General features: G+C 51.0%; 18 protein-coding genes across 18 annotated transcripts in view; 7 read left to right on the top strand and 11 right to left on the bottom strand.

Moving 5' to 3' along the window:
- Positions 1–853: 853 nt before the first annotated feature.
- Positions 854–1,550, top strand: COL26b_008471 (uncharacterized protein; the record flags this gene model as incomplete). The annotated part of the gene is made up of 3 exons (XM_053181229.1): positions 854–972; positions 1,029–1,317; positions 1,428–1,550. 3 exons carry the CDS (start codon positions 854–856, stop codon positions 1,548–1,550), a joined length of 531 nt encoding a protein of 176 aa, XP_053034849.1.
- Positions 1,551–2,219: 669 nt separating this feature from the next.
- On the bottom strand, positions 2,220–3,143 carry COL26b_008472 (uncharacterized protein; the record flags this gene model as incomplete). Its single annotated transcript, XM_053181230.1, has 1 exon — positions 2,220–3,143. One exon carries the CDS (start codon positions 3,141–3,143, stop codon positions 2,220–2,222), a length of 924 nt encoding a protein of 307 aa, XP_053034850.1.
- Positions 3,144–4,318: 1,175 nt separating this feature from the next.
- COL26b_008473 (uncharacterized protein) lies at positions 4,319–6,390 on the top strand (the record flags this gene model as incomplete). The annotated part of the gene is made up of 10 exons (XM_053181231.1): positions 4,319–4,437; positions 4,492–4,560; positions 4,899–4,970; positions 5,026–5,169; positions 5,239–5,290; positions 5,341–5,541; positions 5,595–5,782; positions 5,853–5,916; positions 5,974–6,058; positions 6,119–6,390. 10 exons carry the CDS (start codon positions 4,319–4,321, stop codon positions 6,388–6,390), a joined length of 1,266 nt encoding a protein of 421 aa, XP_053034851.1.
- A 488-nt stretch (positions 6,391–6,878) lies between these two features.
- Positions 6,879–8,378, bottom strand: COL26b_008474 (uncharacterized protein; the record flags this gene model as incomplete). The annotated part of the gene is made up of 1 exon (XM_053181232.1): positions 6,879–8,378. The coding sequence occupies one exon, from the start codon at positions 8,376–8,378 to the stop codon at positions 6,879–6,881; it is 1,500 nt and encodes a 499-aa protein (XP_053034852.1).
- Positions 8,379–11,224: 2,846 nt separating this feature from the next.
- COL26b_008475 (uncharacterized protein) lies at positions 11,225–12,416 on the top strand (the record flags this gene model as incomplete). Its single annotated transcript, XM_053181233.1, has 4 exons — positions 11,225–11,660; positions 11,715–11,892; positions 11,953–12,158; positions 12,340–12,416. 4 exons carry the CDS (start codon positions 11,225–11,227, stop codon positions 12,414–12,416), a joined length of 897 nt encoding a protein of 298 aa, XP_053034853.1.
- A 273-nt stretch (positions 12,417–12,689) lies between these two features.
- On the bottom strand, positions 12,690–13,118 carry COL26b_008476 (uncharacterized protein; the record flags this gene model as incomplete). Its single annotated transcript, XM_053181234.1, has 1 exon — positions 12,690–13,118. One exon carries the CDS (start codon positions 13,116–13,118, stop codon positions 12,690–12,692), a length of 429 nt encoding a protein of 142 aa, XP_053034854.1.
- A 497-nt stretch (positions 13,119–13,615) lies between these two features.
- Positions 13,616–14,708, bottom strand: COL26b_008477 (uncharacterized protein; the record flags this gene model as incomplete). Its single annotated transcript, XM_053181235.1, has 2 exons — positions 13,616–14,569; positions 14,628–14,708. The coding sequence occupies 2 exons, from the start codon at positions 14,706–14,708 to the stop codon at positions 13,616–13,618; spliced, it is 1,035 nt and encodes a 344-aa protein (XP_053034855.1).
- Positions 14,709–16,070: 1,362 nt separating this feature from the next.
- COL26b_008478 (uncharacterized protein) lies at positions 16,071–16,921 on the bottom strand (the record flags this gene model as incomplete). Its single annotated transcript, XM_053181236.1, has 3 exons — positions 16,071–16,309; positions 16,368–16,445; positions 16,504–16,921. 3 exons carry the CDS (start codon positions 16,919–16,921, stop codon positions 16,071–16,073), a joined length of 735 nt encoding a protein of 244 aa, XP_053034856.1.
- Positions 16,922–17,544: 623 nt separating this feature from the next.
- On the bottom strand, positions 17,545–18,342 carry COL26b_008479 (uncharacterized protein; the record flags this gene model as incomplete). The annotated part of the gene is made up of 2 exons (XM_053181237.1): positions 17,545–17,839; positions 17,903–18,342. 2 exons carry the CDS (start codon positions 18,340–18,342, stop codon positions 17,545–17,547), a joined length of 735 nt encoding a protein of 244 aa, XP_053034857.1.
- Positions 18,343–22,601: 4,259 nt separating this feature from the next.
- Positions 22,602–24,069, bottom strand: COL26b_008480 (uncharacterized protein; the record flags this gene model as incomplete). The annotated part of the gene is made up of 2 exons (XM_053181238.1): positions 22,602–23,668; positions 23,751–24,069. 2 exons carry the CDS (start codon positions 24,067–24,069, stop codon positions 22,602–22,604), a joined length of 1,386 nt encoding a protein of 461 aa, XP_053034858.1.
- Positions 24,070–30,087: 6,018 nt separating this feature from the next.
- On the bottom strand, positions 30,088–30,867 carry COL26b_008481 (uncharacterized protein; the record flags this gene model as incomplete). The annotated part of the gene is made up of 2 exons (XM_053181239.1): positions 30,088–30,201; positions 30,679–30,867. 2 exons carry the CDS (start codon positions 30,865–30,867, stop codon positions 30,088–30,090), a joined length of 303 nt encoding a protein of 100 aa, XP_053034859.1.
- A 3,781-nt stretch (positions 30,868–34,648) lies between these two features.
- Positions 34,649–35,470, bottom strand: COL26b_008482 (uncharacterized protein; the record flags this gene model as incomplete). Its single annotated transcript, XM_053181240.1, has 1 exon — positions 34,649–35,470. One exon carries the CDS (start codon positions 35,468–35,470, stop codon positions 34,649–34,651), a length of 822 nt encoding a protein of 273 aa, XP_053034860.1.
- Positions 35,471–45,497: 10,027 nt separating this feature from the next.
- On the bottom strand, positions 45,498–46,109 carry COL26b_008483 (uncharacterized protein; the record flags this gene model as incomplete). The annotated part of the gene is made up of 3 exons (XM_053181241.1): positions 45,498–45,525; positions 45,590–45,818; positions 45,872–46,109. The coding sequence occupies 3 exons, from the start codon at positions 46,107–46,109 to the stop codon at positions 45,498–45,500; spliced, it is 495 nt and encodes a 164-aa protein (XP_053034861.1).
- Positions 46,110–55,850: 9,741 nt separating this feature from the next.
- Positions 55,851–56,717, top strand: COL26b_008484 (uncharacterized protein; the record flags this gene model as incomplete). The annotated part of the gene is made up of 2 exons (XM_053181242.1): positions 55,851–56,492; positions 56,547–56,717. 2 exons carry the CDS (start codon positions 55,851–55,853, stop codon positions 56,715–56,717), a joined length of 813 nt encoding a protein of 270 aa, XP_053034862.1.
- An 873-nt stretch (positions 56,718–57,590) lies between these two features.
- Positions 57,591–59,437, bottom strand: COL26b_008485 (uncharacterized protein; the record flags this gene model as incomplete). Its single annotated transcript, XM_053181243.1, has 5 exons — positions 57,591–57,959; positions 58,011–58,319; positions 58,382–58,783; positions 58,840–58,953; positions 59,015–59,437. 5 exons carry the CDS (start codon positions 59,435–59,437, stop codon positions 57,591–57,593), a joined length of 1,617 nt encoding a protein of 538 aa, XP_053034863.1.
- A 5,072-nt stretch (positions 59,438–64,509) lies between these two features.
- Positions 64,510–66,292, top strand: COL26b_008486 (uncharacterized protein; the record flags this gene model as incomplete). Its single annotated transcript, XM_053181244.1, has 2 exons — positions 64,510–64,777; positions 64,902–66,292. The coding sequence occupies 2 exons, from the start codon at positions 64,510–64,512 to the stop codon at positions 66,290–66,292; spliced, it is 1,659 nt and encodes a 552-aa protein (XP_053034864.1).
- Positions 66,293–66,367: 75 nt separating this feature from the next.
- COL26b_008487 (uncharacterized protein) lies at positions 66,368–68,063 on the top strand (the record flags this gene model as incomplete). The annotated part of the gene is made up of 2 exons (XM_053181245.1): positions 66,368–66,557; positions 66,643–68,063. The coding sequence occupies 2 exons, from the start codon at positions 66,368–66,370 to the stop codon at positions 68,061–68,063; spliced, it is 1,611 nt and encodes a 536-aa protein (XP_053034865.1).
- Positions 68,064–68,282: 219 nt separating this feature from the next.
- COL26b_008488 (uncharacterized protein) overlaps positions 68,283–68,597 on the top strand; it is a gene marked incomplete at both ends in the record, with an annotated part of 1,855 nt that continues 1,540 nt past the window's right edge. The window contains one exon of the mRNA XM_053181246.1: positions 68,283–68,597. This exon is cut by the window's right edge and continues 458 nt beyond it. Coding sequence (XP_053034866.1) covers positions 68,283–68,597 — 315 coding nt within the window.

The following is a 68,597-nucleotide window of genomic DNA, read 5'->3' on the forward strand; positions in this document are numbered from 1 at the left end:
GGCCGTGACATTACAACTCTAACAGCTGGGGCTGATCGACCCGGTATATCTCCTAGTTATGTCGTGCTTCCCCCATCAACGGGCCACTTCTTGATATCTTGGTCCTCTTGCGCTCATCGCCTATCTATCCGTCGAAGTCGAAACGAGATCAAGCCAGCCGGTCCCGTCATCATGGCTTCACCCGCGGAAGTGGCGACGCCGCCAGTGCAGTACATTCCGATGACAACAAGCGCACGAAACTCTTTGATAGCCATTGGCTGTCTATGTGTCGTCTTCGTATCCGTCGTGTTTGCGCGCTTATGGGGTCGATTCAGGGGAATCGGGATCGGAGGAGACGACATTCTCGCCGTCATTGCTTGCGTTTGTCACCACGATGCCACGAACATCAATACGAGTTTGCTGACTCTACGTAGCTGTTGTCCTGCAGCACCATCGGCCTGAATGTTGCCGTCTTCACATCAGGGGTTGGCTATGATTTTGATCCAGAGTCCGACGTTTATCCAAACCGTAAGCGGACAACCCTTTCCCATGGTTGTGATATGCCTCTGAGACTAAAATCATGTTCTGAACAGTTGTCAACAACCTGCAGTACATCCTCAAGGTGACTTTTGCATTCACGCTCGTCTATCTCTGGGCTTTAGCATGCTTAAAGCTCAGCCAACTCTGGTTCTACCACCGCGCGTTTTCCTTGCAATTGAGCAGGTGGATCTACGTTGTCGCAGGAATCGTTGTTGTTTGGGCTCTGACGTTTACGTTCCTCTTCATCTTCCTTTGCGATCCCATTTCGCAACAATGGACCGTCATGCGCATTGGTCATTGCATGGACCAAATCCTGGTCCTAAAGTGCATCATCATGACCAACGTCATAACTGACTTGTTTATTGTCATACTGCCCATCTGGACCGTCTGGCAACTCCAAATGAGGAAGACCGAGAAGTTTGCAGTCATCTCCTGTTTCGCCCTCGGCCTGGCGTAGGTGGCCTATCTTCCTGCTATCCAATCTATGCTGATACTGACATCCAAAACAGATGCTGTGTCATTGGCATCGTTCGCTTCGTGCTGATATTCACCATCGATCTGATAGGAAACCTCACGGGTACCTCAATCACCACCTTCATGCTCTGCACCATTGAGCTGATGCTCGCGGGTCTTTGCATCAACATTCCTATGCTTCGACCTTTCTACGTACGATGGAGGGCGAGATATAAGTCTTCTTCCATGGAGAACTCCAACGAACAAAGCGGCTACAAGCATGGGTCAAGCAATCAACTCAAGGTTCAGCCAAAACCAGGCCAGTACACTGCCTGGATCGAGTTGGTAAGCACTCTCTTGTCGTTCTGGCTATGGTCCAAGGGCTTTGACACACGAAACAACTTTGCTACTTGCTGTATACCTATGAGATTATCATGCTGACGGCCGCTTTGCAGAACGACAAAGATGGCCACGAGACAGTCAGCAACGACGACGGCGGATCCGAGAGAAACCTGACGAGGGGACAACCGAGCGACGCGATCCACGTGAAAACAAACTGGAAGATCACCAGGGAATAATTCAAGACAAAGCAACAATACCTACCAATGGACGGCAAAGTGGAGATGACAACACCTCGGGGTTAGAAAGTAAAATGGGAACCAGGAAAAGGGTGAATCAACAGGGCGCATCGATGGGTTGCTATACCCAGGGACGGATACTTATGAACGAAGCTATATGGATTGATACCCATCCAAAGAGTCTACGGAACTGAATAATTATGAACTGCAGTGGCTACCGGCAGATTTGGAGACATGTAGGATAGACAATGGACCGCTATTTCTGGGATTCTTCAACAAAACCGAGCACAGGCGCTTTAAAGCGATGCCGTTTTCGAACACAATATGACCGCTTCGGAGTTTGCTGTAGTAGTCACCAGTAATTCAAGGGAGTTGACGCTTAAGCCGGTGCGGCCTCTACCACAAGCTCCTTTTTCTCGCCTAACCCGTGCTTATGTTACTGCTCATTCTTGCGTCTTCCCTCCCTTTCGGCTCGACTTTCACTTGCTGGATCAAAGTATGCTAACAAAATAATCAGTATACGTTGGATAGACGATTCGGACTGAATCCTCACGCTTCTCCCCGAACACGGTGGTTCTGATGCCTCTTCGAGGCGCATCATATGTCCCCGGGATCACTCGATGGATTGTGCATCTGGTCAAGTCAGCACTCACCTTTCGAAAACAAGACTTAGACTGACCTGTTGTCCCACATGGCTATAGAGCCTACTTCCCACTTCCATCGCACAGCATGGTCATCAGCTGAGTGAATATGATAGGCAAAGAAATCGAGGAGCTTGTCGGACTCATATTTCTTCAACTCTGCGAAGGCTGTCACAAAACCAGGATTGACATTCAGCGCCTTGAGACCAGAAACAGGATGGGTCCTGACAGCGGGGTGATGCGAATCAATGGGAGGACGGTTTGGACCAACGCCCCAAAGATCAAGAATCGTGTCATATTGCAGCCTCGAGGTGTGTACTGCGTGCAGCCCGTCGACAAACTTCTTCATGGCATCGCTGAGCGCATCATACAAACCGTACTGAGACACCCAGGCAGTGTCGCCCCCAACTTCAGGGTGCTCTTCCATGCGAAGCAAGGAATACGACGGAGGGTTCACCTCGAACGAGGTATCGGCGTGAAAGTCTCCAGAGGGCCATGGTGTGTATTTGAGTATTTCTCGATGATCCTCGCGACTTCCTTTTATGATGACATGTTTGACGTCCTTCTGAGCCGGGTGACGGTCGAGAGTTCCGTAATGCTCGAATAACTTCACCTGGCCTTCGGTAGTAAGGTCTTGGTCTCGGAAGAAGACGACGCCTCGTTCCGTCACCAAGAATGCCAACTCATCTAGTTGCTGAGGCGTAAGTTGCGACAGCTGAACATTTTCCAGGACAGTACCGATAGACTCAGTCAGATCCACTCGTTTGGCTGCAGAGAAGAGGGCCTTCTTGTCTGGGTCCGCGAAAGAAGCCCTGTCCTTGTCGGGAACTATCTGCTCTCTGACAGGCTCAGGGGGCACGTGGTCTTTGATCTTGGGATGAAAATGAGGATGAAGAGAGATGGGAAACCCGGAATCGGGCGAGACGTGCTTTCTGGATTCTAGATTTGCCATGGTTTGGGGAGTTCTGTTGACCTTTTCGTCGCTCGACAGAGAATCTGCTGCTGCTCTTCGATAAGCAGACTGTTCTGCGCCTTCTTATTATTGGCAATTTGATCACATCATCATGAAATCGTCATCATGTATTCCCGTGAGCACCATAACCATGATTATTGCGCAATTGATACTGCATATCACAGATGAGCGGATCAATCTCCTATTCGTGGGCGGGGAGGCCCGAGGTTGAACGCAAACATACTTAAGGGCTATGTCATTCCACGTCGGCGAGAGCCAGATTGACGATGTGAGTAATTTTTTGATACTGACCAAGACTGCTACAAAGCAAAGGCATTGCTCGAAAGACATCATGCTCTATGCGGGACATCCCGGGTCCAGACTCTGAAGGATTCCTTCAGTCATGAACTCAGTCATCTCAGTCACAGCTCAGCGCAAATTCAGCGGATGGCACTGCAGGGCCGCTTAAGAATGACCTTAAGGTAAATGGATCAGCGGCAGAGCGGAACAACGTCGGACGGGTCGTTCTTCTTGTACAATGAGCTTTCGGACTCTGCCCGACAGATGCCCAGACTGACAGGTAGGAGATTTGAAAATTCGGCATCTCCCAATAATCAAGCATTTCCATTGGCTTTAAAGACAGTCGCAATCCCGACAACCGATTGCATCAGAGGGTTAGGTAAGCGAACTGCATGTTGTTGGTGTGTTTTGTGCGTGTAAGGTGGTGGTGGTCGATGGCGTGCGCGCTTCATCGGATGGCATCAACGGCAGTGGGCCGCGCCGGCCGGTCCAGTTCAGGCAAGTTTCCGGAGACGCACCCACGCAAAGTCGGCAAGTTGGCGACCCAACGCGTGGTCTCCTAGTCAGTTCTCCATGGAGATGCTGCTTTCATGGCTTCATTCCATGTCATTAGCACAGGAATTGGGGTTGAAAGCTGCACGTAGGTGGGACTTGAAGGTGGAACGCGGAACAGTGACGCGAGGTCTGGCCCGAGAAACCGGATCGTCAGAGGGGCGACATGCAAGTCTTTTCCGTAGCAGACTCTTTAAAAAGATTTCCATGTCAATTGTGTCAGCAGAAGAAACTGCCAGAGTCCCTGTGAGGTTACCCCAAGCATTGTTTGCTAGCCAGCCGATTCCAACATCGAAGCTCCAGGATCTTTGAATCGCTTCGCAATGGCTATCGTGGACGAGAAGCAAATCAAGACCGTGGCTGAAAGCCCGGAGAGCCAGAGCGATGGGGGCCACAGCGAGGTTGACTGGTCGCAGGAGGAGGAGCAGCGCCTGCTCCGAAAGTAAGTTTGCGCATCCAGTTCTAAGCAGCTTTTACTAACCCGCTCGCTCTGCAGGGTCGACATCTTGATTATGCCTCTGCTGATTCTTGCTTTCTTCGCCCTGCAACTCGACCGCGGAAACATGTACGAAATTCGACCGTCGCAAACGTGGAAATTTGAATTGACGAGGACGTAGGGGTAATGCTCTGACCGACTATTTCCTGAAGGATGTCGGAATCTCCCAAAACCAATTCAATGTTGGACAACAGTTGCTGTCAGCGGGCATTGTTATCCTTGAGGTGAGTTTGAGAACTACATATACACGCCGAATCGGTCATAAGAGGTTGACTATCGTATCCAGATCCCCAGCAACCTTGTGTTATACCGAGTAGGACCGACTCTTTGGATTGGTGGGCAGATCATTGCATGGTTGGCACTTACAGTCTTGGCACCACGTTCGACAACGCTAACTTGACCAATAGGGGCTTGGTCGCAACATTCCAAGCATTCCAGAAGGGTCTCGGTCCATTCATGGTAACTCGGCTGCTTCTTGGGTATGCTTTGGTCTTCTTTCTGGTTTGATGAACTTCAGCTGACTCGTTGCAAAAGTCTCTGCGAAGCGGGATTTATTCCTGCTGCTCTGTACACCATGACCCGGTGGTACAAGAAGGAGGAGACTAGCAGGAGGTTCTCTTGGTTCTTCCTCGGCAATATGCTTGCTGCCGCATGCTCTGGCCTTATCGCCTATGGCATGTAAGTTAGCATCCGCGTCGAAATCCACACTGACGATGTATCGTGTGACATACTGATAATTAACCGCAGTTTGCACATGAGAGGCGTCGCTAATCTGGCTGGATGGCAATGGCTTTTCTTGGTGAGGAACATCGAGTGCGATGCGCAAGAGTAGACACTAATCGTGAACAGCTTGAGGGCATCTTCACTGTGCTCGTCGGTATCTGCTTTCTCGTTTTCTTCCCAAACCAAGTCAGCAACCCGGTGTCCCTGGCTGGACTGCGATACTTCAGCGAGCGGGAGGCGGAGATCCTCTACAAGAGAGTTATGCTTGACGATCCTTCCAAGGCGCACCCGAAGAAGTCCGTTAGTTGGCCGGAGTTGAGAGAAGCAGTATGTTCAATCGACTTTGACTGTCTATTCCGCCCAGTACTGACCAGTGTTAGTTGACAAACTGGAAACTGATACCCCACGTCATATTCACCATTGCCGCTTTGTCACCGTCATCGACTCTGAGCTCGTACGCACCTTCGTTAGTTGCTTCGATGGGATACGACAGACTGCAAGCCAATGCCATGGTTTCCATCGGCGCCTGGATTTTGATCCCAGTCAACCTGTTCTGGGGCTGGATTGCGTACGTTCCATCATGACATTGCGCCAAGCTCCGTTGATAAATGACAAACGAAACTGACTTGCCCTCACAGCGATAAAACAAGAGTGCGCGGGCCATGGGTGTTCCTGGGACTGCTGATCTTCTGGGGCTTCAACGTGAGTCGAACGCGTCATGTGTTCTTGGCTTGGCAAAATGGAACTGACAATGCGTAGCTTGGCAACCTGTTGCTGATTGATTCTGATCGTACAAAGAGATTTACCATGTTGACTCTTTCGGTGGCATTTTCGTTCCCTTGGCGTAAGTCTACACATCTCCGAAATAAGCTTGGTGATCATGCGTCTGACACAGCTTGATTAGATCCCGTCAATGGCGCCTGGGTTTCGATGAACGCCAAGTCTGCTGGCGAACGCTCAATCACAATGGCCATTCTAATCATGGCTGCGAACTGCTCTGGCATTGTGGGTAAGCAGTTGTTCCGGGAGGGCGATGGACCCAAGTACCGCCAGGGGTGGACTGTCATCACGGGCCTGGTGACTGCCGCAGTTGTTTGCGGCATCTGGGCCAACGTGCAGTATTACATCTTGAACAAGCGTAGACTGAGCCGGACCGGTCTGTCTTATCAGTACTAAAGATGGAGGCGAGGTTGTGGGGCGACGAGAGTCAGCAGGAACACCATCGGCGATGCGCAAGAATGCTCGGCCGCAGAGATGGCTTCCAAGATATTAGAGCTGAAGTCTGAATATGGGCCAAGCGTGAAGTTACTGAAGACGCTGCACTTGGCGAAGAAGAATGATGATAACGAGGACTCGCAACAGTCAATTTGTTTACATGGGACTTTCTTCGGGCAAACCTGTGGATGCTTCTGTTGCCGGGACCGGGCATGTAACGTCCGCAAAGTCCCCGATGACACCTGAATCATGGCGACCTGCCAAACGGGCGCAGGATAGGAGGATCTACGCCCTACAGCTGTCATGACTTGGCGCTCCCTGACAGGAGAAGGCATTCAGCCACGCAAGCTGAAGAACGGGACAAGACCTGAGACTGAGCCACATTAGGATTCAGGTTGACCATCGTTCATGTGGTATGTGCCCATTTCATGCGGGTGACTCTCTTCAGTTCACTGTTCAATAATGCCTATCAAGTTTTCTCTACTTGTCATGGGCTCTGGCCTCCAGGCCGCGCCCTGCGTTTGGTTTTGAATCTCCGTATCCATCGCTCGCAATACCTCCCTGTAGTGGTCGGCCATCGTCTCAGGATAGTCGGCGAGGTCCGGCACCGTCCACTGATCATAGCATGCCCCGTGCGTGTTGGCCGCGAAGTAGGCGCCGTGATGTCGGATGAACAGGAAGCAAAGGTAGCAAAAGCACTTGGAAGCGCCGAGGCATCTCGGGCGGTGCCAAGGAGGACCACCAGGCTGCGGCCGATGGAGCTCGAGGTCGTGATGGACGCTGAGGATGACCTCTGCGTGGACGTGAGTCGACTTGGCCCACGGCTGGAAGGCGACGGTGGTGATGGGCACAGCCTCGTATGGCAGCAGGAAGAGAAGGTCCACGCCGTGGAAAAGCTTGGCGTGAGATTGAGACAACCCTGTCAAGCTTAGACAGATGCGGTAGTAGGCTGCGATCTTTTCAATCTGGCGCAAAGTTTTGAGGCAGGCTTGGATTTGAGTTGTCGCTCTGACCCCCTGCAGGCGTTGGAGATAATCTGCGACCAGGGATGAGGTGCAAACTCGGTAGCTAGACCGCACAACGTCGACAAGCGCCTCGTGGTCGTTGGCTGGTGGTGTCGTCTCAAAGGCTTCAAGGAGTGCCGCAAGAGCCAAGAGTTCTTTCTCCAGCTGCGCCCGCTTGTTGGCCTCCTTTTTGGCATAGAGGAACTGGGCGCGATGGAGCAGATTGGCGAAGTCGGCATGCAGGGCCTTCTTGTGGGTGCGGGAAAGGTAGGTTGGCTTCTTCCACTTGCATGAGCGCAGACGGTTGAGCAGGCGAGTTTGATGATGCCGAGTTACTTGGTCCACGAGACTCTGTAATGTCTTGGCAGACGGCTCGGCAGATACGGTAGACAGCCTCTGGAAAATAGCGCGGAGAAATGCCTGTGAATCGGGCTCGATCGCGTCAACCGAGGCGATGGTGACCCGGAGTCCCTTCCCTTGAGGACGTCGGCTTTCCTGCACGGTGGTTGCAGCGACAGACTGCGCCCCTTCGCCGACGGCGATGAGGTAGGCGATGTCATCAGCTAGACGCTGTTCCGCAGCGAGTGACAGCTGGCGGGGATGAGGTTGTTGGGAGACGCTGTCGGGGTTTCGGCCGACGACGTCCGCCCCTGCGGCGCCTGCATCCGCATCTGCATCGGCAGCTGCATCTCCGTCTGAGTTCGCGTGGTCTGCCGCTAGATCAGATTGCGGAGGCAGGGGAAAAGTTTGCGCATCCACAGGGACCGAGTTGGTCAGCTTCTCGAGTTCAACGACATGTTGGCGGAAATCGGCCTCTGGTAAATGTTTCCAGATGGAGTCCGCGGGAGACGCCGTGTTGGCAGGTCGGGCGCGCGGCTTCGCAGATGAGGTGCAGGAAGAAGCTGTCGGCAACGCCTGGGCGAGGCCGGACAGAGACAGCGACATGGATTGAGGACTGGAATTGTCACTGTCACTGTCACCGTCACTGTCACCGCGAGGGCTGGGTGGGTGGAAGGGAAGGGAAGGCAACGGCCAAAGCGAAAGTCCGCCGAGTAAGAAGGGGAGAAAGATGAATCGGGAAATGGAATTGTTCTCAAGGGTTCCACGGCATCAAGGAGACGCCACCCAATCAAGTGGGCGGAAAAGGGAGCGCGAGTGCTGAATTTAGGGGCGCCAAGAGAAAACGTTAACGCGGCGGCAGGCCCCTACGGCGGGAATGACTGACTAACCACCTCACTTACCTATTACTCTGCAGTCTGCCACTATGCAGCTGCATCCAATGACGATGTAGGTGATACAGACCAGTGTGACGGCTCAAATCTAGAGTCCGACCGTCGGCAGCGGAGCAGATGGGACGCGACAGATGACGGGCGAGTGATGTGCCGGTTCCATGGTGTCGGGAGGTCTGGACTTAGCAAGCCTACCGACTGCATAGCAGTTGTAGTAGTAAGAACTGTTAGAGTCTACGGCCGCAGAAGGTCCAAGCCACTAGGCGGAACAACGGCGGCGCCAGACTGGAACCAGCAGGTCGGTCGCACTTCCCCCACGATGAACAGCCCTGGAAGCCTTGGACGAGAGTCTTGGAAGCTGGGCCAGAGTCTTGGACGTTTCTTGGAAATTTGGAGGAAACGCCGCACCTATATCTGCCAAGCCATGTTTGCCAAGAAGACGACGTTGAACTCTTGCCAAGACAGCGACGTGTGGCACTGGATTGGATTGGATTGGGTTGGATTGTACGGATACACTACCCATGTTCTCTTTGACGAGCTGGCCCCCTCCGGTCAGCAGTCTTGGCAAATGGAACATGAGATGAGCACCTCAGCATGTGAGTGAGGAACCGGACTGGACTGACTGCTCATGCCTCATGCCTCATGCCTCATGTTTACCTTCACCCAAGGTAATACCTGCGAACGAACGGTGACTGACTGTCTGCCCTGGGCCGGGCTAATTAGCGCTCACTTGGCCACTGTAAGATGGTCACGGAGTAGCCCGAGTGTCCCTTGCCTTGCCTACCTACCTCGTAAGGTCAGGTCCCTACATACCCACCTTACCTTACCTTACCTACATGACCTAGGTAGGTAACGACACCTCAAGCATCGGCATCGTCTAGACTCTTCCGGGTTACAGCGGTCCAGTGCAGTGGTTAGGCCTTGAGTGTGTCTTGCTCTTAGGGAGCTTAGCGTATGGATCCGTACCCTAAGGTAGAGTCGCAGGCCGACGTGGCTGTGTGCCAAAATAGTGCACTGACGAGCGACCCCTGGGCCCTGGATGCTTACCTTAGGTACCAAGGGCTTGGCCTCTGAACCTGCTCATCTCTTGACCCTCTGTAGGCCCTCTTCGATCCTCCTTAGGGCCACCGGTAGACCCCGTACGCTCCAATCAGACGCCTCACCGCGCGCTGGCGGCATAGCCATTCTGGGCCCTAAACTTTATCTCGACCAGCATCAACCACGGAGGCTTCAGTTTATCTGCTGCTTTATTCGTACTGCCCGTCTCGAGAGTCGGTCGAGACGAGGCCTCACCTTACGCGGGGCCTTTCCCCCGCCCTCTCTCCCTCTCCTCTCCTCTGTCCGCCTGTCTCTCACACAATTCATCTCTCTCGACCAATACCAGACGTGGTTAGACAACCGCGTCTCCCCGTCTGGAGACCCCGGAGCCCTGCCCCTTGTTCTTGGCCTCACCGTCGTCGCGTAGCTATCCGTATGGTACAGCGTAGGCAATGACCGTGCAAATTTCGTCTGCCCTCTTCTCCAGTAATACAGTTCATCCCTGGCCGTCTCAACACTCATAACCCCTTGGTCTTGGAACTTGCCTTTCCCACAGCCTTTAGGCATCGCCCTACGCACCTAGGGCGTGCTCTGTTCGCATATCCGCCGTGCTGAGTTCGGACGGACGGTTTTAGCCAGGAACAATCGCCCGGCTTCATCCCAGACAAGCGGCTATTCTTGACAGCGTTGACAGAGATTGATGAATGTGCCTCCCAGAGCCACGAGTCAGCCGCGTGCTGACCCGCGGTGTCGGCGCCGACAAGCTGGGTCAATGGCCGTCACTGGACGAATGAATTGCTGCTCATGTTCCTCCATGGATATCGGCCGATCAGAGAGTCTTGGCCTTTTGCTGATAGACAGACAGACAGCCTCCCGGAAAGTGGAAGCGGTCCCCTCTTCACACCACGGGAACGCTGTCAATGTAAAAACCTGCCTCCACTGGCATAGCGACGCACTCCCGCCAAGCGCTCGCCAATTTGACTTTTTGATGACAACCTGATTTGGGAAGCCCTTCGGCGGCCCTTCCACAGGCGCTTCCTTTCAGGGGTGATTGCTTCTTCTGTTGCCAGCACCGCGCTTCGTTCTCGTGATGTGTTTCCCAAGTACTGACTCTCCCCCCTGCCCTCCGCGCCCCTGGTCCCGTCCGCGATTGATCATTGCCAAGCACGTGGCCGCGGAGAGGTCATCACTCTCGTGCTCGAGCCGCGGACCGGCAGAGTGCTTGCAGGAAGGTCCAAAGGGGGCTTGGTGTTTTGGTGTTTTGACCAGGCAAACCTGCCAAGACGTTGCCTTTTACCAAGATAGTCCTCATCATGACTCCACGAAATTAATATCGCGTCGTCAAGTCATAGCTTTCCGGACCCCACGATCGACTGCTACTCTGCAGTACCGGTGTATATTTACCTCTAGATCTTTCCGCTCCTTCGATCTGTTGTTTCATTGAGCCACCCACAACTCAACTCATCGAGCCCAGTCACTCTTTTTCCCACTTGCACCTCACGATCTTTCTCTGTTTTCGTCGCAATGAAGGCCACCGCTATTCTCTCTCTCATCCCCGCCGTCTCGGCCTTCTGCCATCATGGCACCAGTCTCTTCAAGAGAGCCGAGGGCACCTACGGTTTCGATGCCATGAACGGTCCTCTCAACTGGCACTCCCTCACCGCCGACAACGCTGCCTGCGCCCTCGGCAAGAACCAGTCCCCCATCAACGTTCTCGAGACGAATACCAAACAGGTTCAGGGTTCCTCCATCATCTTTAGGCCCGCAAACTACGCTGAGGGAGCTGAGCTGGAGAACCTGAACGGCGTCCTCGAGGTCCGCGCGAACGGAACCATGTACAACGGCGGCAAGAACTACACTCTCCGCCAGTTCCACTTCCACACCCCGAGCGAGCACCGCCTCAACGGCGAGCACTACCCTCTCGAGGTCCACTTTGTCTGGGAATCTGAGGCCGGTAACGGTAAGTTTGGAAAACATGGGAAAGTGGCTTGTTTCGGTTGCTGATCAGAATTAGGCACTTCATCTCTTGCCGTTGTTGGCTTCCTGATCGAGGTCGCCGAGACCACCGACCCCATCCTTGCTTCCATCTTCAAGAACGTCGACAAGGTAACCGCCGTTGGAGCTCACGCTGCTACCGATCCTTTGGACTTCACTTCTCTGTCCAGCCATCTTGCCAAGAGCACCATCTACCAGTACGTCCAGGCCTCACACACCAAACTTCTGACATCGAATCACATGCTAACCTCGTAAAGGTACTCCGGATCCCTCACCACCCCTCCTTGCACTGAGTCTATCGCCTGGAATGTTGTTGGAACCCCCCTCAACATTGATATCACTACCTACAAGAAGGCCAAGGGCATCATGAAGTTCAACTCGCGCTACACTCAGAACACCCCTGGCCAGATGAACCTGTTGGAGAACGCCATGGTTAGCCTGCAAAAGATTGTTGGCGATCAAGGTACGAACTAGATTTACTAGATATCTTTTGTAATTGAACTTTTGTTGTTTTTGTGCAAACTTTGAAACGACGGAATCCAGCCAACCAAAGGCTTGAAGGCATGATGCTCGATTCGTCGTCTGTTGCTCTAAAGGACCAAGCAATGCCAAGTGAGACATCTCAGTCGCTAAACATGGATTAGAAGCTGAAGACGCCGATCAAGTTCCTGAGCGTCCGTGCAAGAAGGGCAAGAAGCACGACCACGATCGCCAAGACTAAACGGTTTGATAGAAAAAAGCCTGACCCCCGAAACCGCTAATGTAATGCGACGTGACCTGTCAATTGCGCGGTTGGCCACGCTGTGAGTCTGTCCAATGGTACATGGCTCCATTCAATACCTTGTCGATCATCATGATTGTGTTGCCTTCAGATGGTAAAGGGCGTCTTTTTCTTTTTGAATCAGAAGTAATTCCTTTTGCTTCGGCACTTGTACATAGATTATTCATGTAAATCCTCATTCACTGCAAAATTCTTAACCTCCTTACTTCTGAATTACTTCAACTTCTGCGCAACAGCATCCATGCATCCCTTGAACATCTCGTCCAAAATGCCCGCCAAGACAGGCTTAAAGCTCGGGTCCGTCCAGTCTGAAGCCCCGGTCCAACTGAATTCCGTCTTGTCCCCTTCAATTCCAGTAAGTCGTAGCGTTCCTCTGGGGTTCGTTGTGTTCGGGACGCCGTCTAGGATGAGATAGCGAATGGTATGTGTTTCGGGGTCCGCCACCTCCAGACGCTCATGGACGACGGTGCCGTTATCGAATGTAAGAGTACGGACGGCTCCGATACCGAACCCGTCCAGGCTTGACTTGACTACGCCGGGGAACCAGAGTCTCTCCGATCCGAACGCGGAGATGATTGCCCACACTTCCGAGACAGGAGCCTCGATGACTCGGACAACCTCGTGCGTCTTTTCCTTCTCCATGGCGTCGGAAAGTGCGGAAAAGATGGGCAGTATTTAATTGGCAGGTTTTGAGAAAGTAAGGGGGGTAAAGTAGGTGTGGTTGATAGGAGATTAGGGAACATCGACGTTTGCCGCGAGTTAAATATCACCTGCTGGTAAGCATTATTCAGCGTTGTCCGAACGCCGGTGGGATGCCGCAGTGGGATCCGACAATAGTGACGTCCGCGGGTTGCGGTCAAGAAGGCCCGTTCTCTGTGCAATTTCAGGTCAATAACAAAGCTGCACGTCTAGACCGACCCGCGAGCCTAAAAGTAGGACCCGTGGCAACAGAAAATCAAATGTTTGTTTGCTCGAGGCCGAAGCTTTTTTCCCGAAAGCCTGCACGTCTAGAAACCCACGGGTTGAATGTATTGTATGTGTTGCCTTGACGTAGAGAATTCCAACGGGTTGTAAGTGTTTAATGAACTGAATTGTAACAATAAAAGAAGTATGAATTTGAACGACGCCAATTCAACGTTTCATTTGGGCTTTCCATAGTTTGCATACTTCTTGGAGAGACCCAGTCTGACACCCTCTTTAGTAGCCTTGTCAAGATCCTCGTCAGGCAACCCAAGCACTTCGTTGGCCAAGCCATACTTGTGCTCGACATCGCCATCATTCGAGGGAAAGAAGATGCGGGTGTACATCAACCTTGAAAAGCCAGTCCTATCCCCACTCTTCAGCGCCTCATGTCCAGCCTTCCACCGCTCCTGCGTGTTCTCATGTGTGATAGTCCAGTCACTATCCGATGTTCCCGTGACACGCTTGACGCTCTCGAACATATCTCGCTGGGACACCAAAAAGCTGGAGATATAGAACACCTCGTTAGCACGCTGTTGGATACAGGGAGACTTGTCGTCTTCGTTCTCAGGCAATAACTTGAGACTGAGAAAGGCTGCAAGGCCGCGGCCGCACTGGGACCATGTTGAGGTGTTGATCTTGATATTGCCATCGTCAAAGAGAATCAGAGACTTGTTCTTCATGTCAAAGCCGTACTGGTCAGATGAAAGACCCAAGCTGTACTCGTACCAGAAGCCTGGGGACATGATGATCCAATCACTGACGCCTAGCTCTTCAATGTCTTTCACCGCCCCCTCGAACGCGTGACCCAGGAGACTGTCTTTCATGAAAGAAGTGTTCTGCGGATCTGGGCACCAAGCATTTGGCATTACGTATGGAACACCGGCTTTAGCTGCGGCTCTGACGAGTTTGCCCTGAGTGTCCTGAGGAGCGCTGACGTTCATGGTAATGATGAGGTATTGTTGTCCCTTGAGTGCTTCGACGATAGAGTCCTCGTCATCGTAGTTCACCTTGGCTGCGATGACACCCTCGGGGAGTTTCGAATCGCTGTTGTAACGGGTGATGGCGGTTATTGTGTGCTTTCCGCCTTTGAGCAGCTCCTCGGTAAAGAATTTGCCCATGGTACCGGTAGCCTGCGTAGCGATTAGTCCGACTGTGATGAAGTGATAAATTCTATGAAGCAGAACTTACGCCAACAATGGCGACCTTCTCAATGCGGTTGATGAAGCCGGATGGCTGATCATTGGCGTATTTGGCGATTCTAGGAGCCATTGCGGTTAGGCTACTTTAGTTTGTGCGTCTACAACGAACTTGCTCAACTGATGAATGGGCAGAAGACTTAGATTATTACTGCGAGTGAAGATATTAGAGAAAAGCGAACCGTCGTTTAAATAAATGTGAAGTTCTATTGGTGGGCTTCGGGTTCAGGCAGGCTCATGGGGATCGAAAATTGTTAACTCCGAACACCTGGCTGCTTCGGCAAGTCTGAAAGTGGCATCAATGCAATTCGAGATCCAGTCCGATCACCCGTAGGTACGTCCAGCAAAGCCGTAAATACGCGCTTTGGTTAGACTGAAAAAGAATGGCCTCAATGACATGCAAGTTTCCACAGCGCTAGCCATCCTGCTTGTGAATTCCTAGTAATGTTTTCGACCGACAGCACGATTTTGGTAACGTTGCTAGCCACCTACGATGTGAGGTATTCGGACTTAGGTCCTCGAATGCAGAAAGCCGTAATACAACACAGCTCTCGTTTTGTTTTGTCTCAAGTCTGCAGCATCTCAGCTTGCCCCCTCAATGACGGTGTGTTTTCTTTGGCCTCCATCAGTAAGACTAACACCGGAACGTCGGAGGTGCGACTTTCCTAAACAGGAAGCTTGCCACTCCTCACTTCCATTTCTCGGATTTTGCATCCGAGCGGCCCACGCAGCTGGGCGGGCCACATGGGGCATGCGAAAACTCCAGCGATGTGCCTAGCCCCGGAGATAACTATGTCTTTCTATGCTCCGCCGACTAGTAGATCTTAGCACACAGGCTAACATTTCGGTGCAACTTTTGTCCTCGACTGTCCGGCCCGTCGAGTACAGTTTCAACCGGCAAAGACCAACGGATATGGTGAAGCCACTCGCCGGAAGGCACCCACATGGTTCTCTCAATCACTAACAAGGCAAATATCACACTAGTGCGCAATCTCAAGAGTACAGTAGACTTTCGGGTGTCGGGCACTACTTGATTAGTCTTGGTCGCGAAAGGCCACCTTGGGGCCCGAAAGGGCGAGGATCCCACTTCCCGCACCGCACGGACGTTGGAGAATTTGGATGAGTACCTTATTATTGAGTACTCTTGTCTCGGATAAAGGGATAAAGTTCAACGAAAGGTGAGGCTTCAAAAAGCTCAATACTCTTCCTCGAGCTACCCAAATTCACCCGAAGAACACCTGTTCTAGTTGTCGGTGCATCAAGTCTAGCTGCGAAGCAATCACGCGAATGAGACTTTCAACGCGCGCCATAAAGGTACAGCAATTCTTTTGTACACTTCCACCGAGTACCGTGCTCTTGTGAGTGGGAATAGATATTTACAATGAAGTAGACAACCATGTACAGAGAGTTTTCGGGCCCAAAAATAACGTCACGTTTACTCTGTGAGGTTGTCTTTCTCAATGGTGATTGAGTCAATTGTCCAGGTGATTCCGTTATCCTTAGTCTGCCATTCAGTGTGAGTTGCGTTGGTGTACGACACGATGTCACCAATGTTCTGAACGGCCTTGTTGAAGACCAAGGTGATGTTGTTGTATGCGTACGCATCAAGGGTACCGCAGCCATCGCCGTAGCACTCGTTGCCGGAGTAGAACACGGCAGGCCTCATGCCCTTGGCTATGAAACGAGGTTAGGATGATTTCTCGTATCTATTCGGCTTCGAATGTCGACTTACAATCGGACTCCGAAGAGAGTAGCTTTCCCTTAGACCAGACCTTCTGGTCGATCATGTCGGTAGAGGAGTTAAGAGATACTATAATCGAGTTAGCCGGTGCGTTCTGTGTATATCGAATGAATACAGATGCACTGACTCTCAAAGTCCAAGGTTGCGTTTTCGTCAACCTCAACGTACGGCTGGCCGATTTGCCCGTCGGGAGTGTAAGTGCTGGCAGCGACACACCATTGGGTGTTAGGAGCGCTGCAGCCCCATGCGGTGTTGTCAGGACCCCAGTTGAGCAAGGGTTGGACGAAGTTCATCTTCAGAACATCGCCGTTGTTCGGGTTGTCCTGGACACCGATCCACAGTGAGAGCCAGCGCTCATTCTCATTGCTCTTGACCCAGTCCTTCGGAGGAGCAGGAACCTCCATGGAATAGGTAGCCTTCGTAATGTACTGGCCGCCCGTCGTAGGGCCAAGGTAGAACATGTTGCCATACTCGTAGTTGGGGTAGATGTCGGCCTTGGCTCCCAGAGCCAGGGCGGCAGCAGCGGCAAGAACGGAATTGCGCATCTTGAAAAAGTTTTGAGTTGAAAGTAAAACGAGCGACGAGAGATCCTGTCCCTGTGGTTGGTTGTAGTTGGTGGTTGAAAGAGTGTGTGAGGTCGGCCAAGGAGCTAGTGCAGATCGCCAAGTGCTTGAGATGCTTATATATGCTTCGAAGATTATGGGTTCATTTTAGTTGACACTGACCCCTGGTTGAAACAGCGCTTCGTAGAGGTGGACGAAGACTCTCGTGGGCCGATCTAGCCCACGGAGAAATTAATCCAACCCACCCGGTTAGTGCGGCATCCAACCGAGCAGCTGGATGCAACAGAAAGATGAGGAACGGCGCCAATCAATTTCTTTTCAAGGGGTAAAAAATGGGACGAACGCGTCAATCTTGGTACTGGAATGGGAAAGAAGAATGATACCAACTAATGGGTTCAATCGCATCAGTCCATCTTCGCCTAGAGCCAGTGTCTGACAAAGAGGTTGAAAAAAATGGCTCCCCCTAACACGGCAATGATGAAAATTGGAATACGAAAATTGAAGGATACTCAATTACGACTGGAAGCACGGCTGCCCGAGCGAAAACTTTCTGGAGCACTATTCGCGATGTGGCCCCTAAACGACGGTAAGTGAAGTCATGGCGTTCAGGGCATGATGACTATCTCGCCCGGTTCTCTTTTCTCCTCTGCGGCATCCCACGCTTGTTCCCAATCCTCCAGCCGAAACTTATGAACTGGCCCCATGCCGGCCTTTCTTCCAAGGGGGAGAACTCCGGTTTCTACCATTTTGATGAGCCTTTCGGTCTGCTCCGGAGTGCACATCCACGTTCCTTTGATGGTAATTCCACGGCCTAGAATGTCCATGTAGCCAAAGTTAATACCGGATAAAACGCTGCCCTCCAAGTTGACTTTAGCGCCGTGCCTGAGAACGTTCATGCAACTGGTAAAATGAGAAGAAGTGGCTGCGCCAGATGGAGACATGTCCCAAAAGGCGTCAGCTGACCCCCGACAAGCCTTGCGGAGCATTTGAGTGTCCTGCTCGACGACATTGGTGAGTTTGACAGTGGAGACGCGAGCGTTGATGGACGCAATTTGCTCGAGAACTGGCCCATTGCGCCCGATGGCAATGACGTGTGCGCCCATAGCAAGGGCGAGGTGGACAGCTGCACTCCCATACCTCCCTGTCGCCGGGGCGACAATGACAGTATCTCCAGATTTGACATCGATGTCCGCAAGACCGCCGAATGGGACGAGCATACTGAAGAGATGTGTCAAGTCTTCCATTGTGTACCCAAGCCCATCTTGATCAATACTGCCCAAAAGCCTCTCTTCGTTTAACGGGCGGCAACTCTCCAGAGGAACCTTCGCGTAGTCGGCATACGTAGAGTTACGCCACTCTCCTCGGGACAGCTTTCGACTGCCCTCGTCAAACCCTTCCATCATTCCGGAGATCCATATTCCACCACGGTCCCGGGCCTGTATGTATGGATCAAAGAAGACCAATTGCCCGTGTTTCAGTCTTGTTGCGTCGGGTCCGATGTCGATAATTCTGCCGATGGACGCAAATCCAGGGGTGAAGGGAAATGGCAAAGGATGTCCGCTGCTCGGGTTTCGATACACATTCGGAGAGTTGGCTCTGACGGAGACAGCAATGACTTTTATGACTGCATCTCCTGCGTTTGCAGCTGGCTTCTCGCGTATTTCAAAAATTGCGTCCTGTCCCGCCCCGGGAAGAACAACAGCTCGATTTGTAATGGTGTTTTCTGAAGACATGTTGAATACAGAAGTCAAATTACATGTACAACAGATGACAAAGATACTATAGCAACTGCTTCCCGTTTTGTAGTACGGTCTGTTGACTTCGTACTCGTAACCGGACTGTTGACGGAATTTTAAGCGGAAACTACGGGAACTGTTTTATGGCCTTACTTAGTCTAGCTCTTTGCGGAAATCTGAAAAGCGCGTGTCTTGATTCCCGTACAGGCTTGCCAAGTCTCGAATGACCCGCTTTGGAAAGGAAAGAAGACCACGAATTAGCCAGCTAAGCGGAGTTTTTTGTGGTTGCGGACTTGCAATTAGTAATTCACAAACTCCGCAGCCCTGCTTCCATAAAGTTGTACTCAAGGACGCAAATTCATCGGCCATTGCGTTGAATGCAAAATGCTCGCCAAAGGGCCTAGAAAATCTTTCGTGTTGTGCATGTGGGCTTTTTTCTAATTCCTGGTGTCTCAAGCGGGATTGTTCAGAGCTCCTCATTTAATTTAGCAAAATACTTCCGATGTTGTAAGCATGATGACGCAGGTTGAACTCCCGACAATACATATGAAACTCGACCTGATCTGCTCATGCGATGGTCGTAGTCTTCAACTTGATATTCATAACGACAACAGATACTGCCTGCCTTTCTGGCTGTTTTCTTTCCCGTTTCATTTTCCTTTCTTTTGACTGAGCAGTAATCGAAGAGGTTGGGTGCGGACTATATAAAGGCTTTCGAAGAATCTTTCGTACATATATTACCTACGGAAAGAAACGTCCAAGAAAATGCAAGAAATTAATAGTTTGAGGTTGCTTCAGTTTGTGTCCATGATCGCCGTACGCGGTAACGTAGCGCCAGCGGAACGAGATTCTGAAAGCAGCCTAGCGTCTGCGCACGGCCTTCAAAACACCTCAGTGATGTTCGATGATCAGGATAAGTCAGCACGTATTACCTCCACTGCGAACAACCCGCTTCGGCACACCGCTCCCCGTCACAACGTGCCCGAGTATTCAACGCAAGCATGGCAGAGGCAGCTGATGCAGTCAACGTTCTGTCTAGATTCTTATCCGACGAAAGAATTGATGGAGTCTCAGGGGTCAATCGGTTCTTCGAGTCGCTGCCAACCTCCCAGCCTCGGAATGTGACACCAGCCGCGCCACCTACCGACGCCATAGTCTTCTGTGCTTCGTCCGTGCTCGCCTTGGCCGATGTTGTTTTCTCTGCATTCAATGGAGGAGAACCATCTGGTAACTCTGCACTTGACCAAAAGATTGATCTGTGAGTGTGAATACCTATTCAGTGAGATTGGGCGTCCACAAGAAAAGGAGACTGACCCATGCCCCCAGAGACGGGAGACGCACAGTCCTGGTGCTTTGCGGCGGCATCGGTCACTCTACCCCGTTCTTGTATGACGCAGTTGCCAGACATCCAATCTACAACGTAATCGCAGACGAAGTTCAGCGGAAACCAGAAGCACGCGTCTTGCAGCTGATTGCCGAGCGCTGGTTTGGGATTCAAGCCCTCGAAGCCGGTCCGGAGGCTGCCATGGTGCTTAGTAATGACCGAGATAAGTTTGTTGTCGTAGTTGAAGATCGTTCCACAAACTGTGGTGCAAACGCATCCGAGTCTAAGCAAGTTCTTGAGGCCTGTGGAATTACCTCACCGCGGTCGATCATAGTTGTACAGGATCCCACTATGTCAAAGAGGACCGTTGCAACGTTTGAGAAGACGTATGCCATGAACCACAGATCTACACCTCACATCACCAGCTGGCCAACATTCACGCCAAAGGTTCACGTCAAATCTGGCGTGAATGAGGAGGGAAAACAAGATCCACTAGCACTGCTCCAGTACTCCGGGCAACAAAGCCGTGGCATTACCTCAGATGGCCTATGGGACATGGGACGTTTCGTGGACTTACTGATGGGGGAGGTGCCTCGTCTCAGGGATGATGTAAATGGTTATGGTCCCAATGGCAAAGGATTTCTCGTACATGTGGATATTCCGGAGGCGGTCGAACGTGCCTGGAAATACCTTGACAACGCAATTGGGGCCGCAGGACGAGATCGATAGATGCATGCACTGAGTGTAACATGACTGTAATTCCTACCTAGTAAACGATGAGAGTGCTTGAAGCTATAGCGCAGAATCATAGCTTGTTTCAGGTACTGATTTGATACTCGTATTCCTAGGGGTTTGGGGAATGGAATAGAATTTCTGATGCAGCAATGCCAACATCACTGGAAACTATTGTTTTCATGAGATGCTATGGCTTGTAAAGTACACCTGAGCCCATGAGCGACTGTACAAAGCCTGTGACTGATTTGATAGCCACTGCTGCAAGATTGCGAGCACCTTCAAATGTCGGGTCGAATGATGCCACAGTCAAAGAGACAGGCTCAGTGGCCGTGGAGATCTCTCTGAAGCAGCCGACAATGTCCGGCTCCAACAGGCCACCAGGCGCTGCAAACCGACTGGCTTTCCCGATAGAGACGTCCAAAGAGTCGACATCGAAATGCACCATTGTGGGACGAAGTTGCTTTCGTTGCAGCACTGTGCTGAGTCCTGCTTTGAAGTCGACTTTCTTCTCAGTATCGCCCCAGATCACGTCGAAGCCGGCCTCTCCTACCCGTGCTCGCTCCAAGTGGCTCACATCTCTCATTCCCACGTGCACCAGACGCTCCAAATTGATAGAGCGATGCCCGGGAACAGTCTCCAGCATTGCTTTCCAGCATTGTCCCGCTAGCATGGCAATGGGCATCGAGTCGAAATAGCCGCTCGTGACAGTATCTGGCGTGTTGAAATCATCATGCACATCGAACCACACGCATCCAAGTTCTGTTTTTGCACTGTATGCAGCCCGGCGGCCACCCCGACAGCAGAAGCGCAATTTCCAGCGAGAACGATGGGAAACGAGTTCCGCCGCCGCTCTTGTGCGACAAGTCTTGCTGTGCGTCGGACAATCTCGAAGCAGCGGCCAATTTCTCCTTCAAATTCGTCTACCGGCTCCACGTATATCTCACGCAACGGTAGGCCAAGGTTGCTTAGGCTTTTGGATAAGCCACATGCCTTGAGAAAGGCAGGGCCTGCTCCAGGTCCTTGGTCGCGAAGGCCGACATGATAAGGGGAGATGATCAACGATAGGCATCGAAGGGGTGCTTTGGCCATTATGATCCTCCGTGTAATGCCAAACGACAACGAAAAGAGGGTGATTTGAATGAAACGTGATCTCTGGAAAGTTTGGACAAGAAGGCTAACGGTGCGAATCAATCCTTCAAACGCTTTCTGGTCTTCGCCAAAGAGAAGTCAAGTTGTGGGGTGCATCGGTCATACGCTAAGTGTAGAGCGCTGTCAAGTGAAGGGCGCGTCGTAGAGATGAGAAACCCCGATACTGGCAAGTTTCTGCGGAGGCCAGAGGGCGATAATTGGAGCCGGCGGGCCAAAATCCGTGCTAAGAGGGCCTGTTGAGATTTGGACCGGAGTGTGATGTCATTGAATCAGTTTTATTGCTTCTTTAGGTTTCTAGTCAATTTCAATTCCAGAAGTCACACCCCGGGGAATGATCTAAACGACCGCTCTTACAGCGTTTTACCTACCTACCGTCAGTATCGACGCGATTTCAGCTTCAGACATGCATATCACATTTGCAAACCCGGGCATGAAGAAGGTCGGCAATTCTTGTTGCGGTGTCAAAGCAGGAGTTTTGTGGAAGGAAACACACTAGGAAACTTCGCGCTCGAGGGGCGGACTAGAGCGCCGAGCATGCGTTGTTGGAACTAAGACATTCTCAACATGGATCCGTATGAAGACCATGACAACAGCTGTGAACCTAGTTGCGAGGGGACCGACGAATGGCAAATGTGTTGGTATTTGTGAACGTATTTGATGGGTAATATGGGAAAATGATGGCGTCGAGATTGGCCTATCACTTGTTTTATTTGTACCTCTAAACGGTGCAAGTCCCTGACAGAACACTTGTCTTCAAGAGACCCAGTTCATGTTTGCCGCCCGCTGATGAATCTTCCATCGTAATATCAAATGTCGTGCTCCACCCGCTTGCGTCAAGGGTGGCATTGGCACGAAAATATTGAAAACCACTTTTTTCCAAGCCTGGAACTGGAAGGAACGGCACGCTTTCCACTTCCAACCTTGGGAGCAAGACACCTGGTCGAGCGACGCGATGGGCAAGGTGCAGAAGAGGTTGGGTGCTTCCACCAGCTAACTCTTTGCGCAGAGCTATAACCAGAGACAAGTCTCGAGTCGTACCGGTTCCCGTGACGCATGAATCTGTTTGTTGGTACAGCAAGTCGGAATCCACAGGATATCCACCAGTGTTTGAATTGTCAAGAATGAATGCTGTACCGGTAGAAGGTGTCTTGAGCAGAATGTTGAAATTGCTGATTCCAGTGCTGGCGTTGATTGATCGGGAAAATTCGAACCAGGTGAACGTGTTGCCCCAGAAGCCATACGACTGGCCACCCCTGCTGCGGGCGCGGCTGGCCACAATCATACCTGCGTCTCGGGACCCTTGACGATCCAGGTAATCCAATGATACTTCCAGGTCATCACCGTTGATACCCGTTTCCGCATTATTACGGACTCTAATGCGCCCTTCAAACAGCAGGCTGCCGTCCGATTGCAGCCGAGGAGGATCCACGTAGGGTTTGACATCGACAATATCTAGTGGCTCTGTCAATGTCACTGACGCGGGAACGGTATCGATCATGCGCTCGAAGATTCGGGTGCACTTTGACTTGAATGTGACAGGATCCGAGAGAGAAGACATGGTAGCGTTACCGTCGGAACCAAAGATGCGCTTGTCCGAGTTCATTGTGTCGTTCACCCCGACCACCAGAGGGTTAGCTGTCTCGTTTTCAAGATACTCAGTCACAACTGCGTTGTCGAAGTTGGTCGGAGAAGTATCGAAATGAGCAATGTTCTCTTCGGAAGTCTCGCCGGCTACCATTTCTGGGAAGTCGACACTATGTATGTTGCCCAAGCTGTGACCGCATGCTACCATTGTAATCATGTCCTCTGCATACGTCTTGTTAGGGCGCACACTGATATGGGCCTTTCCAAAAGGCTGTGGTCTTACCATCGTTGAAGCCCGCCCTCTTAAACGTTTGGCGCGTACTTTCAAGGTCATCTTCCGGCTTGGGAACCCCGGCAGGTCCCGCTTCAGTTGCGTCGATACGACCGGCTCGGAAAGGAATTTTAGGCCCGTCACACGCCGCAGCTGCAGCCACGACGCTGAGAGCTAGAAGATCAGAGACTGAGGATCTAGGCGTGAGAAAATCCCACATTGCTGCAAACGTGTTGTTGAAAGCAGAGCCGATGTTCTCAGGCCGCTCAAGCTCGAACATGAGTGATGCATCGAGCCCACCAGTGCCAGTTGCCGCGTCGGACGTAGACATGTCATGGAATGCACTACGTATCCACTCGGCCGAATTCTGGACCCCAGGCATACCTGAGCCATGGCTGCAAGGCGTGGCCACTGCGATTTCTATTCGTCAGACCCTAAGATGAAATGAAATAGACGTGAAGTGAGTTGAAGATGAACACAAACAGTCAGAGAAGCCAAATCGGATGTAGCCCGAATGCATGGCTAGAATGTCCTCCAAATGGTCGTATTTGGAAGGCCAAACATATGACTCCGATGCTGAAACCAAGAGGCCCACCATTAGAAGAGATGATCTCGCCATTTCGAGGTCTTATCTAATGGAATCGAAAGCTTGGAGAAACTTTCTGGAGCAAAAGAAAATCGTGTTTCTTGTCGAACGCGCCATCCAGACTTTTAAACCGTACCCAGTCCGTCAGCATCGCCAAGATCGCCAATGCAACCTGCCTTCTTCGTCATCAAAAAGAGCCGGTGGGATAGAGTAAAATCACACGAGGGTCCACCGAATACGAGAGAGCCTGGAAGTCACCTTCTGAATTATGCTTAATTTGTTGCAGAATCTGCAGGTCCACCCGTTCGACTGACCCTTTCCGACCAATAGAGAGTACTGCTTTACTACAATGTCCTCTTCGTATCTGGAGTGCAACACCGATACGAAATTGACAAATACGCAAGAAGACAGACATGGCCTAAAGAGAAATGCATGTTTGAGCTCTTATCAAATGAGCCCATCATTTCGATTTAGCGATATCAGAAGAAGGCCAAAGCGTTTGGTGGGCTGGCCACTGCTCCAGGAACCTAGTGGGGACGGTTAGATAAAGAATCATCCAGACCCTCGAGAACGGACAAAGAAGACCTTACATTCATCGGTGAGCTCGACAGAAAGAATACATATCGGTGGAGTGACGAGCAGAGGCGGGAGAGATCTTCCAAGTAGAACAACTCTCCTATCGGCATCCCCCATCCGGCAAGCAGCCATTCGTGCAGATGCCACTCCGTGTCCTTGCATGGCCAGACTTCAAGAGATCGTGTATCTCCACAGATGGCCGCGATTTGGTTGTTCCAGAGGAACTCGAGGAGTTCAACGGATGGCTTGACGCCTATGTTATCAGGCTTACATGTTTTGTAGAGCTCATCGAGTTCCCGTCGCCGCTCGAGTGTCATCGACTCATACTGGGCGAGGTACCCAAAACGAAGGACTACGATATCTCCTGGTCGTAAGACGTCTTTTCCGAGACCCTGGGCGGTCATTGCCTCCATCAATTCGTTGAAAGGAACTTCATGGGATGAAAAGGCATCGACGACGACCCCTTGCTTTTGCGCCCAAGCGTACCAGTCAATGAAGACAGCTCGGCCGGCAATGCCCTTGTGAGAAACGTCTGACCAAAATTTAATATCTGTTAATGGCTGCGGCAAGTAATGGCAAACTCACGTTGTATGCCATTTGCTACGGGAGAGCCCGCAAAGTCAGCGGCGGTGCGTCCCATGTAGTAAAGCTAGATTGAACGCGTCAATCATCAATCGATTTGATGTATTGATGGCACCTGTGAAGATGCACAGAACTAACCCCTTGTTCTTGGTATGCGTAATGCCTAAAGCCGTCCCACTGAGAGCTGCACTGGGAATTAAAGCTCCACTGAAAGATCCCATCAGCTCGACTCATTGATCAAATACTCTAATTCGGGAAACCCGTTTGACACATACTTCGTCATCGTGAGCATGCTTAAGGGGTGCCTTATTAATGGTGTGCAACTCGAGAAGCTTCCGGGAAAACTTGGGGTACGAGGCGCCAGTCATAGACCAGCTTCAAACCCACTTAACTCAGCAAATAACCAATGGTGTTGATTCAAGCCTGTGACGTACTTCAGAGACATCCTTTGGCCGGTAATGATGTTTTCCTTGGCTGCACTGGCGACAATGTCGTCTGTGAGTAGATTGAGAGTGCCTAGCTGATCGTCGGGGCCCCAACGACCCCACGCATTGCCGCGTGGTCCATTCTTATCAAGAGGAAGATCTTTAAACGGTGGAAAATCAATCGTCGTCATTTTGAAGCTGGCCGTTGAAAGTTGCCCCAGAGAAACTGACAGGTGAAGAGATTGCACTCGTAAGGCATAGACGTGTTACACTCGGTGTGCTGGAACAACTCTGCAGGGGTTCAGCACAACGTCTCTCGCCCAACTTAATACAATACAGCGAGAAGCACCCAGCATCTACATATGGAGGAGTACTTAGCCCCCTCGGCTGACAACGTGCTTTTTTTCACCATCGGTGTGTACCAGTCGCTTGTAGAAGGTGGTCTTTGGTGGATCTGGACTCGCCCCGAAGCTTTCCAGCGTGACACCGGAGTCGCCCCGTCGTCGGAAAGGCCCCGAGGGAATTCTAGCCGAACACCTGCATCGAGCCTGCCGGGAATGGCTAAAGTCTAGTCAGCGGGCTGGATGTTTCGATTCACAGACGAAGGAATTATCGGCGCCCTCTCCCGCTTGTCTGACATAGAATGCGGGGAGGATCAAAAGGGAAAGGATGCATGATCTTGGTACAAGCTGAGGGTCAGCAGATTCGAACGAGCAACAACAAGGATCCCGCCCGGCTCACCAACTCGTGACAAGGGATATCCAGTTTTAAAAATGTGAAATGCCCCCTTCCCCCCGGAATTCAGCTCATCAAATTCGGATCCTCAATGCGATTTACGCCTTTTGATTTTTCCTATTTGAAAACATGGTACAACAATCGGAAATCCGCAACCGTGAAATGGCCAAAATGGACGTTAAACACCTGGAGTCAGGTTCAAGCTCCGACCCATATGCAAGTCTATCGTCAGAGGATAGGGAACTTATGAGAATCTATGAGGGAAAGAAAGGCAGAAAGATTGTCAAAAAGGTCAGTTGAGCTGGATTCACAACTCGCCGTTTGCCACATCAAGTGCGCAAAGACTTTTGACTTGTTTGTGTTACTAAGAAGGGTACCACCTAGATTGATTATCGCTTGATTCCAATCATGGGTATTCTATACCTTCTCTCTCATATTGACCGAGGAAACATCGGCAATGCGAAGATTGAGGGCATGGATAAAGATCTGGGGCTAACAGGCAACCAATACAATATCGCGAGCACCATTTTCTTCGTTCCATACATCATCTTTGGTGGGCTGCATGCATTATTAAGTGATAGACCCAGTACCCATTGAAGCTAATCAATTTCCTTGACTAGAAATTCCTTCGAATATCATACTCAAAAAGGTCCGTCCCAGCATGTGGCTATCCGCCCTCGTTCTTTCATGGGGAACTGTAATGACTCTCATGGGAGTTGTGAAAGACTTTCAAGGGATGGTGATCTGCCGGGTCTGTCTTGGTCTTTGCGAGGTGGGTTAGTCCCTTTCTAGATGCTATGCCGAGATGAGAAAGTGCTGATAGAAGTTCATGGCGAATAGGCAGGTTTCTTCCCAGGCGCTGTATACATTGTGAGCACGTGGTATCCCCGACACGAGCTGCAACAGCGTCTCGCCATCTTCTATACTGCATCGGCATTTTCGGGTGCGTTGAGCGGACTTCTAGCCTTTGCAATAGCCAGAATGGATGGTGTTCGCGGCATTGAGGGCTGGAGGTGGATATTCCTCCTTGAAGGTGCAGTGACGATCGCTGCAGGTGCCGCAATGCCCTTCCTTATTCTCGACACCCCAGAGAAGGCGAAATGGCTTAACGAGGACGATAAAAGATTCATCGATGTACGTCTTCGTCTGTCTGGCGTTCGATCTGGTACCCAGGAAGGTGACAAGCTCTCTTGGCGACTACTTTTGGACACTCTTGTCGACTGGAAGATAGGACTTGGCATCCTTCTTGCTTAGGCTAACTCTGTGCCGAACGCCGCGTTCAAATTCACAATGCCTCAAATTACTAAGCAGCTTGGCTTTTCTACGGAAAAAGCGCAGCTGTTGACGATTCCACCGTATTTCTGCGGTGGCATATCGGCATGGCTCACAGGCAGATTTTCAGACCGATTCTCTTGGCGGATGCCTTTCATCATTGGACCGATGACTATCTCAGCAGTGGCACTTGGAATCTTGTTTCACTTCTCTTCGGATGTAGCCAATAATGTCCCAGCCATGTATGTCAGTGTCATATTGGCACAGATCGGCATATATCCGCTTCTGCCTGGCATAACTGCCTGGATAGGAAATAACCTCGCTCTCTCGTGGAAACGGTCCATTGGTATAGCTTGGCTGCTTGCCGCTGGTAATTTGGGCAGTAAGTGAAAGTGCGCAATCGCTCGCTGGATTCATCCTGCATTTGCTAATGAGTATTAGGCCTCATTGGAACCAATGTCTTCCTGGACAAGGAGGGCCCGAAGTATCCCACAGGATATGGCACTTCGCTCGGTATTATCTGTCTAGGTCTAATATCCGCTGTTCTTTTGGAATTTCTACTGTGGAGATTGAACAACAAGAAGTCCAAGTTGTCTCAGCACGAAGTCAGGGAGAGGTACTCTCAAGAACAACTAGACGGAATGGGGGAAAAGAGCCCGCTATATCAATACACCTTGTAGAACCTCAAGACTTGATATCTCTTGAGAGGGTTGTTTAAATACGCAGACCTTTCCACAAAATTCCACCTTATTCGCCCGTGTGCCCATCCATGGACAATTGTCAATTGATCGAATCCAGACCCGCCGCATATTACCACACGTATCCAGTAGGAAACACCAGAACAAAAGTTTCTTAAATTTAGGTCAACTTCGGAATGGGGCTTCGATAGCAATTTGATTTCTGGGTGAATTTCCCAAGGAGGAACCTTTGGTGGAAGGAATGTCGTTCTAGTTCACTAGTAGCGTGCTGTTCTTCCCCAGAATCAAAATCAATGAAATGTCCTATCCGTCATCTCAGCTCAGCTAAGGTATACCGGCACCGAAGTCTATATGCACGAACCAATCCAAGATACTAGCCACTGCAACTGGATGAGGAGAGGGATGACGTATTTTGAAACAGTAGGTCTTGATCTAGGGGACATGTGTAGGTATAGTAGTCTTGGCATGGCAGTTCAGTACGAATAGATTGAGAGTAATAACAATTTTACAGCCACAGACAATTCTCAAGATGCAAACCTCCATCCATTGGATTCGCCGGAGACTCTTTCATGCTCATCCAACTCTTTGTTCTTCTTCCGACAGTACCACTTAGTAACGAGGACAAAGATTACTGTCAAACCACACCCAACAATGATTGCGCCGCCTCCCGTCTGATAATATGGCTCCTGGTTTCGAAGGAAAAAGTACGGGGTGAACCAGTGAGAGACAGACGAGACACAGTTGGCAATAGCGATCAGAGCAGCCCTCTTGGTCCTTGGTCGTGGCACAACAGTTGTTTCCCAAGATATTTGAAGCTATTGTGGTCAGTAACAGACACTTAAACGCGCAGGGAACAGTCCGTAACACTTACATTAAGGCCGACAAATGGGCCAGTGACCAACAAGATCATGCAGAAATATCTGGCCCCAACGTTCAACGTTGTGATCATTACAACACATGCAACCAATGTCAACAGAATTGGCACTATGATGTGGTAGCCATGCTCAAGCATTCTCCCAGATGACCAGGAAACTGCCAGAGTTACAAGAAAGGCAATGATTGGAGGCGGCGCTTGAATGAGATACGTGGTGGGGTCCCCAAACCCAAGAGTGGCGAGAATCTAAAGAACATGTAAGTAAACGTGCAAGCCAAGGTTTTATAAGTATGGATAGATATAACCGACCGAAGGGAAGAAGTCTTTGTAAGACTGCGCAATGATGAGAAAAAAGTGGATAGCAGAGAAAAGGTACGTGAACGGGTCTTTGAGTGCCATCCACACCCCTCCCCAGTAATCTCCCTCGTCATCTTCAGCTCGACCGCCAGCCGACACAGTTTGTCTGTATTGAGCCATTTGTGACTCCTCAGCAGTGAGGAAACAGATGCCAGTTGACTCGGGAAAGTTGGGGATAAACCAGAAGCTGACTAGACCAATCGTGATACTAACAATACCTGGACCGGTGTCAGAAAAGACAACATCACCATATGCACAGCAACTGACCTTCAAGTAGCAGGAACCATTGCCATGCTGACATTCCAGCTATGTCGTCCATATTCTGGAGGATACCGGCAGCCAGAAGGCCCGAAATAGCCTGCGAAATGGTGTTTCCAGCGTGCCAAATTCCCATACGGAGGGGAGACTCGTGCTTCGTATACCATGACGACGTCATGAGAGAAACAGCTGGGACAAACGGACCCTCTGTTAGCCCTACGACAAAGCGACACAAGAGGAATCCCCAGCCGGCAGTGACAGCAGGCATACATAAGGTGGTGACAGACCACCCGAGCATACAGCATGGAAGCAAGATTCGCGGCTTGCCTTTCGCAATGATGACATTTGCGGGAACCTGCGAGATGATGTATCCGACGTAAAAAAGGGAAATACCGGCGGACCACATGGTGTCGGACATGTGAAGATCATCTTGCATGCCGGCTAGTCGCGCATTCGATACGTTGATCCGGTCCAAGTAACTTGACATGGTTAGTAATGACTTCTCTGTCGACAAATAGGCTTGAGATGGAGCAGACCCGGGGTCCGAAACTCACTTCATCATGAGCATGGCACAAACCATGGGTAGGAATTTCCAATCAAGACGTTTTCGAACGGCTTTGTCGAGTGCTTTGAGTTCTTCAGGGGTCTTATTCCTGATGAGGTCGTACCGCTCCAGTAGAGGGTCGCGGGCTGGGGCATTTTCTTCCCACTCGATCCCAACCTTGACATCGACTGAGCCGCGTGTCGAGTTACGAGAAAGCGTCATGTTTGCCGAGGTATGTCTGTGAGTTGAAGTAAGATGAATTGGGAATGAGGTAGGAAGTAGGAAACGTTTGGAAAAGGCACTCTTTAAAAACGGTCGAGACCCTTTTATACTTCAGGTTGTCATGACTGAGACTTCGAAAGACCTGACCACGAGGTGACCACGAGCTCAACTCGGAAAAGCATGATGGCCAATTTTACAGCCACAAAGCTCTAGTTTCCCCGCATTGAGACCCCGTTTCCCCGCGAATCCAACGATCATGTATTTGTTGCGGGTTGTCTGGGGTCAGCTACTGCCACTATCGGAAGGCCTCCGGAAGGCAGAGACTCTGCTCGGACTTGGTCCGCATTGGCAACCAATACCGTAAGTGGGTAAGCGCTTGAGGTAAATGTCACGCCAAGACTGCCAATGGGGAACTACTCAATTCAATGGCCGAAAATTGACCCCCATGGCCTGATGTTTGCTCACCGACATCTGTATTGATACACACCCACCTTTTGAATCTGGCCTCCACTATGTGACACTGCCGCCCACAAACTGTTATCTTGATCTAGGAGGAAGATGCACCACTACAACGTCCTCAGATACTTGAAACTGGCCAAAGAAAATCACTCCGGTTAAAGCAACCCTAGAGAGTCTGCTCGTTCATCAATCATCCTCGTGCCACGATGGGAAACCAACAGGCAGGAACATGTGTTCAGGCTTCGGCTTTTCAGTGAGAGAGAGACCAAATCCTTGAATTCAGAGGAGCGAGAGAAAGTATATTGTGGAAGTTTGGTGTATGTTGAATAGATTTTCCGCCCGGGCATCTCGGCACCTGGGTGGATTGGGGTTGACTGGCGAAAAGAGAGGCTTGGGGGACCTGGCCTTTTGCTCAACTCACCCAGCTTTCAGTTAACCAAAACTTATTGGCAACGTGGGCGATGCAAACTCCAATTTGCAGCCGGAGGATAGAAAAGCCTGAGGGGGCATCAGTACAGGGCGTTTCCCCTGATTAAGAAAATGTGCATCGAATGAGTTGTTGAGATCGACGTGGAACAATATGCGGGAAGTTCACCCAAGAGTTGGTCTTCAGACATGTTAGCAGACGGGTGATTGGCAAGGGACTGAAGAGAGCAATAGATGTCTCACACTGGATATCGCATTGTGACTATCCATCATACGCGTGGAGAGACCTAGCAAGACCCGCTGAAAAGCTGCAAGTGCAGGGAATCTTGATGCCGCAATCGTTACAAGCGTCGAAGACTTGTTGATTATTTCCGTCACTTCAGCGAGTCGACGCCCTGCAGAATTCTCCCGGCCAATACGCCAGTTGAGACAGGCGAAAGTAACGGCAGCTTGAAAGACGTCGTATGCATCAATGAAATTGCAAATGAAAATGCCTTGGGTAAATAGGTCGTAACATCGATTGACAAATTGCCGAGATGTATTAATAGTGTCCAAATCAAGATCTTGAGTGCTGCCAAGCAATGGACCGATACTCTCATGTGTTGGAGGCGTTGACGAGGTGAGATGTACCAAAGCTCGACAAGACAATTGATGAAAAAGGTCCGAAAGCTGCTGATTAGATGACGAATGACGATCTCCATTGGGAGGCAGGTCTCTCCAATGGATAATGTTGCTATAAGTGAGCAGAACATCGTCCTTTCTTCCTGCTCGGATGCTCGAGATTAATTGTGAATACAGTATGAGGTAGCGACTGATAGGCAACCTCTTAGACGATATATCCGCTGATACGGGCACATGGCCATCTTCAATTGGGAGCTGTATTGTTTTTGTCAGCTTCAGAACGACTGACATTGTATTTTGCTCTTTAGGTGCTCTACTCACCCGAACTGAGATGTCGTCATCCTGAATACTAACGGGGCGGTCCATCACAAGACTAATCATCCTAGAGCTAAGCTTAGTCCCAGAACAGAATGTGAATCACAAGCAAACTACCATACCGGTCAAAGTAGTAAACAGTCCAGAATAGCCATCGCCGTCTGGTGGCCTCTGATATCGTCAAGTTGGAGTGGGCATCTGGCTCCCGGTGAAGGCCAAGGGAGATGCACGTCTTCACTGCCAGACCCAGAAGATGCCAGGCAGAACCACCAGAGGAGTTGAACAAAGAGTAGATAAGAAGCATTATCATGCAGTGTATGTGCTCGAGGGCCATTTCCGTACGCAGGACGGAGGGTAACTCCTTGATTGCCGTAGAATGAAGGCCTGCACTAAGTAGTGAGAGATGAGTCGAACTTGGAGAGAGCAGAATTCCAATGGCGCAGGCCATGTGAACATTGAAATTATGCAATGATTGGGAGTTCTGTGCAGGTTGAGGTTGCGCTCTGCTAGCCATTATACTCTCACATTGCCGGAGAAATATGTCCTCGTCAAGATAGGGCAACAGGGCGGACCATTCGAGAAACTTCCGAACATGTTGAAGCGTTGAAACTTGGCTCACGGAAGCGAGGTGGTTGGTAATACCAGGCGATTGGGGTGCTGGAATGGCCGTGGACGGGTCGCGCCCATCGATAGCTAGCGCCCCGGAGACCACTTCGGCCAAAGAGAACTTTCTTGGTAGATCATCCGAATCATCTCGAGGTTCGGCCATAGCGCTGCGTGATAAGAAGCCGATTGCTCCCATAGTGGCCCTCACTGATGAATCGTCGTTGTCGTGTCCATTGCTGCCAGCAGGATGCATGGCCTGACTCGACAGGACCGATGTAGCATCCCGAGATCTTGCGCCATTATCATGATCAGAAGACTGATCCAGAGTTGAATCAGCTCGACAACTGTATGTGCGCGAGCGTTTTCTAGAAAAAGATTCTTCTTCAAGATCAGCAACCCGCCTCTTCAATGATGCTACGTAGCTGAGGTCTGTTAGCAGACATGTTAGTAGATAGGGGAACAGAATGTGATACCCAACAACAGAAGTATGCGAGAGCTCGGATATGATGTTGAAATCTTGATTTCGTGGGATGCATTCTACCCCTAGCACGCTACATGAGTTGCATGCCGGCAGACGGCGATCACACTGATTATTGTCAGCTAATGCTAGCTTTTAATGGTCAAGTGCAGACACGGGGGCCATATACCTTTTGCTTTCTCTTCCAGCATCTCTCGCAAGCTTGCGGTCGGGTTTGGGCGGTCGTTTGAGGCGGCTCAAGGGATTCCCTCGCGTTCGAAGCTTCCCGCGCACCTGTAGATGAAGCCGAACTCATGGCCCGGCCGTCTTTCTCCTAACACCAGGTATTGACACAGATGAAGGGTATGCCGACCAATGGATGACTCAAGCAGAGTAGGTGGTCCGTCGACAGAACATCGGCCCTGGCAATCAACTGTGATGGGGAATTTGCGGTGCCCAGGTCCTCGCACCTCCGATTGTTTGCCGATGTCCCTTTTCCCCACACAACAGGAGTGAACTTATTACGTAATTAGTCACAACACTCGCGGGGATTGACGCCAAGCCTCCATGGGGAAGCTGGGAAGGACCTGATAGGTCACACCTACGGATACATCCCACGAAGTTGCCCCGGCCCTGCAAGCGCGGGCAAGCCGAAATGGAGTCAGAGTCACGAGAAGGAAAAATAAAAGATAATGCGACCTTATCATAACAAGTCGTGTATGAAGTTGAGATATTGAAGACTGCATGCCAACATTTCAAATCTCTGAATGATGAATGAGACATCTACCGCGACGAAATCTGGAACCGCTTACATCCCATCATACCATGCTTTATGGCACCCTGCAGTGACAGTGTTCTGTGCTAAACAACAGCATCCGATCGATGGTCACTGACAATTTATGACTTGCCATTCGTAGCTGAAGTCGCCCTAACGCTCAGACTAGCCATCTCAGCAGCTCTCTTCGTGGCACCGGCGATGAGCAATGGGCCATCAGTCGCAGCCATTACCCAGCGGGCTCCCATTTGGCAGAACTTCTCGACCAAATCCATTCGTGAGTGAAGACCTCCAACTCCGACCCATTTTCCGTGCTTGTTGCAAGCCTCAATTGTTCGCTTATAGGCCTCTGTGAGTCTAGGGTTTTCGTAGTCACCCGGAATACCCATCTCAGCCGTCAGATCGTTGGTACCAATGAGCAGAGAGTCTACGCCCTCTACCCCTGCGATCTCATCAACCAACTCTAGTGCTTCAAGAGTCTCAATCATTGGAATGACCAAAGTTGCGTCGTTTGTGACCGGGTTGGAGACCTTGGCGGGAATCGTGCGGAATTGGTAATGAGGAAGCCCGTTGGTTGACGATCGCGTGCCGATGGGCTGGAACTTGGCAGCGGCAACAACGTCGCGTGCATCCTGAACACTGCGAATGTGCGGCACAATGACACCAAGTGCGCCACCATCCAAAATTCTAGAGACGAAGAAAGGATCTTTGCTCGGAGCGCGTACGATGGGCGAGATGCCAGCATACAGCGCGGCAATGCATAACTGGGAGGTCGTCTCGAGGTCGAATGAGGAATGCTCCATATCGATGAGAATTCCGTCAAATCCTGCGGTCTTAGCCATCATAGGAAGCTCTACCGACTTGACTAGTTTGACGCTAAGAGTTGATGCCACCTCGTTACGGAGGAGTTTTTCTTTGAGCGAATGGGGGATTGAAACGGCCATTTTGGAAGAGGAAATTTTGAATATTGATGATTATGCTGATAAATGCTCTGTGTACAAGCATCTTCAACGGCGTATGATAGAGGTATTGTTATATGAATTTTTATTTGCTGGTCGCGCCATGATGCCCGGACTCATGCCGAGAGATTCTATAACAGTTTCGGCACCTCCGCACATTTTTCGGCCCTCCGAAACAGCGTCCAAATCACACATGACCGAAACAATTCACAGGGGGGATTTTCGGTGGCATTCCGTCATCAGAGTGAGGCTAGGCAGAGGTAGACAGCAGCGCCGGAGGCCGTCCGATAATATCGGGGGCCTTCCGGGTGGATCCGTCAGGTATCAAAGGCGACCGGCCACCTTCGCCCCAGCTGTGTGACCGTTGATTTCCACAGCGCCATTTTCACGAAACGAAGCCAAAAGTCCTCAGGTTTAAAGTCAACTTCATCGACCGCAACACGAAGGCCAGAACCAAGGGAGGAACAAACCCCGGATTCATCTTCAACCAGCGGTCGCTAGGCTATCTCACCTGTTCCTCCTCGCAATTCATTTCTCAACATGGCCCCGGAAATTATATCTGATTCAACCACGGGCGTGCTTTCCCGCTCCAAGCCGACAGTTTACGTGTTGGATTCGTTCCAACCCGAGGTCATCAGCTTTTGTAAAGAAAATTTCAACGCAATTCTACCTGGACAACCTGAACATGCCAAGTGGAAGGAAAATGTTCGGTTCCTTCTCATGCGGTCCTCACGCCTCACGGCCGAAGATATCGCTGCTTGCCCACATCTTCTTGCCATCGGAAAGCAAGGTGTCGGAATTGACAAGATCGATGGTGATGCTTGTTCTGCGCGAGGCATTAAAATCTTCAACACCCCCGGTGTCAACGCGCGTGCGGTGGCTGAAATGGTTTTAGCTTTGACGACAGCCGTGGCAAGACAAGTGGGAAGCATCGCAGGAAAGCAAAATGCGGGCATTCTTGTGCCCAAGGAGACGTGCTCAGGGATTATCCTACACCGGAAGACGATCGGCATACTTGGCATGGGCAACATTGGAAGGGCTGTTGCTCAAATCTTTCGCGGAGCGTTCGAGGCGGACATTGTGGCTTACGACCCCTATTTGCCTCTTGACGCCTGGAATGAAATTCCTCATTCCCGCGCCGAGTCAGTATCGGAGGTCTTATCAACTTCCGACGTTGTAACGGTTCACATGCCGTTGACATCCGCTACCAGACATCTTCTTGGTTACGAACAGTTCAAAATCATGAAAAATACAGCCATAGTTATCAACACAGCTCGGGGAGGTATTATTAACGAAAGTGAACTAGAATGTGCCCTTGCAGAAGGACTCATTTGGGGAGCTGGATTGGACTGTCATGAGGAAGAGCCTCCTAGCAAAGAGAGGTACGGTACATTGTGGGACGTTGGTGCGCTCAGTACGCCACATATTGGGGCAGCAACTAGAGAGACTCAAGTCCAAACAGGCATGGCAGCAGCCACGAAGTTGTTAGACTATGCCAGAAGTCGATTCTAGAAAGAACTATAAGGTGACTGAATTCAGTATCTAAATCCTCTCATTAATGATGATCCTTTGTTTTCAACATCCATCGTAATAAGAAGTGCGGCATGACGTGTCATTCATGATGCTGTGCCTAAATGGTATTCCTAGAACGTGCTTAGAGTTAGATGTTGTGTATCCACGTGAGACGAATCTAAGAGCAAACAGGAAGGCAAGTCCAGACGAGGTAAACTTTGGGAAGCTATTTTATACTCTACTATTGAAAATCGAAAGCATCCAGAGCTCCGATGTGTCTATCTGGGTCTCCATACACATATTCTCCCAAGACAGACTCCATGTTCCACAGAGTCTCATCATTCAGGAATGCCCAGTCAAAGAGATCGCTCCTTGGCGAGAAGTCATCTGATACCCCCAGCGCCGCTTGACTGTCTCTCACACTACTGAGTGATATTGCAGTGTCCCCTGGGACAACCCTCTCCATGGGGAACGAAAACGCGACATTATTTGTAATGCTTCCTCCAAAGTTGTCTTCTTGAAGTGTCGCATCGAGATTCGCGCCCAGAATGTTGGATTGCGAGGAGCCCCGCGAGCCGAGAAACAAGTAGTCTGGGACTCTCAAAGCATTTGATGGTCTATCCAAGGATGATGATCGGAAAGCTGGGGTAACGTTATCTGGCCCTATGTTCTGGGATGCGTTGTCTGATTGTAATGTGTCGAGAAGTTTGTTCAGTTTCCGCGTGGTATCGCGCCGAAGAGCTTCGAAAACAGCAGCATATTGTCTTGCACTTGGTAGCTGCTCGGCCATGTCCCTCAATGTCTCTTCACATTGAAACAGACCGGCTGTGGCATCTGAGATGTCTTCTTTCTCTAGCTTTGTTGCCGTTGAAACACAAAACAGTACAGATAGACCAGCCGTAAACATCATATGAAAATAGCTGCGTGTGTGTGTGATGAGTGGGCGCTGTTGACACAGTGTTGAATAGATCCAAATGGTTCGAAGTGCAGTCCTGAGGCATAAAATGCAGATATGACGAGGTGTCTTTCTGTCTCGTTTGGGCACGAGGTCAATGGCTCGTCGGACAAGGTAAAGCTCCTCCCTGGCTAGCAATAGATCATACCAACTCTGCGACTCATAAAGACATTTTGGCTGTTGAAAGACCGGAGAATCATCTCTCCAATGCTGTAGCTCCTGCATCAGGCGGCTCAGAGTTGTGTATATATATCCGGGAGCAAAATGACTCTGCGAAGACTCGAAGTAGTTGCGCGCAAGCTTAGAGAACTCGGTGTGGATTCTGGACGAGATCTGTCGCAAGCGCACGGAGGTAAAGAAAACGGTCATCTCTGTCGTCTCAAGCGTGATATGCGACAGCCGAAAAGCAGCAAAATCTCTTGAAGATTGATTTGCAGTAACGAGATCCTCGTCATTTGCATCTGCTGGAAAGCTGGTCTCAATGTCGCGGTCATCGATACCGAAGGGTTTTCCAAGTAATGTAGAACTATATCTGTCGATCATGTAAAACTGCCAGAATACTCGTCGTTCCATTTGGGCCTGCATGAAGTTCGAAGAAGGATTTTCGTTGAGGTGTAGGCCTTGTTCGATGCATAGACGACCACAAAGCCGAATCACGTCCCAGATTGACGTGCCTTCAAACAACGGCGTGAGCACAGAGTGTGACGACAATACGCATTGGAACCAGACGTACCTATACAATGGTATATACCAAATCGGCATATCAAAAGAAGGTCTTGGATAGAGGCCAAGCCTCGTGTAAGAAAGTCCGACCCCATGTGTTGCAAAGCGGCGAGGTAGTATCCTTCCGGGTGCTGGCTATGACTACCGTTTTTGAATGGGAATACCGCGCCCACTGCGAGAATCATGAATGCGCGAAACAAATCGTGATTTGAAGCGGGTTGATCAGCCGGCAGGAGTACAAAGACCCGGCCTGAGAGAGACTTGACCTCGTCTCGACGAAGAAAAGGACTCTGCACGTGAGACCAACTCAGGCTGCGTCATTATGTCAGGAACAGTGGTTCAATGTATTGCTTGAAATGACTGGCATACTACTTTTCGAACAGGAACTCGCCATCTTCATTAGAAGGAAGACCGCAAGGTTGAATTGCGGGCTCAGGGGCGCCTGGGACTCTTGCCAGCAGTTGAAGTAGTTCGATATTATTTCTTCTCAAATCTGGATCGGTGAACAGCGAAGCCATAAATCTCAAGCTTGTTAGAAACCTTCCGAGAAAGAAATCATGATTAAGGTGTGGACTTACCCTAGTCCCTCACCGTGTGAGACAGTAGAGTTCTCAATCGAGTTGACCGTCGGACCGGCCTCCGCGGTGGGCTGGTCAGTGGTATTGCTTGTTGAGGCTTCATCGACATGAAAAGTATGTAACGTTTGAGATAATTCTTTGTCACGCTGCTCTAAACGATCAATCTCTCTACAAATAGCCGTTAGATGTCATGTTATCGCCAAAATAAGGAGGGCCCGAGGGGCGGGCCAACTCTTACGCTCGAGAGAGTGTTTCTTCGCCACCAGAGTTAAGCACGATGCAGTCGTTACCCGTTCTTGAACAAGGGGTGCATGCTGGCCTTGTACTGTCACACTTGAAAGATTGACATTAGCTGCCCGCCCTAGGTGAATTATGAAATCACTTCTGCAGTACCTGTGGCTAGGTACCCTCTTGAAGTTTAGGGAGTCATACTTTGATTTTCTTCTGATAACACAACTGACAGGCGGGAAGCCGGGGCAGTCGATCTGGAGCGGGGTTCATTTTGGTCATGACCTTCAATGAGAAGACCACTGCACGGTATGTCACTTTTGATCCCCTCATATGTTAAGCCATTGATTGCGGCATGACTTTCGGACTGACTCCGACGAGGCGTGTCAAAGTGGAGGAATCGGCTTGGTTCGGCTATTTTGACCAGAGTCTTCTGCCCCGCTCAGTGTATGGGTGGGGATCATCCCGCGCAGGTTGCGTCTCGCGCGGATCTCCTGACAGACATGTCGCTGCTGCAAGATCGCTTTCTCCAGGGGCATCTACCGCGATTCTGATTGGACGTTGGAACTCGTGGCTTCCAACGCGTTAATTAGTCTCACTTTTTGCTTACCGAAGACGGCGCCTTTTCAGGACCTGTATCCATCTCATTGCGGGAATCGCTGTCGCCAAGCGTCCGCCGGGGCTCTGGCTAGCAGGCCCAGTCCCGTCGGAACTACCGTGCGCAGAGTCGAAGGCCATACCAGCGGAGAGAGTTACAGCACCGCGGAACGTAGCACAGCAGTGTTATTCCTAAACGAAGCTCGAATTGCAAAGTCACCCTAACATATCCTAGACTGCTTGCTCGGAATGTCTCAATCCTTAATCCAACAACCAGCAAACCCCCTCATTGTCTTCGTCGGCTCCTTAAACATTCCTTCTGTGACGTCCATCAAGTATTGGGAGCAGTGCTCGGTGTGCCCTGGACTTGTGACGACGGTATCCATGGCGCGCCTTTCGTCGAAGAGAACGTAGAATTGCCGCCTCCACATGATAGCGCAATGGTTAATGTGATCGCGAATCGACGTCCAGTAAAAGTCTCGGTTTGACATTTCGTCAATAGTTAGGCGGTGCGTCATGTTTATATCAGAGAATGCGCCCCAGCTATTGTCATCGCGATATTCGTCAACCGATTCTTTGTCAAAACAAGGTCCGGGGACCCAGTGGTTGAGCAAGATGTCATATTTGCATCCTTGGGCTTTTGCTTCTTCGGTCGAGTTGCCGCAATTTATAAGACGCTTGCCCGAAGTGACGTTGTGCCGTATGCCGGCGAGGTGATTCTCCAGTATCGTGGGGTGAGTCGATGCCGAGACTTGCGTCGAGCTTATCGGCATTGGTGAAGGGACGATGAGAAAAACGACGAAACCCCATACTAGAGATGTCGCAACGAAGACCAGCACGTGGGATAGTACTGTCGTACGGCGTTTAACGGGATGCTGTGGAGGACTGGTCTCCTCGGCCGCCGGGTCGTCCGAGTATTTCAGGAAGGGCTGATATTCGGGAGTTGAAGCCATACTGGGTGCGAAGTTGCATGCAGCTCATGAGATGGTCTGAAGGTGCAATAAGCAGCTGCAATGAGCGTATTCTGGGGGGAAACTCTATGATTTTATTCGGCCTGCTGTACTAACCGTGTGCTCTCTTTGCCTCTGACGCTACAAACGGTGATGGCTGTGCGCGCACGCGCATGTTACACATGCTGTTTTAAACCAAGGCTTTCCGCAAACATGCTCACATACTGCAGAGACCCAGCTCCGTTTCATCCCAACATTTTGACCTGAAATTGAGTCTGATGTTTCAGCTAAAATGATGATCCAATTGGCTAACTTTAACTTTGTCTTTTCTACGCTTTTGCGATTGGCTATTCACCACATGGCTCAGGGATGCAGGTGACAATCAATCGAGGATGCTGGTGCCAATCTTCAGGGATGTTGGCGGCAAATGATGTCTCCGTGGGTGTCTCGACAAATCGTATCTCATCACCAACACTGCGCCGCGATGCAAACGAGAACACCTGTTCGGAATTGCCGACGATGCCGACGAACGGAAGTGTGTGATTGCGTCCAGTTAGAGATTTGGTGCCGCGTGAGTAGTGAAATGTAAGCATACGATGCATATTTACGCATTGCAACGTCGATATGATATTTGCTTGGGAGAAAGCAAAATTCTCGCTTGGGGGTGAAGTTCTCTTTTGCCCAGGCACACTTTTGGCAGGTCTACTACGTCCTGAGTCTTGGCTGTGATCTTGCGCCACGGCAATGCCAGTTGACCTTTTGCACATTTCCTTCCAGGCTGTCTGTGATAAAAACGGTCTTGTTCTCTGGCCCGCCAAAGCAGCAGTTCGTCAAGTTGATACCACTCGTCCCACTGACTATGCGTGCTTTGGGGATGCCATTCGAATCTACGACGAAGATGGATCCTAGACTGGGATGACAGATGAAGAGGCTCCCCTCTTCGTCAATTGCTAGTCCATCTGGACCCGCGTTCCCGAATGACTGAAAAAACACACCAGCTTTGGTTGTTGTCCCATCAGAATGAAGAGGGAGACGCCAAACCTGGTTAGATCTTGTCATCGCAACGAACAAAAACTTTTCGTCGGGCGAGAGAACGAGTCCATTTGGCGACACGCCGTTCTCAACAATTGTCTCCAGTTTTCCGCCAGCCAACAACCTGTACACTTTGCCAGTTGGATCTGTCATACCGGTTTGGCCTTGGTCAGTGAAGTAAATACTTCCTCGAGAATCAACAATCAAGTCATTTGGGCCCTTGAATCGCTCGAGATGACGCCGGGTGATCAGTGGTTTGATCTTCTGATTGGATGGATCGAAGGAGAGGATTCCCTGAACACGATCAACTTGGTAAGGCTAAGATGTTGCGAATCGGCGCGGTGAATTCTGCGTACCTGCTTGTAGTCTGCAATGACCAAGTGACCGTCATGAGTTGCAGCAAGCCCATTGGGTTCACCGTCCCATGTCGCGACAACGGTAATGGTCTTCCCCGGGTCAATCCTAAGGATTCGACCGTAGGGAACATCCACGATATAAAGGTTGCCAAGATTATCGACGACTGGTCCCTCGAGAAAAATATGTTGGAATTGTCGCGCAAAGCCACCGCGCCACTCGGTGTCTTTTCCAAGGCAACGCATATCGTCTGGAATCCGAACGTAAAGTTCGGCCTGTATGATCGGTGGCACGGGATAGAAGTTCATTGCGAGAAACGTATGTGAATGTTTATGCGATGTTGTCCAACTGGCAACTGGCAGCAGGCGCAATCAAAGGGTTAAAGACTTCGTCAAGGAGCCAATCCGAAATCACAGATAATCAAAATTTCATGGACAAGTTCTCTCATAAGATCCTCGCTGAGTATGTGGGATCGGCAGGGACGGAAATCCTCCGGTAATTAGTGTCGTCGGACAGGACCCGGGCCTGACCTTCGGCGCAATTCCGAATCATACCCCCTAAATGGTGAGCTGCCTAGGATTTCCGCGTAGTATCCCCCGAATCCGGGACGCAGCAGCTCGCGGGGCCCGGGGAAGGTTGTGAAATTATGACAAGGGTGGACAAAGATATCAGGAAGCGATTGTGCTTATCACTAATGTTAACAACCAAGCTCTGGTTTACCAGTATTTCTCACCTAGTGTAGCTCATCAAGCTGCTCAAAATGTCCCTCATCAGTGCCACAACAGCTGCTGTACGAAACAGCCCCAGAGAGATATTCAATCGATACTTGTTTGTCTGCACCTGGATATGGAGCTTCTCAGGGGTCGCGAAAGGATTCGACGAAGGTGTGTACCGAAAATACATCGGTGTACGCATGTATCCAGCTAATGAGCCTCTCGCCACAGGCAATATCGCATCCCTGGTCACAATGTCCGTCTTCAAAACTCGATTTGGGATAGGTGATCAATCTGAAAGCGAGTATTCGAATACAAAAGGCTGGATTGTGGCTATCGCGACGGCTGGTGCTGTCCTTGGTTGTTTGGCCTGCGTAAGCCTCACTGAGAAGTTGGGCCGTCGGCTAACAATGCAAATCTTCACATTGATATACATTACCGGAATCTTGGGGCAAACATTCTCTAGTGGAAATATGACGGGTCTATACTCCTCGAGAATCATCTCTGGTGTAGGAATAGGTGCTACAACGGTGCTGCCTCCCGTGTACATTTCCGAGGTAGGGACGCGCGCTATCTCAAGGCACCGTGTTTCGCAAACTGATCGATAGTGTAGATTGCCCCTCGGTCGATACGCGGTCTCTTGACTCTTCAATACACCTGCTGTCAGCAGCTGGGAGTTGTGTTCGGCTTCTTCTTTAACTACGGCATCACGAAACACTATTCAGGTTCCCAAATCCAATGGCAGCTGCCAACCGCCCTCCAGATCGCGCCTGCGATAATGTGGGGTCTGGGAACATTCTTCACTCCCGAGTCTGCCCGTTTCCTGCTGTCTCGCGGAAAATCAACAGAAGCTCTCAAGGTCCTTTGTGACTTTCGACAACTTCCAGCCGATCATCCCTACGTGCAAGACGAATTCCGAGCAATGGAGGCCCAACTGAATCACGAATTGGAGATTGTATCAGGCGCTTCGATACTTGATTTAGCAAAGGAGACGTGGGCCGACATTCCTAATAGACGACGATTCATCTTAATGTTTCTGGCGCATTTATTTTCCCAATGGAGCGGAGCAAACGCAATGTGAGTATCACGACCCCAAGAACGTACGCCAGTCCTGACCCATGACGAAATCCAGTACTCAATATAGCCCGTCCATTTTTGGATATTTAGGCATTCAAGGCGAGGAAGGTCGTCTTCTTGCTACTGGAGTCTATGCGATTCTCAAATTCGTCTCAGTCTTGGTCTTTTCAGTATTCGTCATCGATTTCATCGGCAGGAGGCGGTCCCTTCTTACTGGAATATGTCTCCAGATCACGACCCTTCTTTTTGTGGGCGTCTATCTCAAAGTGACTAACGGACGAGACCCTGGAGACATTTCTGCAGACCCAGCAGCCAGGCGAGCAAGCGAAGCTGCCATCGCGGCAATCTACTTGCATGCCATCGCGTGGTCTATAGGCTGGTTTTCCATCCCTTACCTCGTCAGTGCAGAAGTCTTTCCGATCCGTATCAGATCTCTATGCGTATCTGTTCTCATGGCTTTTCACTGGGTCTTTTACTTTGGCTGCTCGCGAGCTATGCCATCACTTCTGGCCGCTACCGAGCGCTATGGTGCCTTTATATTTTTTGCCGTCATCTGCTCTGTTTCCCTTGTCTACGTATATCTTGCCATGCCGGAAACCTCTGGAAGATCTCTAGAGTCCATGGAAAGCCTGTTCAATCGACCTTGGTACACCGTGCATAAGGTTGCGTACCCAAAGGCGGAGGATCTCGCAGCTGGTCCGGTCGTCATAGATACGAACGGAAAAAAGGAGGGGGAGAAGGCCAGCGTCACCCATATGTCTTAGCATGTGCTGCGGTGCTGTGGCCCCAGGTTAGATATCCTGTCGACCGTTCCGAATTAGGAGCATGTTTCTGGACGAGCCTTGTAGAGGCAATCGCGGTTTTAGCACTGGTGGATTTCAAAGCGCCGGAACGGTGATAGATTAAATGACTGCAGAGCGTTACGACAAAAAGGTCAATTGAAAAAGAATATCACTGTCAAATTGTACTCTGCTCCCCTCCTTGTCACCAATGAAAGCTTGACTCTCGCTCTCCCTCAGGGCGAAGATACGTTAACGTTGATCGGCCCATCGTCATCATATTTATACCGATCTTCCAGTTCCCAGTATTTCTTGAAACCTACACCCTCACAGACTTCGTCAAAAGACAGAATCATAGGTGGTGCACCGACTGTCATGCTTCTTTTCAAGCTTTCGAGCGTCTCACGCACACTTTTCAACTTCGCAGCGACGAGGGTCCAAGGATATGCCACGGCACAAAACCCGAGTTCAGCCAGATCTTTTGCTGACAAGTTTTCAGTCTTTCCACCTTCGATTACTGCTTCACATTAGAGATCTTGCATCTTGATACAGAGTGTGGTTCACTTACTGTTTGCAAACGTAGGGAGTTGCAGTGTTTCAACGCACCTGCGCATAGCGTCTCGGTCGGGTAGGGCCTCGACGAAGACGGCATCGACTCCAATTCTCTTGAACTCTTTAGCTCGCGTCAATGCCTCATCCCATCCAACGACTAAAGCATCGGTTCGGGCAAGAACGAAAATATCTTTGCCCTGATCACGGGCATCACATGCCGCCTGAATTCGAGCGTACGCCTCGCCTCGTGACACAACGGACTTGCCCTTCGTATGGCCGCAACCTGTTCGTGTCAAAGTGAGAAGAGAGCCACAACAAATGGTGAGCATATCGTACGCTTAGGCCAAGTCTGGTCTTCAATCATCACGCCGGCAGCCCCAGCCTCAGCAAAGCTCTCGACTGTTCGCCTGACGTTCAGCGGACTTCCGTAGCCAGTATCACCATCAGCCATTACTGGCACAGAGACCTGACGCACAGTCTCTCCAATCTTGTCGCACATTTCCGACATGGCAATGTAACCGGTGTCGGGAAGCCCGTAGGCGCTGGCAACCGCATAACCAGCCAAGAAGACCATGGGAAAGCCTGCTTCTTCGACTAGGCGAGATGAGAGACCATCGTAAGTGCACGCATGGGCCAGAATTTTGTCGCAATTGTTGTGTGCTTCTAGCATCATTGTCCGCAAGCGGGAAGCCTGGATTGAGGGTATCTTCCCTCGAACATTCACAAGCGTCGTAGTCAAGTTCTCCGTCTGCCCTGGTTTTCCCTTCTTCTCCACGACCGGAGGGTTGAATTTGAAGGGGTAGGGGAAGCTGTTGACAATTGATTTCGACATGATAAAGGAGATGCGGTTGAGTTGCTTTTCTTGCGTATGTCTTTGGGATTGTAAATTGTTTGCCTTATTAGAAGCCAAGTTCGGTCCATTTTCGAAAACCTACGTGTTCATTTATAACTACCATGAACGATGCGTAAGGCTTTGAGATGTTGTTTGTGTTCCTTGACTATCCGGAACACTAAACGGAAAGGAACGGATAAGCTAGGACGCACGGTTGACTTCAGGGAAACGTGCGACCAGGGTTGGTGTAGATCAATCAGAGAATCTGGGGTAAATGTTCCCCAAGCCTCCACTTGATAAGTCTATTCCCCGCATTCACTTGCACTGAGTGAGGGAGCTGCAGATCGAAGTTGCGATCGGAGAAGTGCGGATATCATACACGTATAAAGCAGTGGCTTTCCTTGTGGAATAGAACATATTTGCATGGCCCATTATTCATTTCTCCATTCACAGGCTTTACAAGAGCCAGTTCGTTTTGTGTACCTTGCATTACTTTACTAAGAACAGTTAGAGTCTGCGTCTGACGGCAAGCGATGGCGCAAGCCGTATCCGAAGATAAATTATCAGTCAAGGCGAAGCAAGTCGAGGATGTTGACATGCCAGCCGTGCAAGATAACGCAGCAATATCGGAGCAGACCGACATTCGCATTCGAAGATCAGTACGTTGACCCAATACACCGCAGACCGAAATAATCTGACTGGAGTTCTTAGTTTGACCGACATCTCCTTCCAATTGTGTGCTGCCTTTACATCCTCTCCTACCTTGACCGTGGCAACATCGGTAACGCAAAAGCCGCCGGAGCCAAATCTGACTTAAAGCTTTCTGATTCTGAGTGGGCTTGGGTTCTAAACTCATTTTATATCGCCTACGTCGTGTTTGAATGGACCAATCTCCTCTGGAAAATACTCCCTGCCAGCAAGTACGTGGCAGTGCTATGCATTCTGTGGGTTGCCCCTCAACATCTTTTCAATCATTGGGGGATATCGCTGATGCCTATGAAACTATTAGCTGGGGCACTGCGGCAATGTCTTCAGGTGCTGCGCATAATCTCGGGTCTCTGGCAGCCTCGCGTGCTTTTCTCGGCCTGTTTGAGGCAGCTTTCGGCGCCGGCGCCCCGTACTTTCTGTCCATGTTTTACAAGCGGCGCGAACTGGGATTCAGAGTATCTCTCTTGATTGGAATGTCGCCCCTGGCAAATTGCTTCGCGTCTGCCCTTGCCTTTGGAATCACACAGATTCGCGGGTCTCTGGAGCCTTGGCGATATCTATTCATTATCGGCAAGTTTCCATCCTAACAATAAGAATACTGACCTAACGAAACCAGAGGGAGCGCCAACGATTGCCTTCGGTGCAGTTACTTGGTTCTATCTAGCCGACTCACCTGGTTCAGCAAATTTCTTATCGGAAGCGGATAAAACCTTCGCTGTAGAGAGACTGCAACAACGAGACAACACAAAAAAGTCTGCCATCAGATGGGACCAAGTGTTTGCAGGAATGACTGATTACCAAAACTACGTGCATACGCTGATTCACTTTTGCAACAACTACTCATTTGCTGCATTGTCAAACTTTCTCCCAACTATTGTCCGCGATATGGGCTATTCGTCTGTCACAGCGCAAGGTCTGACAGCTCCGCCGTATTTGGCAGCCTTTGTTTGTTGTGTTGCAGCAGCTTGGGCTAGCGACCGTTACGGCATGCGTGGATTTATCGTCAGTGGTGGAAGCGTCATGGCTACTGCCGGCTATCTCATTCTGGTTCTAATTCGAGATGAATCAAAAATTGCGGCACGATACACCGGTGTATTCCTCGCCTCTTGTGGAGTTTTCCCCGCCATGTGCATCAATATCACATGGTTGTTGAACAACCAGGGCGGTGACTCAAAAAAGGGCGCAGGCCTCGCAATCCTAGCAACACTTGGGCAATGTTCTTCATTCATGAGCAGTGTGGTCTTTCCGACTTCTGATGGGTCAGTAGCTCTTTCAAGGTTATGTTGCGCATGAGTGTCATAAAGCTAACCTGTTGGACAGCCCGTTCTACACCAAAGGAACAGCAATTGGTTGCGGGTTGACGGGCATAACAGGCATTGCAGCTATAGGGTTGCATTTCGCTTTGGAATATGAGAATCACAAGAGGGACCTTGAATTCGGTCCAGTGGACGAAAACACTGTGATCGATGTGACAGAGGTTGGGGACAAGCATCGTAGCTTTCGTTACCTAACTTGAGAGTACGAGTGGCTGCCTTCGTAGGTGGTTAGGTAGCTGGGCTAGCTGGTGCTGCAAAGGCTGTCTATCTCGTAGATACGATGGCATTAGTGGAAGTTGCGTCATTCCCGATTAGGAGGCCGTTTTCAACAATCAGCACTTGCCAATAAGTCAATCCCCAAGTACTCAAGATTTGACCGCCAAAGCCGAGCTGGCTTATTAAGGTGTTAATTGACACACGAGCATGGATCTCGATATGGATCTTAACGGCAATGGGGCGGTGCGAGCCCCGCAAATGGCTAAGACAACCAATCATACCCTCTAGAATTGTGTTTCTAACCCCGGGAATGGCGCGGGCCATGAACATAGACTAACCGAGTTGTCCACCGCGGGACATTTCTCCACTGCTCTCCGTGGCTTTCCGGCCATCCCACCGGAAAGTCACGGCTCGTACACAAACCCGGCACGATCTCGGTGCAATCAGTCTTGCCGTCACTTTCCATCCCCGGATTCTCGCTTTCATCGACATCACACCCAACAAGCAAGATCCATCTCCATCATTGACGGCTCATTACAGGCTATGGCATCCGTCCCTCCCGCCGAGAACGAAAGGCCGATTCGAAACTTCCGCCGTACTTACAAGGCGTGCAAACTTTGCCGCAGGAAGAAGATTCGATGCATCACTGACGGGCCTGGGAAATCTTGTTTGCGATGCAAAAGAGAACTAAGGGAATGCGTCTTTCCTGCGGAGAGGTCCCATTCCAGTCGTGCCGATGATGAAATTCGGATTCCATGTGAACTTGGATCGAGCACAATGAAATACAGAGGTAATCTTTTTTTTTTCTGGCATTGTCGAACATCATGAGAACCACACTGATGCTATATGAAGAATTACCCCATTCCGCCCACCTCAACATGAAGGATGGCGGTTCGCAAGCTGCCTCAGAAGTGGTCAGTGAACCAGCTGTCAATGGTGTCGCCAGCGGCAACTGGCCTGCACCAGACGCCAATACAACGTCGCCAGCAGATGGAGAGTCGGACAATTCCCAGTCAATGTTTGAAGCTCTTCGACCTGACGCAGTTGGACTTGACAATGATAACGAGCAAAGAGAAGACGATGTTACTGGAGATTTGAACGGAACATTGATGAGAACGCTTGTCTCCAATGGGAACGATGCGCTGAAGTTACTATTTCAAGCTGCTCTTGAAAATAGGAATGGGGACTCGCCGGCCGAACTTTCCACTATTAATACAGCCCCGCAGACAGTGATCGATCTATCCACCCCGAAAAAAGCACCTTCTGTAGCAGCAAAGGCTAATCAACTTCCCGTGCCATCTTCCAAGACGCTCAGAATGTGGAATGCATTCCGTTTTACGAAAATGGGATGGTTTTCATCTGAAGAAGCGGTTACTTACATGGACCTGTAAGGCCCCTATGACATGATTTGGCAGCACGAACTGATCATGGTGGAGATTCTTCAAACATTTGGCGCCACTGTCACTAGTCTCGAGAAACTTCAACCCGAGCCATGACGCGCACTTTAACCTAATTACTCAGGAGCCACTTCTTTGCTGCGTGATACTCTTGATTTCTTCAAGATACCATGTGCTTCCAGGAACAGGCGGAATTGCAAGAAGCACTTTGATCCACCAAAGACTATGGGAGCATTGCCAACACCTCATCCTGAGGATAATATTCGGCCAGGAAAAAAGATCAAAGGCTAAGACTCGTACAATAGGCTCCATTGAGGCATTGCTTCTGATGGTAGAGTGGCACTCACGAGCTATACACTTTCCACCAGGTGCCGATGGATGGGACTCGTCATTGCTGCTGACCGAAGACGACCCGAGAGACACTGAACACAGTAACCGAGCGGACAAAACGGACGAGATCAATGTAAAATGGTTCCGAGATATTGTTGCTCCCGCTAAAACATCAGACCGCATGTCCTGGATGCTTCTTGGTTGCGCGCAGTCCCTGTCTCTAGAGTTAGGGTTATTCAACATGAGCGAGCCGGAACACGCTACTACAACCCCCACAGATTTTGGGCTACGCCCGGAGTCTCTCTGCCAACTGCTTTACATTCTGGTAGAACAACACTCAAACCGACTCGGCTGCGCTTCGATGATACCGGCGGAATATACCCCCGTGCTCTCTCAACAACATCGTCTTGGCGACGATTCCAGCATTTTGTCGTCTTGGCTAGATTTGACAAATATATCGCGAACAGTGAATGACATGTTGTTTCCATCACCAATGGGAACAAGAGAACTACTCAGGAATGGTCGCTATACAACGATCGTGCGTCGCTTCAGGCATCAACTCCGTACTTGGAAGTATACATACATAGAACCAGCTAGTAAGTTCGCTGTGCCACTCTTCAGTTCAACCCTACCTGGCCTGACCATTTGAAACTCAGTTCTTCCAGCACACTATCAAGAAGAGCTCTTGATTGAGTACAATTACACACGCATCTTCATGAATTCTCTGGGGATCCAAGGGGTCATCGACCGTGCATTAGGCGGCGTTAGGCCGGCATCAGCACAGGCAAACGCAGCCATTTTAAATATGCCTGTCAATGCTGTCGAATCGGAGTTCATTAAAGAAGTCATTGATGGTTCATGCGAAATCCTTACCTCTATGAACAGGTTTTATGAATCTGGAACGCTTCGGTTTTGCCCTGTGCGCATATTTTTGCGTGTCATCACTGCTTCAATACTTTTACTGAAGGCACTTAGCTTGGGGACAAGGGTAACAGAACTGCAGGCATCACTAGTCGTTCTGGAAACGAGCATAAGTGTCTTTAAGACTGGTACGTTGGACGATATGCATATTGCCTTGAGGTATGGATCGCTTCTAGAGGCATACGTCATAAGGTTTCGTCAAGGAATGGCCCCCTGTACCAATCCAAGTTACTTTTCATCATTTCCATCATTTGTAGAGTGGAACGATGGCGAGGTGGGAGCCCTCAGTGGTACAACAACCAACGATCTTTGCTTCCCATCAGGGGACTGGCTTTCTCTGCCACTGGACAGGAGTCTAGCTCCTTTCGGACTATGGGGAAGCTCGTCTGATATCCTTGACCCAGAGGATCGCGCCTGGGATATACTTTGGAGCCTGCCAAGTGTTCCTTAGCTTCCCATTTCTCTATTCCTCTACCTTTCGACATCAAGACACCGTAATACATCTGAGTCAATTCGTACAGGTCTGCACAGACTTACGTGCAACTTGACAATCGCGAAGTCTCTTGTAGTGAGCTATCCTGGCCCTTGAATGATTCCCCGTGAGAGTCATACGACAGTCAACAGGTTGCGCCTTCAGGCGGCAAACTGCGAAGATGAAAAGTTAGAAGGAAAGAAAGAGCCTCTTGTAGTGCAGATTTCATATGCTTTTTTATCTGCAATACCACACGGTGTCTCAGATGCAGATCAGATGAAAAATGTTATGGCCGTCAAAGTCGGACGTAGTCCAAGCCTCAAAAGGCCTCAGCTTTCCCGCCTGCAGTGCATCGTCTGGCGCTAGGTGTCGGATGATCCATTTGGTGCCAGGAGAATTATTCGCGGAGCGTCGGAGAAACTTTCAATCCCGAAACCCATATATGCTCCATTTCGGACAATCGCACGTACAGAACCGACCGACATTCATTTTCGCGACCTTGAATGGAGTACCTTTTACCTTGTCAAGCATCAATCCTGCCTCATCGCTCTGTTGAATTGACGTAAGCACAACTCTCGAGCAAACGACTGACGACAAGTACTACGGATATGGCTTCATTCCTATCGGGGCCTTCGGAATCGGAGTCGTTTTCCCCCGACGACCACCGAACGAACACAGGCATACGCCTGATTGCATGTGTGACTTGTCAAAGACGAAAAATCAAATGCAACCGAGATCTTCCATGCAACAATTGCATCAAAGTATGGATGAGTAACGATGCAGCAACTCGTCTCAGAATAAAGATACGCATAAACTAAATATTGCAGTCCTCCACTCCGTGTGTCCCAAGGACACCAGCTCCTGCTCGAGGGAGGAGACCGTACAATCAAGCTCTCAAAGCCCGCTTAGCACGATGTGAAGAGCTTTTGAACAATTCTAATAATCGTCGTAATGATTCTGGAAGAGAAAACGGCACGCCTCAAAGTGCACACTCCCACACTCCGACGGAGCCATCACATGTATCCAAATGGACTACGGATGGAAAGTTGGTAGAGAATCCAAATGGAAAAGTCACATTCATGGATAACTACCTGATAGGTATGGTGAATGATGAGGTAAGAAGGTCTCGGTTGACATCAAGGTGCATGATTACTGAAGTCGATGAAATAGCTGCGAGCGATGCATGAGTTGATAAACTTGGACGAAAAAAGAGTGCAACAACGCCCTGTATCCCAAGCCCTAAATGTCAAACTCTGATCTCATTCTTGACGGAGAAAACATTAGCACAAGCACAGCACATGCTTGGCCAAGTCCGGCCGTTGTGTTCAAGCTTTGGCAGACCTTTCTAGACCGTGTGAATCCATTCACAAAGGTGATTCATGTGCCAAGCCTTCAGCCTTTTGTCGTCGAGGCCACCAACGGCCCTCGTGGTCTATCATCCAACATCATGTCGCTTATGCTTTCCATCTTCCTGATGGCAGTAATTTCAATGACTGAGGACGAATGCGACAAGTCTTTGGGAATATCCAAAGAATCAGCCACAGTGACCTTTTCTGGAGCCACACAGCAAGCTCTTCGACGTCTGGACTTCATGCGAACAGACGATTTGGTAGTGTTGCAAACGCTTTGCCTGTACATGGTATGCTCCGTCCTGCACTTAGATTTCGTTCGTTGACCGGTGGAGCAGTACTCTTTGCAGGCGAAAGACGATCGCCATAGTTCATGGGTTCTAAGTGGCACTGTCATTCGGATCGCTCAGAAAATGGGTCTTCATCGAGATGGGCGCGCTCTTGGTCTTGGGCCCTTTGAAACCGAGATGCGGCGAAGAATATGGTGGCAACTTGTGTCACATGATTCGAAGTTTGCGCTTTTCTCTGGCTTTGGGCATTCCTTGCTTCCGCGAGATTGGGATGTTCAAGAGCCAAGTAACTTGAATGATGCCGATATCTTCCCGACAGCAACTCTGCCGACTTTGGATCGCGATGGCCCATCAGAGATGGTGATTTGCTTGATCAGAAATAAGTTGACGAAGTTTCTTGTGGACACGCCGGGCCTCGAGCCCGTCGAAATGGCCGCGGAGCTCAACAGTCTGGCTGTTCATCCCCCTCTGTTCGTCAATTCGAGGAATCAGCAAATGGGCTACTATCTTACCCAGTTCGATATTCTTGAAGAAGGCTTGCAACATATTCTGGAGTATCGATGTAATACACACGCGGGGCAAGCTCATGTTCTTGCTCAAGCTTTAGGAGCAGGACTCATTGTGCAGAAATGCCAGTTGATGAGGGGGCTTAACGACAGATCCAGACCAGAAGCCGAGGGTGTTCATGAGGCGGAGGGTGCATTCTTGGGGGCTGCCGCATTCCTGGAGCATATCGCATCTCTATATGAGCACTCTCAGGGCAATGGGTTTAGTTGGTTCGCGGATTTTAACTTCCAGTACGACATCCTGCTCTACGTGGTTGTACTTCTCGGGCAGAGAGTTGATCACTATATGGGGGACCGAGCATGGGAAAACATTGCGACTATTTACCGATTTCGCCCTGGACTTTTGGAGGCCTCCGAAAGATCTTGCTTAGTTCTCGGCCAGGCTGTGCTGACGGCGTGGGCGAAAAGACGAGATTTTCACTCCACCTCCGGGTTATCTTGCGAAGACCCCGAGAACATCGTTGAGCTGCGAGCACAAACTCGATTGAATGATAACATCGGAGATGAGGACTTCCCATTCATCGTTACAAACTCTGAAATCCCAGCGCCCTCTGAATCTTAGGAATGGGCGTACCCGCTGAGGGTTGACAACGGGGTTGCTACTAATATTGAAGACGGGGAGCTGCCGTTTATGGACACAATCACCTCGAATTGGGCATTCTTAACTCCCATAACTGAGCCTCAAAGCAGATCACACGGCAAAGACCTAGAGCCTGCAAATTCGCCATAATATTAGTAAAGAGCACAGATTCCTACGAAGTGTGATGCAATTTATTTTCAAATGCTCCAAGCGATAGCTCTCATAACAGCTTCGTGATCCTTGTCTAGTCCCGCGGGAAACCTATCAGCCGATAGGTGATACCTGCGAATCACCCCCTTCCTTGAGAAGGCTTGTTTGCAGCTAATTGATCGACAAGAAAGCGTCCTATTTAGATCCCTAAGCTAAACCTTTGTTTCCACAAACAGCTGTCTGTCTACTGTCTTGCTTGTCGGGGAGTCTTCTCATTCGGGGAGTTCAATTTCAACCCGTGATCCCGGCTCGGTGTCTTCAAATTTATTGTCCGCTCCGATCCTCCATTCGGATGACGGGAACTCCGACTGAAGAAGTTCTCTCATCTCAACACGCCTTAGATCACTGAAAACCTCTGCACAACTCACGCTCTTCATCCACATAAAGACCTCCATGACTCACAGATTCCCCAAAGGCACGTCACACATCTTACTCAAACGAGAAACCAGCATTCAACAAAATCTTTTTCCAGGAGCATGATGCCATTAGACACAAACAACGTTGGAGGGAGTGCGTGGCAAACTCTTACAAGCTCCCTCCATCACAACGTGTTTCAACTGCCTTCAAGAGAAATAGTCATTTTCATCACCTTTTTGGTACGTGCCTGCTGAGACATATCGCTATAATACTTGCTCACGGCAGTCTTCTGTAATGCAGCTTGTAGGACTGGGCATGTTATATGCCACCTACAACGCGGTTTTCCACCCACTTGCACATTTCCCGGGGCCCAAATACGCTGCTTGCTCCGACATACCGTTCATGGCAATACAGACAAGTGGAGACATGGTTCCGTGGCTCGTTTCTCTGCACAACACATATGGGAGCGTGGTTCGCGTGGGAGCTACCAGGTTGAGCTTTATCGATGGCCAGGCGTGGAAAGACATATACTCCCATAAGACTGGTGGGAAGAGGAGCTTTCCAAAAGACAGACTTGTGTACGGACCGGATCCAAATGGACACCGAAATCTATTGACAACAATACCCGACGCGGAGCACAGTCAGCTTCGAAAAGTGTTCTCGCCTGCATTTTCCGAAAGAAGCCTTCAAGCGCAAAGCCCGCTCATCTCGAAGTATGTCGACCAGCTAATTGAGAGTATCTTGAGAGACATCAAAACGAACCCACAAACGATGTTCGATATGGTCAAGTTGTACAATCTCACAACATTCGACATCATGGCCGAGTTGGCCTTCGGCGAACCACTTGGGCTTTTAGCTAGCTCGAGCTATTCGGAATGGGTCGGTAACATCTTTGGAAATCTCAAGGCCAACGCGATTGCCCAGATTGGCCGTGAATGGCCATGGCTCGGTAATTTGGTGCAAATGGTTACACCTCACCACCTCAAGAAAGCCTCGGAGCTGCACTTCGCACACGCTATTGAACGTGTGGATCGCCGCATCAAAACAACAAAGGAGGATGCAGACATTTGGAACTTGGTTCTGAGCCAACCTGGCAGCAGACAGATCACCAAAGGCGACATGTATACAAACTCGTCTTTGTTCATGGTGGCGGGATCCGAGACTACAGCAACCATCCTAAGCGGCGTCACATATTTACTTCTCAAGAATCCGGACAAGCTTGCTCGTCTAGTTACAGAGATTCGGCAGGTTGAGTCAGAGAAAGAGTTGACGATTCAGAGGCTTTCCAAAATGACCTATCTGACAGCCGTACTTAATGAGGCACTCAGGTGGTATCCACCTGTACCAGTCGGGGTTTGGCGGGAGGTTCCCGAAGGCGGTGGCACCGTTGCTGGACATTGGGTCCCGGCCAGGGTGAGCAGAACACAACCTTGCTTCCGTGTTTATCACGCTAATTAAAACTTGCAGACTCGTGTGTCTGTGCCTCAATTTGCCGCCAATCACTCCTCGCGTAATTTCCAAGACCCTGGGGCTTTCGTTCCAGAGAGATGGCTGCCTGGACCAGAGTTTGAGCCAAACGCCAAAGATGTCGTGCAGCCCTTTTCCCTTGGGCCCCGGAACTGCATCGGAATGAAGTAAGTCCCTTTCAGTTAACAGCTATGTACAAGTCTCGCTGCTCAATCAAAGTATTAATACATGATAGTCTGGCTTGGCATGAAATGCGGTACATCTTGGCGAGGACATTGTGACATTTTAATCTATCTCTTTGTGCCGAAAGCACGAATTGGACGAAGCAGAAGACGTACATTCTCTGGGAGAAGCTGCCTCTCATGGTTTTGATGGAGCCAATTCGGTAGAGAGCTATTCTGTTGGCGTTGAATCAAACATGCGAAGTTGCATGCAGCCTGTCGGAACGCCTATTCAAAGATTACGCCTGCCGGCGGTGTTGCCTTCATCACGCGATAGTCGTCCAGCAAGTTACAGTTCACACGCAACGCCAAGTAGTTTGCTGGGTAGTTGAACATGGCAAACGAGATAAGAAAGCAATTGCGTCCTAAGTTCCTCCGTGAGGAGTTTCCCAGAGTCTGGTGCTTCTGAAAGCAGGTGCTAAATGAATTGCCTTTGAGTATACTGCATCAAGATAAAGTGACCAGATTGGACTGACGGCATCGCCACCCAAGCACCACAACCCAGTCAAAACATCAACGTATGCAGATTATGCTCCACCGGGATTTCAATCAGCCTGATCAATGGTGGATAATTTTCACGGGATTCAATCAACCTAGGACGGGTTTGAGCAAAGGATGTGATGCAAAAAGTGGGAAGTCACTAGGATAGGTGACGAAATGCAAATCTTATGCTAAGACTTTCGAAAAGCTTCAGGTGTCATTAACGTACAATGAATTCAAGGTAATATGTGTTCGTTACGTTCGAATACCGATTATTAATTCGTTTTGAATTCCGCGTTTCCAAAATCATTGGCTTCTATTTACTGTGCGCGTTCATCAGGACCTAAGCTGAGTCAGACTCAGACTTGTTGCCGTTAGCAACCTCCTTGTGCGTAGCCTCGCCCTTGGCGTCTGTGCGGAACTGCACCTCCTCTTCTCTCAACTGAGCCATCAACGTCTCGTTTGCCTTCCATACAGGCTTGATCTCGAAGAGGCGGTCAACCTTCTCAAGCGGAACGCCACTGGTCTCTGGAATAAGGAAAAAGGCGAAGAAAAATGCCAAGAAGGAGAGCGAGGCGAAGAAGAAGTACACGCCATAGCCCATAGCCGCAAACATCTGCTCCGTGAACCTCGATACGAGAAAGTTGAACAGCCAATTGCTTGCCGTGGTGGCGCCGCCTGCCAAAGAACGAAAGTTGGGGTCGAAGAATTCCTGTATAGAATGTTAGCCAATGGTTAAGAGACTCTGGAAGGGTTGACTCACGGAATTGATGACCCAAGGGGTGCCGTTCCATGTCGGGGTATAGACTGCAGTCCAGAGGTAGAAGAAGACGATAGCAGCATAGCCACTGCCGGTCAAGTGATCCTGAGGGTTCTTCGTCGGCTCGACGACGCAGACATACGCGCCGATGACCCACATGCAGATGGAGCCGGTGATGGCACCAATCAGTAGAAGCTTACGTCTTCCAAGCTGATCAACCAGGAACAACAGCCAGACGAAGGTCATGACAGCCTTGATGACACCGAAAATGCCCGTCATCAAGTTCACAGTATTCGAATCAATGCCAATGCTCTGGCGAACGACAGTCAGCAACAACGCAACCTCCCAGGAAATGGCCAAGAGACAAGACTTACTGAGAAGATGGTGGGAGAATAGTAGTTGATCGCATTGATCCCGGATCCGTTCTGCCAGAAGAAGAGCATACAACCCAAAAACAGTCTCCACTGAAGGTTAGGGCGTTGACCAAGTGCCTGGAAAGGCTGCCAGAAGCCAAGTCCCACAGTGGACTTCTGAAGCTCATAGATCTTGTCAATAGCAGCAATCTCCTCCTGGATGTAGATGTCGTTCGGTTCCAATTGTCGAATCCAGCAGAGGTTGTCCATCGCCTGCTTGCGATAGTCCTTGAGAAAGAGCCATCTCGGGGACTCTCGAATCCAGCAAGAGCCAATCAACAGCAGACCGGATGGAATAAGTTGAACGGCGAAGGGTATGATCCATTGAGTTCGGCCAGGGGGGACGTGGGCTTCGACACCGAACTACGCCATGTGTTAGGGGGGCATTTTCCCATATGAAGTTTTCGTTCGTTACTTACGTTGATCCAAAACCCTACAAGACCACCAATCTGCCACCCAAGTTCGTAAAGACCAACGAGACGACCACGGATAGCAGGAGGCGACAATTCGGAGATGTAAATAGGGATGATGTTCTGCGAAGTTTATCGTCAACGACTGGACATTCATACTGAGCGGTATCTGAGGCGGACTCACCGACGCGACGCCAGTTCCAAGTCCAGAAAAAACGCGTCCAGCGTACAAGATTCCCAAGCCAGTGTTACCAGTAGCACCGCAGGTAAGTCCAGCACCGAGCGAAAACGTGGTGGCGCCAATCGCTAAGCACCACTTGCGACCGATAAAGTAGCTGAGACAGTATGTGAGGAGGGCTCCAAAGAAAGCACCTGCAACAAACAGAGAAACGATGTTCTCGCTGATAAGGTTTCTTGCCGCGCTGGAGATGTCTTTGAGTCCGAACTCGTCCTTGAAAGAGTCGAGAGCTACCGTTGTTCCGATAAATGCGCTGGTGTATCCGATCATGCAAGATCCACAGGACGCGATGATGGCGAGCACATAGATGCGCCAGTTGTAAACCGACGGCGGCGTTGGCCGCTCTTCAACAACGGTGAGGATACCCATAGCAGCGACACAAAAGCTGAATGGAATGTCAAGCGACGGAAATGGGTGATGGTCGAGAAATGGGCTTCTCGAGGATGAGGAGGGAAGGAAAATGTGAACAGGTCGAGGCTCCGGTCATCACTAAGTATTTTCTCTCAGGTGGAGCAACCCCATAGCTCGAATCTTCATTGCCCCATAGTCTGGAGCAACCACTTCGGGGTTTGCGGAGTGGAGGACTGGGGAGCATGAGGCATATTGTTGACAATGCAGCAAGACAGATTGGGCAGATCAGATTCTGGAGGCCGCAGTCTGCAAGACTATTGCAGTCCATGAAAGATGGTCGTCGTCATATCCGGCACTCTGCATTCAGGGCGTCCCCTTGAAAAAGTTGAGGCTCCACCGAGCCTCAAATGGGGCGGCTACACTGGCCGGGGATGCGTTTTTCCCCGTGGAGCATCCGCTTCATGATTTTCCCCATGGAGAGAGACAAACTTGCAGCCCGGGGCAGCGAATAAGAATCAGTATATATCTCACACGTACATCCCCTCTGCTCCGGTCCAGGCATTGACGTTTGGAGATTGACAGATTGCCATTAGTTGATGGATTCACGCACCCTTCGGCCATCTACCGACAGATGGAGATCCATAATGGCCCGTGCTGCAGTGGCTCCGATCCCGGCCAGCCGAAGGCAAGGCGAGAGGGTGATAATTATTAACCCGCCCGCCACCCAAGTCGTCCGAAAGAGCCGCCGTTCGTCAATGCGGCGGCGGAGCTCCTGCTTGGGAACGGCAATAGACTCTTCCGACTCGTTGGGGTGATAAAGCACCAATCTTGCGCCTGGCCAGTGCTTATCTGCGAGCTCGCCCCCGTGCTGTGTCGGTGGAAATACGCTCGCCCGTTCGTTTCATTCTTGCCTTGATTCGCCGCACAATCGCTTGTTCTTTTATTGTTCACGCCAAGAGGATCGTCGCTCCAGCGACTTCTGGATATACGATATTCCCAACATCTTGGCTCAAATCCCTCAAGAAGGGTTGCAGTTCACGGATTGCGCGGGCAGGATCACTCGGAGGCGAAGCCCTCCCGACTGGCTGCCAATCGTTGGGATCGAAGGGCCTTTTTCCCACATGTCTCTACCTTCAATTGCCGAACCGATTGAGCATCCGGATTTCTCTTAAGATAGGTTACTTGCCTGGCTGAAATAGCGTGAAGCAGTCTCAGGCTGGCCACTGCTCTGAAATATCCGCGCATCTCACGCGGAATTTTCCTACACTTGAGGCTCCTTCAATCAAAACGCTCAAGGTCTGTAATTTGCGAAGGTTTTCTTGGCCTTCGGAAAGCCGTAGGGCTTCCAATAATGTTGCAAGCATCTTCTAGGGCGATCCTGAATGCGGAAGGTGCTTTTATCTCAAATTGGTCCCGCTGATTTGCCAAGACCGTTAGAGTGCGTGCATAAGCCGGATCCTCCCGCTTCTTGTCCTGTGAACTAGCCAAGCCCTCTAACGACGTCCTCTTTTGCAAGCCGCATACAAGTCAGCAATCCAAAGCCCAAACGTCAGGCAGAGCTGCACTTCTTTAGTGAGGGTATCATAATAATACCTATCGCATCGCACCTGCTGAATGCTATGCCTAGCTGGTCTAGACCTAGACGCGCTCTAAAAACCTATTAGCGCGCGCCCACGGGACCGGTTTTGGGGGGGGGGGGGGGGGTTAGGGCTAGGAACCAGGTAGCTAGGTAGGTAGGTAGGCTAGTAGTAAGTAGTAGGTAGTAGTAGCAGCAAGTAGGTAGGTAGGAGCAGTGGTCTATAGCAGTCCTTCATTATTCATCATCTCTCAATGCGAGCAGAAGCCCCGCGGGGCTTTTTTATATTTTCATAGACAGACCGATCTCCCAGTTTTCAGCCGGAAGTCGCGCGCGCCTAGTCAACAAGCCCCGCGGGGCTTCTCTTCCCCTCTACGACCCCACCCATAAGCTAGACGGACGGCCTCTATAGTCTATCAATCAAGAAGACCTCAGGAGCCTTCTATAGTTCTATGAGCCTATTGAGAAGCAGCTTCAGACCTGTATAATTAGTGTATAGAGAAGCCCCGCGGGGCTTATGCATCTTTAGCGAGCTTGTTAGCGAGCTGGATGGGTCTCATAGTAAAGATCCTTAAGAAGCCCCGCGGGGCTTGTTGTGATGATCAACAGAAATCACCCTATGGTTAGCGGAAATCACCGTATAGTATGGTGTAGCTCACTAGTAGCTCAGTAAGCCCTGCGGGGCTTCTCTGTCTCTGTATGAGTTTGTCAGAAAGCTAATGCAGCTCTGTGGTTATCGTTTATAGTAAGCCCCAGGGGGCTTCCTATGATGATTAAAACAGCTTACGTTATAGCATAGAATAAGAAGCCCCGCGGGGCTTCTTCGTCTCTCTATGAGGAGGAGTATGCCGGTAGGCCGAAGGAACCCAAGGTTTGTCGAGAAGCCGCGCCGAGCTTTTCAGTTTTCGTAGACTTAACGGTTCGCAGAAGGACTTATTAAGCCAGTCAAGAGCCCCTGAAAGGCCTTTTCTCTCTGTAATCGGTCTTCAGCACGCTCAGCAGATGTTGGACATGCTCCTCATCATAAGCCCCGCGGGGCGTTCTCCAGTAAGCTCGCCAGCGGGCTGGGCAGATTTCATAATCAACATCTTTAGGAAGCCCCGCGGGGCTTCCTGTATTGTTCAGGCAGCAGAAATTGCCTCACACAAAAGCTTAGGAAGCCCCGCGGGGCTTTCTATCCTTCCGATCATGCGTCAGCAGCAGCAACCAATATACCTCTACAGCAGATGGAGAAGACCCGCTATGCTTTTCTCCAGTATAGAAATCCTTTCCCAAGCAAACGACTAAAGACGAAGGACCGCAGAACTTGCTGGACAGGCCTGATCACTTCGCAATAGTTGTGTTGTAGCAGGAGTGGCAGCTAAATGGGAGGAAAGTAGTCCATAGGAGAAACTAGCATGCCAATGAATGTAGGTAAATACACGTAGGATCAGAAAGGCAGAAAAAGCACAAGACTGAGGGGCAGTATGACAAGGAAAGGAAAAAGGAGAACATGAATCCGTCCGATCCACACACGTGTCCTCGACTCGACAGCCGCTTACGATGAATTCCAAAGACGTACTGAATGACGTAAGCAAGGGGGCTTTGGAATGCAAATGATGGGGCAAACGGAGCTAGCTAGCAGGCGCTGAGCGTGTTACCCCCTCGACGAGAAGGAGGGGGCTTTTCGTCAGTTGACGAGCGACGTCGGCGCCCACGCCTGAGTCTGAAGACCCCGAATGGGCACTGTCGGGACCACGACCTGTAAAGTGGTTGATGTAGTACGGATAGTATCTCCAGTGCGTGTCTCGCCGTGGGGAAGATGGGTCAAAGGGCGTTCGAAGCAGTCAGGGAAGAGGCGACAAGGAGACACAGATAGCCCTGTGCCCCGCAGCTACTGGCAGGACAGCAAGAGCGTTATATAGGATGTGAGGCGTAGCCGGAAACAAATGGCTGGGTACCCCTTGTCAGGCTTCTGCCGTTGTCTCATCTATCCCTTCTTTACATTACCTAAGCCCTCCGATTATGTAACCACTGTCGGGCATGTATCGGTGTATGCTACGCGGCTTAATGCTATCGGAGCATGAGCGAGGTCTACAGGTGAAATGCGGTGATACGGCCGCCAGATGTGGGAAAGAGATAATAAAAGACCTATAGACATACTTCCCTACCTGTCTACATTAGTATTAGAACAATAAAGTGGGAATATGCGCAGCCGAGAGGCGGCAGTAGATTTTCTGCCTGTCTTTCTTCACATCTTCATTACGAAACATGATTGATGCATATACTGCTACTGGCTACCTAAGGGTTCAACAAGCCAACGTTATGGAAACGTCTATACGCCGCCACGCGTCACAGATGCTAAGTATAAGACAGCCGAACACTTAGGAACTAAGGAACACATCGGACATATCTAGAACCACTGTGCGTGTAACAGCAGCTACAATCATATATATAACACCCAAGATTCGAACGTATATCTATAAAAGTCCCTTTGAAATGCTTCCGTCCAGCAGGACCAAGCTCAGTATCATTACCATCGCATAACGAACTCACCACACCCGCATAGCACTTGAGGTAGGCAGAGGCACGGCATTATGCGTTATCGCTAATCACAGCATAGCATCAAGGGATAATACCCGACATATACGGCCAGTCAAAACCAGCGAGGATGACGAACGGCACTCCACGTAGACGAGAAGACTGTGATCCCTCGTGAACAGAGGTAGAGCAGCGGGGAGCAGCTGTATGTTATGTTATAGGAGATCTGCAGGCCAGGCCGGCCTTGAGTATGTTGGTAAGAAGATGGAGCTGCGATCAATCAGAAGACCGGAAGGTGCCGAGACATCAGTGCCAGCGAGCCAGCGGTGCCCTCAGAAGCCCCCCGGGGCTTAGTCGACACGCTTATGTCAGTAGCATAACTCATAAGGGAGTAGCAACGGAGAAACAGTAGGGTTGCTTTCACAGGTGACAGCGTTCGCTACGACGGGGGAATCAACATCCCCTACCGCCCTCATCATAATAAAGATGGAGAAACCTTGAAGAATGTAGAGAAGGTGTACGTGGCTAGTGTGGTGGTCTTTTGACGTGACCGAAACCAAAAGGGGTAATAGCCCAGACATCGAGATTACGTCGAGACAGCAGGGGCATAGCTCTAGTAGTAGTGTACGCGCACAACAGAACAGGTGGGCGCATTAGAAAGGCATGTGTACAGGCACACGGCTTCAAGACGAAAAGTAGGTGTGAAACAGGTGGGGTTATATAGGAATGTGAGAGATGTGGCAGCTCCTCTCTCTGACAAGGCATGCAAGGGAGGTTTAGGAAAGGTCCAGATGAGAACGACAGTACAACTGCCTACGACATGTTCGACGCCCTTGGAATGCGAGAGTCGACCATCGGGACCGAGCGACATGAAAACAGCCCCAGAACGTGAAAACTCAATTAGCCGCGCTCTGCGTGCTTCTCTCTCCTCACTTGCTCATTTACAGTTGCCGACAAAGGAAAAGTAACAAAACGAAAAACACCGAGCTTAGACATGGCCAGCACAGCGGCCGGGACGAAACGGAAAGTCGGCGGCGAAGACGGCGGTGCGGCGCTGTCGGCCCCGAAACGCCGCTTGAAGAAGCATGTGCCCTTCCGAGAAAGCGAGTCGATCTGGGAGCGCGCGAAGCCCTACCTGTTAGCTGTCGGTAAGCTGCACGTCGATGTACTGGATACAACATGGAGCACCGGCAGGAACCGCCACGTCGAGCCGGGCCACGTTCGGGAGCTGACGGAGGTCTTCATGAAGGGCGGCCTTGAACGTGGGGCTCCGGAGTCTGACGCCTAGTGGACGTGTGAGCTATACGACAAAGGTGAGCCTCGTTCCGCCTCGACATCAGCAGGAACGCAAGAGCGTTGAGAACCCCACAGATCATCTCCCCGCAGACCTCAACATCAAACTGCGCGTCAACCGCAGAGACCCAAGCCTTCCGGACAATCATGGGCAGATCTGGAACCATCTGGTGTCAATCGCGTCAGTCGCAGCGGGTTCTATCACAGGTAGCCAAGTGACCGTTGACTATAGGCTTGTCGAGGCTCTCCGTCTCGGCAGCGAGAAGAGTTTTCCGACACGCCGGCTCGTTACGCTTTGGAACCACGAAGGGTGGAGGGAAATCACGACGCGCTGGTGCCAGACCCGTCTGGGGCTTGAGACCTTCAACATCTCCACCTTCGAGTCGATGGCCGGCCTTCGGATTGACGAATACTGGTTTGCGACGATGAGGACCGTGCTGGCCACGCTCGAGGCCCTGCCCCTCGACGAGACGCAGGACCTCGGACTGGAAGATTGGAGTCGTCTGGCATCTGGGCTACAAGGTGGCAAGGAGACCAGCGGGACGGCCGCAGCCAGGACGTCGACCACACAGGATGTGGTCGAAGCTGTCTTCTTCACCGGCAATGGCCACCGCCGCGTGGCCGGCCTCCTGGACACCTTGGACGATGCTATGTACAGGGGGGTTTGTCGGGCCGTCTGGAACGGGACGGATCTTCGCTTCGCAGACTTGAAGCGGTTCCTCCGCAACAGGAGGCCGGATATGGAGGCCGCCGTCCGAGCGCTGCAGCATGTCATCGGTTGGGTAGACCGCGCAAGCGCAGTCGAACTCGAAAGTGTGAATCCCAAGTTGGAGAACAAGCCGCAGCTGCTAGAGCATCTGCAAGACGCCCTCGACAGCCTCAGCTCGTCCAGGGGGGATCCGAGCGGCTTCTCCGCAAACACAGCACCGCGTCTGCAGCAGCAAGTCCTAGACTTTGCCCGATGCGACGCCAAAGCCTTCCGGACACCAGAGGCACAGTCCCTCCTCGCCAGCTCGATCACCCACGTTGACGACCTAACGTACGGGAATCGGTTCGAGAACGCGTCATGGGCACGTCTCCTACGAGTTGTCCGGCATACTGTTGACCCTCAAGATGGGACGCACATCCTCCGGCCTGCATGGGAAACGGTGAAGACCAACGAGGCGTGCCTCCGCGAGGCGCAGGTGTCAACGCTTGTGTCTGCTTTCTGCTCTGATCTCATCCGGCTGAGCGATCAGCCAATACGAAAGAAGGATACTATGCTTCTCGCCCTCCAGCGGCGGATCGAAAAGGTCCTAGCAGTATCCGCAAGCGAGCTGCAAGTAATCGGTCTAGCCAGCGTAGTCTCATCAAACAAGCCAGCTCAGCATCGTCCCGCTAACAGCGATGACGAAAACGACAGAGGGGACGACAACGACGACGACGACGACGACGACGATAGCTGCGGGCTGCAAATAATCAGATGCCCTCAGGGCGTTAAGTGATGATGAGAAGTGCTAACCGTGGAAACAAGAAGCCACAACCCAGCACAGCAGTAGAGTAGCGTCAGCACCCCCAAGATGTCCGTCCACTCGTCACCGAACGAGGAACTTCACGATGACCTTAACGAGGATGCAACATTCACGCATGGCGATATGTGGCGGAGCGAAGACGAAGACAACGAAGGGGAGGATGGGGGCGCGAGAGGTGTAAGCAGGGAGACGCAGCGGTGGGCGATTGATCACTCCACCGGTCACCATCGCCTCCAAGGTGAGCATGTCGTAACCGGGACGCCGAACGTGACAATCAGGTACATAGCTGACTCGTGCTCGATACGCGAGCATCGTCGAAACAGCGGCCCGCTTCATTCAGAGAGTGCTAGCGAAAGACTTCGAGTCCACAGACGCGCTCAAGATGATGCAGGAGAAGCACACCATCGACTTCGGGTCGCGCAGGGCGGGGTGCACCCAGGTGAGGCCGTCAGACGGCTTCTTCCCGCAGTTTTATCTTGACTTCTTCAGCGTCGTCGGCAAGCCGGGCCGGCCGATATCAAGGCACGGCAGCCCGATCTTCGACAATATCACCGTCTCCTTCCAGCGGTGGTCAGCGCCATACGGCGCGAAGCACGTCAGCAGGATCCCCTTCGACGTCGCTGGCCGGACGTTCAGGATTGCGGAGGCAGCCACGCGCGAGACCTGGTTCATTGTCATGCACCCTGTGACGGGAGAGGTGTCCGAGCTACCGTCGTTAACCGCAGACGCCCGACGGAGGCGTGAGCAGGCCGGCGAGAAGAGCGGGATGCCAATGCCGCTAGCCTGCGAGTTGGCTTCGTACACCACCGGCATATTTCAGTCCCCAGCGCTCCTCGGTGAGGGCATCCAGCGGTCATGGCGGCCCGGCGGTCAGGAGAGCCAACGAATCAGCTCGAACCGGTGGATGTCTTTCCAGGAGGCGTTCATGGAGGGCTGGGCGGCCTGGTCGGGGCGACACAGCGGTGCCACGTCGTTTTGGGCGAGGCACGAGCCGGCCTTCCACGCCTACGACTACGGGGCCAACATCGAGATCGAGGTGAGCGAGGAGCTGTACGACCTGCCGCGGGAGAGGCACTGCGCCATGGACGACAGTGAGGACGAGGAACACGGGGAAGAAGCAGGAGGAGGCCAGGTAGACGAAGACAACGACAACGAGACGCTCCGGCTCGAAGAGCTGTCCATGGCTGATGATGGGCTCAGGAGGGCAGAGGCGGAGGGAGCGGCGAACGCGAACTGGTGCACGCGCGGCAGTCGTGGCGGCATCGACAACGCGAGGTACCAGCGGATATTCGACGAATGCGACGGGCTTCGGAAGCTCGTGTCGGAGCTTGAGACGCGGTTCCAGCTGGAAAACATCACAGCCGTCTCGTACGCGCTAGCCGTCTGCATCAATAGCGATAGAACCACCGAGGCCGACCGTTCGGAGACGCGCTGTCTGCTTGCCGACAGAAACATGCTTGCGAGGGAGTTTGCGAGCACCCGCGACTACACCTTCTACCCCCAAGCGTTCCACCCGGTGTGCGGAAATGTGTCATCCAACTGCCCGCCTATGTTCCTCAACTCGCTCTTCGCCGCTATGAAGGGGAACATGAGCGATCTGAACGAGGGCGCCGACGTTCTCTCGTTCGGCTACTTCCAGGGATACTCAAACATCAAGCGAAGCGTCCGCCACAGCCCTCATGACTTGTTGGCCACGAAGGGGTATGCAACAGGGGCGCTGACCGTGCCGACTTCGGGTGCCTGAGCGACGTCAGCAGCGAGGGAAAAGCGCGAACGGTTACTGCGCATCATCCGCGGCCCCAACGAGTCGAAGCTTTTCGCGAGGGAGCGTCAGTAGATCGACGTCGCCATCGAGGCTGAGGAGGTGGCGTTCCGGCATGAGCAAGTTGTGTCGCTGGACGTGCAGCGTATGACCGGCGCTGAGCGGACGTTCAAGACTGTCATCAGGCCCATCTTCTAAATCATGCGCTTCTTCCTTGTCGAGCACGAGTCGTTCGTGCACATATTCCGGTCGCTGCCCCTCGAGATCTTCCCGCGCATCATGTGCGCGTACTCGCGGCTGTTTAAGCTTGTTCTCGACGAAATGGAGCGTCAGTTCGTCCTGGGCGGCGAGCAGGGGCTCGACCTAGCGCGTTCAGAGGCGGTCGCCGTCGTCGACCGGCTGGGCGGGTACATGTTCTCGGGACATCCGCGACACCTCCCGAGAACGGTTCTCAGGCCGCTCGGTACGCTTGAGAGCCTATGGGCGGGCGGCTGGCCCTTCCTCGACCCGGCCGTC

Source organism: Colletotrichum chrysophilum, assembly GCF_026319265.1.
Source record: "Colletotrichum chrysophilum strain AFK26 chromosome Unknown scaffold_74, whole genome shotgun sequence".
NCBI lineage: Eukaryota > Fungi > Ascomycota > Sordariomycetes > Glomerellales > Glomerellaceae > Colletotrichum > Colletotrichum chrysophilum.